This window comes from Miscanthus floridulus, chromosome 1 (genome assembly GCF_019320115.1).
Source record: "Miscanthus floridulus cultivar M001 chromosome 1, ASM1932011v1, whole genome shotgun sequence".
In the NCBI taxonomy this organism is placed as follows: Eukaryota; Viridiplantae; Streptophyta; class Magnoliopsida; order Poales; family Poaceae; genus Miscanthus; species Miscanthus floridulus.
Genome location: NC_089580.1, coordinates 151,409,680 through 151,480,936, shown reverse-complemented (window position 1 = coordinate 151,480,936; position 71,257 = coordinate 151,409,680). Strand labels below are relative to the sequence as shown.

The 71,257-nt window shown below is 46.0% G+C and overlaps 3 protein-coding genes, 1 non-coding gene and 1 pseudogene across 5 annotated transcripts; 3 read left to right on the top strand and 2 right to left on the bottom strand.

Annotated features, from left to right (window-relative positions):
- Positions 1-25,047: 25,047 nt before the first annotated feature.
- On the bottom strand, positions 25,048-32,335 carry LOC136543980 (lysine-specific demethylase JMJ21-like; annotated as a pseudogene).
- Positions 32,336-37,377: 5,042 nt separating this feature from the next.
- Positions 37,378-41,875, bottom strand: LOC136543971 (phospho-2-dehydro-3-deoxyheptonate aldolase 1, chloroplastic-like). The gene is made up of 5 exons (XM_066536277.1): positions 41,200-41,875; positions 40,815-41,092; positions 39,534-39,810; positions 39,209-39,454; positions 37,378-37,949 (listed from the first exon to the last, which is right to left on the bottom strand). Exons 1-5 carry the CDS (start codon positions 41,758-41,760, stop codon positions 37,665-37,667), a joined length of 1,647 nt encoding a protein of 548 aa, XP_066392374.1. The 5' UTR covers positions 41,761-41,875; the 3' UTR covers positions 37,378-37,664.
- A 6,020-nt stretch (positions 41,876-47,895) lies between these two features.
- Positions 47,896-47,982, top strand: TRNAM-CAU (transfer RNA methionine (anticodon CAU)). The gene is given in 2 exon segments: positions 47,896-47,933; positions 47,947-47,982. It is a non-coding gene; the product is annotated as a tRNA-Met (tRNA).
- Positions 47,983-48,445: 463 nt separating this feature from the next.
- On the top strand, positions 48,446-50,573 carry LOC136497901 (metacaspase-1-like). 2 transcript variants are annotated; one of them, XR_010769459.1, is made up of 5 exons: positions 48,446-49,119; positions 49,211-49,677; positions 49,800-49,994; positions 50,086-50,211; positions 50,286-50,573. XR_010769459.1 is itself a non-coding variant. In XM_066493796.1 (4 exons), exons 1-4 carry the CDS (start codon positions 48,699-48,701, stop codon positions 50,143-50,145), a joined length of 1,143 nt encoding a protein of 380 aa, XP_066349893.1. In that variant the 5' UTR covers positions 48,446-48,698; the 3' UTR covers positions 50,146-50,573. The 2 variants fall into 2 exon arrangements, 1 of the variants encoding a protein (XP_066349893.1); XM_066493796.1 differs by having other exon boundaries at positions 50,086-50,573.
- Positions 50,574-60,114: 9,541 nt separating this feature from the next.
- LOC136497894 (metacaspase-1-like) lies at positions 60,115-61,973 on the top strand. The gene is made up of 5 exons (XM_066493782.1): positions 60,115-60,580; positions 60,681-61,011; positions 61,118-61,238; positions 61,356-61,553; positions 61,635-61,973. The coding sequence occupies exons 1-5, from the start codon at positions 60,157-60,159 to the stop codon at positions 61,692-61,694; spliced, it is 1,134 nt and encodes a 377-aa protein (XP_066349879.1). The 5' UTR covers positions 60,115-60,156; the 3' UTR covers positions 61,695-61,973.
- Positions 61,974-71,257: the final 9,284 nt, after the last annotated feature.

The window sequence follows — 71,257 nt, the reverse complement described above, 5'->3', positions numbered from 1 at the left end:
CGAGATTGTCATGATTAATCTTGAGATTGGTGTACTCTTCTTTTAGCAAATTGTAACTAGTGGTGAGCTCATTATGTGTCCCCTCAAGTTTATCATGTTTTTCTTTAAGCTCCTTTTTAGAGGATTTGAGCTCCTTGAGTTTGGATGACATAATTTTATTTTCTTCTCTAAGCTCAACACTAGTTTTTTCGACTATGTCATATTTTGCTAAGAGTGAGTCATTCTCAAGTTCTAGCTTTTCATTTTTAGCTATTGTCTTTCTAATGATTTTAGTGTATTGATTTAGCAACTTGACAAGATCATCATGAGAAGGTGATTCAAATTCTTCATCACTATCACTACCACTTTCATCATTGCTAGCATTATCATCACCATTACTATCATCATCATTTTGTACCTTTCGTTCACCCTTGGCCATAAGGTATAGGTGTGTAGAGGATGACGGCGGCGATGTCGGTGAAGATAGTGAAGAATCAATTACAATAGCAGCCACCTTCTCGTTCTCATTCTCACTTTCATCATCGGATGAGCCACTTGATGATTCAATATCCGTGAGCCAATCACCAACAATGTAAGCCTTGCCATTCTTCTTTTTCTTGTGAAACTCCTTCTTCTTGCCATCCTTCTTCTTGTATGGCTTGTTCTTCTTCTTCTCGTCATCATCTTCATCACTTGAGTCATCTTTCTTGCCCTGGTACTTCTTCTTGTACTTGTCTTTCTTGGGTTTGGGGCATTGATGAGCTAGATGATCAAGTTCTCCACAATTATAGCAATCCATCTCAAAGATGGGCTTCCTTCTATTGCTAGTGAATAATTTCTTCTTTTTGCCATCAAACTTGATACCATTCTTATTGAGCTTCTTGAGCATCTTGGCGGTTCTTCTCACCATGAGAGCAAGACTTGCATCATTAATTTCATCATCACTTGAGCTATCATGATCAACTCTTGCTTTGCCCTTCTTCTCTTGGCTAGCCTTGAATGCCAAATCTTTCTTCTTGGTGGAAGAAGAGCCATCTTGTGGTGTGATGTGCATATCTCATGTGCATTGATCTTCCCTAATATTTGAGTTAGTGTAGCGGTGGAAAGATCACCTTGATGAAGCACCGTCACAATATGCTCATATTTGTTAAAGGGGAGGACACTCAAGATCTTTCTTACAACATCGAAGGGTTGCATTTGTGTGAGTCCAAGCCCATTGACTTCCTCTACAAGAATATTCAAGCATAAATACATCTTATTAGCACTTTCTCTAGGAAGCATCTTAAATGAATTAAGCTTTTTTATAACAAGGTGGTAGCATTCCTCATGCTCACTCTTTGTTCCCTCATGGAGTGCACAAATGTCTGACCATAGTGCATGGGTGTCTTTGTGGTTCCGCACATGGTTAAAAACATCTTTGCAAAGGCCTCTAAAGAGGGTGTTTCTAGCCTTTGCATTCCACTTCTCATAGTTAACCTCATGGCCTTGAAGGTTTGTGGGATCCTTAGGTTTTGGAAAGCCTTGTGAGGCGGCTCTAAGAACTCCAACATCTAAAGCTTCTAGGTATGCCTCCATGTGAATTTTTCCAATAAGAAAAATCATCTCCCTCAAAGATAGGAGGGGGTCTATCCCCATGGGACATCTTGCTCTACGTGGTTAAGCCTAATTTAGCGAGCATGAGGCTCTGATACCAATTGAAAGGATCAAGATGCCCAAGAGGGGGGTGAATTGGGCTAATTCTAAATTCTTTGCAATAATTAAGCCCTACACTTAGCCCACTTCACCCCTTGTGCCTAGAATGTGTTTCTATTGTTCTCACCCACAAAAGTTTTGCACCTTAGGTTCCAATCCTACTCTAGCATGGCAATTCTAGGAATGTAAAGACATGAAATGAATTGCTCAAATGTAAATGCTCAAAGTAAAGAGATGGAAAGGAACATGGTGATATTTTCCCAAGGTATCGGAGAGTCGCTACTCCCCAATAGTCCTCGTTGGAGCACCCACGCAAGAGTGTAGCTCCCCCTTGAGCCACGCAAGGATCAAGTGCTCTCTATGGGCTGTTTCTTTGACACTCTATCGCGGTGAATCTCCCACAACCGCTCACAACTTGAGTTGGGTCATCCACAAGCTCCGCCGGATGATCACCAAGCTCCCAATCACCACCGAGCCGTATAGGTGATGGCGATCGCCAAGAGTAACAAGCACAAACTCTCACTTAATCAAGCCAAGCCTAATGAGAAGGGTGGGTGCACACTTGCTACTCTCTATGCACTAATGGGGTCCTTAATCTAGGATTCTCAAATCTCAATCACCTCACTAGGCTCTTGCTCTCCCTTGCACTCCAAAGGTATTTCTCAGTTGAACAAATGGGCAAGAGACCTCCCTTGGATGAGTGGACTAAGTATTTATACCCCCCTCATTCAAAACATAACATTTGGAGGCTGAGTCATCACTCTGCGGGGTGACCGGATGCTCCGGTCAGTTATACCCGCCATTGTGTCAGAGATAGCTGTTAGGATCTGATCGGACTCTGACCTACGTCCGGTCAGCACTGACCTAACGCGTCCGGTCAAGAAAAATGCTCTCTAGAACCTTACTGATGTTGATCGAATGCTGGCACCCAGAGTTCGGTCACTTCACTATTCAGCATCCGGTCAGGTACCAGATCCTGACTAGCATCCGGTCAGCACCAACCGGACACGTCCGGTCAGGTAATAGACTCTCTGGAACCTCTCTGGAGTTGACCGGATGCAGGTACCTGCGTCTGATGCACTTTCACTCCGCCTCCAGTTAGTACTAGATGACTGTAGTTGATCAAATGAACTGACCGAACTCACCCTCCAGCGTCCAATCACAACTAGACCAGCGTCCGGTAAATCATTTGATCCTCCATTCACATCCAACTCGAAATCCTATGTGAATAAAGTTGTTTACACCAAAATTTGGGAAGAGTTGCAAGAAATCGAAAGCTCCTAAGATCATGTCATCAGGGAATCGATTGCATAAAGGTCGGTATCAGCTGATTCGAATGCAGTACTGGAATCAGCTCTCTTTAGATAGCGCTAGCAGATAATGATAAAAGCTACGATTGGCGTTAGGAAAAAACATGTTGGACTCTACAAAAAGGGAAAGATTAGGGTCCAGGTTATCTTAAATTAGGAATGTTTTCTCTTGTGTCAAAAATTGTAATGAGTCATGCTTAAATAGGATTCATGCGTAGGTTCCAAGTATAAATACTGGACCCTAGCTATTGTAAAGGGCACACAATCAATCAAATACAAGTTACTTACTTTTTTGGCTCTGACCTCCCCTTAGGAGTAGGAGTAGAGTAGATCTCGGCGAGTTCTTCAGTGAGTAGGGTTGCATCGGTCTGGCCGACCTCCGGCTTGTCTGTAAGTACCATCATGGCTTATACTTCTGTTCGTACGGCTGCATCGATCCGATCGACCTCCACTGCTCGAATTAGATTAAGGTCAAGTTATTGGCTATACCTAAGAATGGCAATCTTTGGTAGATTCATTAAGTTACTGATCTTGCTGATGTTTTTCATTGTCATTAGTCTATAGCAACATCAATCTGCCTGGTCAAGATCGATTTAGATCGGCCTTATATCCTTTAGATCCATCATTCATTTTGTTACAACATGATATTGTCTACCTTGAGTGACGGTTTATGTTTCATCGGCTGTTTTACTTCGATCTTGACCGTGCATAGTATGCGGTTAAGGCATGAATAATCTTGGAGAGGTTTGCTGGTTAGTTAAATCTAGTCTACGGTTCACTATTATGGCTGTAACGATCCGGTCGATCCCCACTGATAGCACTGTAGATTGGAGGATGCTAGCTAGAAGATTTGTTCTTGATTAGGCATGACCTTAACTGTTTGCTATGCCTGTATTGGCTAAATAGTCGATCGCTTGTGCGTTAACTCCTACAACATGATTACATGATTCTGTTGAATGTAAATAGATCTGTTTACTTTAAAGGTTTGATTTGTTGTCTTTATCATGGCTACATTGATCTAGTCGAACCCCACTGTTAGAGATAGTAGGTTAGGTCTAATGAGTACATAGGTCTGTCCACGTGAAATAGTCAATTGTTCATACATTTTACTCCTCTTCACCAGAATCAGCTATTTTAGCCGATTCATCTGAGCCTTCATGTATAGCATGTCTTTCAGAAAGCCTATCGAAGTGTAGATGGTTTTATGGATTCTTCGGTTTTAGTTTGATATTATCATCATAGCTGCCATCGATCCGGTTGAACCTCACTGTTGATGGTAACAGATTAGATTCAGAGCGTCTATGGGTCCGTTTATATTAGATAGTCGATTTGTTCGCGTGCTATATCCTTTATTGTTAGATTCATTAGCTCAATGATTCATACTGGTAATATCCACCTAGCAGATGATCTCATTTACATATACGTGTACTATACCTATCAACATAAAATCAATCGCTACCCACGTGCTTTATAGTCCGTAACAGGCAATTTCTGTGCGTATCGGCTATTCAGTCGCTTTTCATGTCTAGCTGCTCCCGAAGTGGCACACTTGGAACTTTCTAGGCACAGACCGACATGTTTCACCTTAAATTACTGATAAACTTTCTCTTCTTATCAATTGCAGGGTCAAATTGACCGGCACATCTTGGGAGGAATACGCAGGATCGATTATCCCTGCGTTAAAGCTAAGCGGATCTCTAGCTCCATCGAGTAGACTCTTTTGGCTTGCTACGTGCCGACACAACACGTTTTCGTGCCGACACGCGTTCTGGCACGCTCGGTGGGACCCCACAATCGTCATGGCGGCTTACAACAACAACGACATCCTTATGATGCCTTATGAATACTTACCTGATGGAGATAAAGATGTCATCAGCAAAGCTATAGAAGAATTTCAGAACAAGTGTTTGTTGTCCTACACCAAGACATGTGACAATACAATTGTTCAGAAATATCCACTACCAAGAGTTCTATTGTATAGGCAGACAGATGCAGATGAAGCAGAAGATAAGCGTTTCTTTGTGGAAGCTATAAACAAATATGTTCATGATGCCATATCGAACCATAATGAAATCTTCTTGAACACATTCCACAACACCATGAAAGAGGTGTTTCACAGGTTTCCTGTTGATCAGGTTGGTCCAGCTTATTACAACATTCCACATCCATCGACTCAGGGGACTAATCAAGCTGGTGCTAGCCATCAAGAAGCAGCACCAGGCAGTAATGATGATGTCCAGGTAGTTCAGAGTTCATCTGAGCAAGTTCAAGGTGCTACTACGAATCAGATACAGTATAATCCTAAATTGTCAGTGCAGCATGTGCAACAGCCGGCGGGGCAAGGTCAGAACTAGATAATTAATTTTAGCACATCAGGCCACATTCCGTCATCGGCTCAAAAAATAGCACCATCAATTCAAAGGATCCATAGAGATATTGATCCTAACGTCTATGACCAGAAACTTCAAGCAGCAAACCAGCAAAGGACCTAGCAGATAGAGATTCTACAAGGATATCATTATGGCATAGATTACAATACTCTTCACATGATTCCGAATCTAGGGTACCAAGGTACCTAGAATTTTAATCCACAAATGGGTCAGTAGGTGCAGAGAAATCCAAATTCAAATGCTGATGAGTTGTTGCTGAGAGTAACCGAGATGATGAAGAATCAGTTTAGTTTGAAGTCGAAAGGACAGACCTTCTTGTACAAACACCCTTATCCAGAATGGTACGATTTGATCACTCTTCCTAGAAATTACAGGCTCCCAGAGTTTGCTAAGTTCACTAGCCAAGATAGCACAAGCACAATAGAACATGTCAGTCGGTATCTTACACATTTGAGCAAAGCATCTGTTGAAGAGGCCCATCGAGATTGTTTCTTCTCCTTGTCACTGTCAGGGCTAGCCTTCACTTGGTTTTCATCACTGCCAGTTAATTCCATTACCAATTGGACTGACCTAGAGAAGAAGTTTTATACATATTTTTACATTGGGACAGGGGAGAAGAAGATTACCGATTTAACAACTATAAGGCAGAGAACTAATGAATCAGACACCAAGTTTCTTCAGAGGTTCCGAGAGACTAGAAATTTGTGCTTCTCACTGAACTTAACTGATGATCACCTAGCTGCTTTGGCCATTCAAGGAATGTTGCCAACATGGAGAGAGAAGCTATTGGGACAAAAATTTGATAACTTGGGTCAATTGGCTCAACGAGTGGCAGTGCTTAATAGCCAATTCTAGAATATGCGCAGAGATACCCGATTCTAGAAAAGTACCACAATGGCTGAAGCCTATAATCCATATTTAGTCAATGACTGCTATAAGGATGATGAGGAAGAAGAAGTTGCCGCGGCTAAATGGAATTGGGGTAAGAAGATAGTAATGGTGCCAAATCATTAGGGAAGAGGAGTCGAAGAGAGCTATGACTTCGACATCACCAAATCAGACAAGCTCTTCGATTTCTTGCTTGAGAAAGGACAGATCAAGTTGCTCGATAATCATGTCATGTTGCCCCCTGATCAGTTGAAGAATAAGAAGTTCTGTAAGTTTCATAACGCTACATCTCATTCTACTAATGAATGCAGAGTTTTTCGACAGCATATACAGAGGGCTATTCAGCAAGGAAGGCTCAAATTTGATATGCCTCGGAAGATAAAAGTTGATGATAATCCTTTCCTAGGAGATCAGAACATGGTCAATGCTAGGATGCTCAAAGGGAAGACTAAGGTCCTAACATCAACCAGATCAAAAGAAATTGGAACAGTCGATCCTGAGATGCAAATATCGGCTGATAAATACAGAGGAATTAGAAGGCGTCGTGACCAACAAAAGAGCCGATATGAGCAGGGAGAAACGTCAAAGGATGGGACAACAAAGCTGTGTGTTACATCTCATATTTTGTTGAACAAATGGCAGCGGCAGAAGCAAAAGGATTATCAGCGTTGGTTAGAAGAGCAAGAATACCGGCATCAACAGAAAAAAGAAAGATATGAAAGAAAACAAGCCGAATCACATTGGAATTATCCTTTCTTCAGACATTGTTGGAACGAAGGTTTGAAATTGCCTATCAGAAATAACTATCCAGAGTGTAGCGAGCAATATTGGGAGTTTAGGCAATCTCAAGCCAACCGCCGGTCTATCCATGATCAAGATGCGTATCATCATAATAACATGGATAGGCCCTTAAAAAATAGAAGTGTTCATGATCGGCTTGGAAAACAAGTTGTTGATCAAAACTGGGCTGATTATGAAGAAGAAAGTAATGAGGGAGAATATGTTTGCCGGAAGGCCAATGGTGTCCAAGAGGTCTGACAAGAAGCCAGAAAAGAAGAGTGCAATGCCTAAAGAATAGAGAGCTAGAACAGGCTCAGGTGTCTGGTAAACCTCAAGTATGGCGTGTTAAACAAACAGTCGATAGAGGGCAACCATCGGCTAATATTCAAATGGCTTTTCTGTTGCCATCAGAATTCAGAGCTCCAGTAGATCAAGAAGTTTACTCAGATTTCGATGAATCGGAGTATGAGGAGATAGTTGCCAACTTGACAGTTATACAGCAGGCTATATTTGATAAGTTAGTCAAGCATCGGCACTTAAAGGCTTTATATGTAAGAGGTTTTGTTGATGGGAAGCTGGTGAACAACATGTTGGTGGATAGAGGTGCTTCTGTCAATCTTATGTCTTACACCACTTTTCATAAACTTGGCAAGGGACCAGGAGATTTGATTGAGACTGACATGATGCTTAAGGATTTTGGGGGTAATGCGTCTAAGACCTAGGGGGCAATGAACATGAAACTAACAATCGAGAGTAAGACTCTGCCCACCACATTCTTCATCATCGATGGAAAAGGGTTATACAGTTTACTCCTTGGTCGTGACTGGATTCATGCAAACTATTGTGTGCTATCAACCATGCATCAGTGTTTAATTCAATGGCATGGAGATGATGTCGAGCTGGTTCACGCTGATGAATCTATGAGTATCGCAATAGCCGATCCAGTATACTGGGAGCTAGAAGACTTCGAATGCTTTTCTAGCAAGTTATGGGAAGGAGGCTTCATTAGAATCAATAATAAAAGCCAACAGCCGATCCAAGCAGTCGGCTTTGAAAATTTGTTTTAATGGATAATCCAATAGATGGTATAGATGGCAAACTAGGACATGGCTTCACATCGGCCAATGAATTAGAGGACGTACATATTGGTTCTAGAGATAGGCCTAGGCCGACGTATGTAAGTGCCAAGTTGGATCCTGAGTATAAGCAAGAGTTAGTCGATTTATTAAAGGAATTTAAAGACTGTTTTGCTTGGGAATACTATGAGATGCCTGGGCTAGACCGATCGATTGTTGAACATCAATTGCTAATCAAACCTGGATATCAGCCATTTAAACAAGCTCCGAGGAGATTCAACCCAAACGTACTTGGTGATATCAAAAAGGAGACTGAAAGGTTACTGGAAGCAAAGTTTATCCGACCGTGCCGATATGCAGAGTGGATATCGACTGTTGTTCCTGTGTATAAGAAGAATGAAAAGTTAAGAGTTTGCATAATTTCAGAGATCTGAACAAGGCCACACCCATGGATGGTTATCCAATACCGATAACCGATATGTTGGTAGACATAGCAGCCGGGCACAAAGTTATTAGCTTCATGGACGGCAATGTAGGATATAACCAAATTTTCATGGCTGAGGAAGACATAGCAAAGACCGCTTTTAGATGACTTGGCACAATCAGTTTATTTGAGTGGGTTGTGATGACCTTTGGTCTAAAGAATGCCGGTGCAACTTATCATAGGGCAATAAATTATATTTTTTTCATAAGTTGAAATCTACATTAATGATGTGATGATAAAATCCAAGGGGTACAAGGAGCATCTAGCTGATTTGCGGGAGACTCTGGAATGCACGAGAAAATATGGTCTAAAGATGAATCCTAATAAGTGTGCCTTTGAAGTATCAGCTAGACAATTCTTGGGTTTCATGGTCCATGAGAGAGGAATCGAAGTTGGTCAAAAAAGCATAAAAGCAATTGATGAGGCAGTGCCCCCGACTACTAAAACAGAGTTACAATCCTTGCTTGGCAAAATTAATTTTATCAAGAGGTTTATTTTGAATTTGTTGGAAAGAGTTATGTCATTTTCTCCCTTGTTGAAGTTGAAAAATGATCAAGAATTTAAATGGGGTGATGTACAACAAAAGGCGTTTGAGGAGATAAAAGAATATATGAAATGTTTGCCCGTGCTGGTCCCTCCTCAGCAAGGTAAGTCTTTTAAGTTCCACATATCGGTCGATAACCAGACAATTGGATCGACCCTGATGCAAGAGTTCGAAGGGAAAGAGCAAGTTGTTTTCTATCTCAGTAGGAGGCTTCTGGATCCAGAGACAAGATATTCTCCCATCGAGAAGTTATGCTTATGCTTATATTTCTCTTGCACTAAGTTACGACATTACTTGTTGTTGGCTAAGTGTACAGTTGTCTTCAAGACTGATGTGATCAAACACATGCAATCAATGCCAATATTAAATGAAAGAATTTGAAAGTGGATTCTTGCGTTGTCAAAATTTGACTTGAGGTACGAATCGGCTAAAGCAGTCAAAGGGCAAGTAATAGCCGATTTTGTTATCCAACATCATAAGCCAATTATTGGCTATGTGGAATCGATACCCTAGATGTTGTTCTTTGATGGGTCATCATGCAAGCAAGGTGGTGGCATTGGTATTATTATTATTTTACCTCGGGGGGCAAGTTTCGAGTTTGCTCTTCCGACTGAACCAATGATTACCAACAACCAAGCGGAATATGAGGCTATTCTTAAGGGGCTTCAACTTCTTCATGAAGTAAAGGCCAAGGCAATTGAAGTATTTGGAGATTCATAGTTAATTATTAATCAATTGATCATCCTATATGAGTGCAAAGAAGATACTCTGAGGGGATATTATGATGAGTGCCAAAGGTTGCTCAAGGAATTTCCTTATGTCTCTTTTCAACATATTCTGAGAGCACAGAATCAAGAGGCTAATCGTTTAGCTCAAAACGCGTTAGGTTATCGAGTGTTTCAAGAAGTCTTGAGTAGTGAAACCTTGAATAATGATTGGAGAGTTGAAATAGCCGATTAACTTAGGAATCCATCACAGAAAGTTACCAGAAAGCTAAGGTATAAATTGACTAAGTATGTTTTACTGGATGATCAGCTATATTACAAAACAATCGATGTGGTGTTGCTCAAATGCTTAGATCAAGAGAAGCTAAGGTGTTGATGAGCGAAGTGCATGAAGGGATATGTGGAGCTCATCAATCGGCTTATAAGATGAAATGGATTATTCGTAGAATTGGATATTTTTTGCCAACAATATTGGAAGACTGTTTTGAATATTATAAGGGGTGCTAGGACTATCAATATTTTGGTAATGTCTAGAAATCACCTGCATCGGCTATGAATCCAATAATCAAACCATGGTCGTTTTGGGGCTGGGGAATTGATTCAATTGGCTAGATTTTTACGCCCTCAAATAAAGGACATAAGTTCATATTGGTAGCAAAGGATTACTTCACTAAGTGGGTTGAGGCAATTCCTTTGAAGATGGTAACCTCAAAGAACATGATTGATTTTGTCAAGGAGCATATTGTGTATCATTTCGGAATTCCTCAAACTATCACTACCGATCAAGGGACAATGTTCACATCAGAAGAGTTTGAAGATTTTGCTACTAGTATGGGAATTAAGTTGTTAAATTCTTCTCCTTACTATGCTCAGGCTAATGGCTAGGCAGAGGCATCCAATCAGATTATGATTAAGCTTATCAAGAAAAAGATTGAGGAACAGCCAAGGAAGTGGCATTCAACGCTTAATGAGGCACTATAGGCATATCGGATGGCCTGTCATGGATCGATTAAAACATCCCCTTATTAACTTGTGTACGGTCACAATGCAGTCCTTCCTTGGGAGATTCAAACTAGATTGAGGCGTGTCACGTTGCAAAATGATTTGTCAGCCAAAGTCTATAAGAATCTTATGATAAACGACTTAAAGGACTTGAGTTGCCATCGGCTGTGTGCTCTTGAGAATATCGAAGCCAACAAACTGAGGATTGCAAAATATTACAATAAAAGGTCAAGGGCAAGCGATTTTCTAAAGGAGACTTAGTCTGGAAAGTAAAATTGTCGATCGGGTCAAAGGACAGCAGGTTCGGCAAATGGTCACCTAATTAGGAAGGACCTTAGCGGATTAAACGTTGTGCGCCCGGCAATGCATATATTTTGGAAATGCTAGGAGGAGAAGAAGAGTTTGGTAGAGCAATCAACGAAAAATATCTAAAGAAATATTATCCTAGCATTTGGATTAATGCTTGATAGCCGATTAGTTCGATCATCGGTTCTAATAGCTGATACCAGAAGGGTATCGCCTCTAGTTCAAAAAATAAACCCGAAGGGGGAGAAACCGGTACAATATGTATCACCTATAAGAGCAAAGCAAACACAGATAAATTGATGCACGGAACATGAAGTACGAAGCAAAGAAAAATCACTTAAGATGAAGAAATTGTTTGCTAAATGTCACCTATTACAAGCTATAGGTCAGAAAACACTTTGTTTACTATATCATCGGCCTGGAAAGTAAGGGCCACAGAGTTGGCGGCGTCAAAGAAATCCTCGACTAGGCGCTCATGATCCCCAGGGTGTTCGGTGGCTGAAAAACCATGGGGAAGAAACCGAAGCTCATGGCTAGAGTGGGCCTATGCAGCAGCCAATACCATGGCAGCACCATGATAAACGCCGTGAAGAGCGACCTCCCTTACACGGTTTGGGAAGTCATGCAAGCGAACCACCGGTACGACGCCCCTAGCATTGACAAATCCTGCTGTGTACTCCGCAGCTGATCGGAGGCTTTCTAGCTGAGCCGATAGATCTAAAAAGATTCAAAGGGGGGATGATCAGGATCTTGAAGATAAAATTAAGAGAAGATAGAAAGTTATGGTAGGCATCTCACCTATGATTCTGGCCACGGCCTCGGCCAATTTATCCTCCACTGAATCAGCCTCGGAAGGCGATCGGCATCGAACCATGGCCAGAGATGATTCTACGAGGGAGAGGCAGTCGACGAGATTCTAGCCAGCCTGACCAATGGAGGCGAGCAGATCATCATTATCGATCCGCCTCCTCGGATAGCAGGGGAGCTGGCGGCGAGCTGTTGACAAGGATGACCCCAAAGGCTGGGCGAAGTCGGCCCTATGCTCTAGGATGGTGGGGGCATCTCGAGTTGCACCCTCCTGATGGTGAAGGCACTGGTGAGATGACGCAGATCCATTGAGGACCTCCTCAGTAGACCTCTTGTTGTTCTCCATGACCTCAAACCTATGGAAAAACAGAAATCGCACCAAAGACACAAAAGGTTTGGGACGAAGCAGGTTGCTTTTTTATCCACAGTCGTGGCCCGTATATATAGCCCGAGAAGGTGAGATGATAGACTTCACCGGGGTTATGGAATTAAAGTCAGATATGAAAACAGATCGACACTCTGGAAATTCAGGGGACAGATCACAAAGAGATAATAGATTCGGACTCATTGCTTCCCATAATCACAAAATATCGTGGGATGGATACGAAAGGTCTACATTGACCAGCGATCAACCCACCAAAGCCTCTTTGGATTGAAGGGAGTCTAGGTCCCCACAAAGTCAAAGAGTCATCATGAACCAAGTCACATCGGCCCATTGATAAAATTGTACCAAGAGAAGGGGAAAGACTACTTGCTTAACAGATGCCCAACTGATTTCTCGATGACTGAGAAACTATGGGAAAGAAGTTTGTGGTTTTCCTGACGGACATTTGATGGAGCGAACAAGGGGAAGGTGTCCACACATTTTGGCCCTTGCAAACACTAGAACAGCTTTGCGATCATGGAGAGAAGACTCAGGTGATATCACAAGAATTCTTCTAACCGCAGTAGCTGATCCTCTTGCTCGACAAGGCGCTAAGATGAGCGACACAATCACCCTATGCACAAGAATTCTTCTAACCACTCAAGATCTTCATGGCAAAGAATTAGACCATGGAGGGTCTGGCGGAGCCAGAGGCACTCGAGGAAGCAGGCAGTAGAGAAACATAACTAAGTTGTTGAATTGCTCTCGCTAGAGTCGGAAGACATTTTATAGTTAGCCTAGAAAGATGGATCCAAACGCCCGTGAAGCAATGATGCTCTCATAAAGTTTTGAAGCAAGGGCTCATAAGCTGGCGAAGATGGTGACAAACGGTAGAACCTAGATCAAGATTCTCTACCCATGACTATGGACCTATCGGGGATACAGACATGATAATTTTGGAATAAAATTACTTTTATCCCAAAATTAGGGGGCATGTGTTTACACCAAAATTTGGGAAGAAGGGTTGCAAGAAATCGAAAGCTCCCAAGATCATGTCATCAGGGAATCGATTGCATAAAGGTTGGTATTAGCTGATTTGAATGCAGTACTGGAATCAGCTCACTTCAGATAGCGTCAGCAGATAACGATAAAAGCTATAGTTGGCATCAGGAAAAACATGTTGGGCTCTACAAAAAGGGAAAGATTAGGGTCCAAGTTATCTTAAATTAGGAATGTTTTCTCTTGTGTCAAAGATTGTAATGAGTCGTGCTTAAATAGGATTCATGAGTAGGTTCCGGGTATAAATATTAGACCCCGGCTGTTGTAAAGGACACACAATCAATCAAATACAAGTTACTTACTTTTTCTGCTCCAGCCACCCCTTAGGAGTAGGAGTAGAGTAGATCTCGATGAGTTCTTCAGTGAGCAGGGTTGCATCGGTCTGGCCGACCTCTGACTTGTCTGTAAGTACCGTCATGGCTTATACTTCTGTTCATACGGCAACATCGATCCGGTCGACCTCACTGCGACTCTGGTATAAGCCTCATATCCTTTAGATCCGTCGTTCATTTTGTTACAACACGATATTGTCTACCTTGAGCGATGGTTTATGTTTCATCTACTGTTTTACTTTGATCTTGATCGCGCACAGTACGCGGTTAAGGCATGAATAATCTTGGAGAGGTTTGCTGGTTAGTTAAATCTGGTCTACGGTTCACTATTATAGTTGTAACGATCCGGTCGATCCCCACTGATAGCACTGTAGATTGGAGGATGCTACTAGTCGATTTGTTCTTATTAGGCATGACCTTAACTGTTTGCTATGCCTGCATCGACTAAATAGCCGATCGCTTGTGAGTTAACGCCTACAGCATGTTTACATGATTCTATTGAACGTGAATAGATCAGTTTACTTTAAAGGTTTGATTTGTTGTCTTTATCACGGCTACATCGATTCGGTCAAATCCCACTGTTAGAGATAGTAGGTTAGGACTGATGAGTCCATAGGTTTGTCCACGTGAAATAGTCAATTGTTCACACGATATAGTCTTCTTCACCAGAATTGGCTATTTTAGCCGATTCATCCGAGCCTTCACATATAGCATGTCTTTCGGAAAGCCTGTCGAAGTGTAGATGGTTTTATGGATTCTTTGGTTTTAGTTTGTTATTATCATCATAGCTGCCATCGATTCGGTCGAACCTCACTGTTGATGGTAACATATTAGATTCGGAACGCCTATGGATCCATTTATATTAGATAGTCGATTTATTCGCGTGCTATATCCTTTATCGTTAGATTCATCGGCTCAATGATTCATACTGGTAATATCCACCTAGCTGATGATCTCATTTACATATATGTGTATTGTACCTATCAACATAAAATCAATCGCTATCCATGAGCTTTACAGTCTGTAACAGCCAATTTCTATGCGTATCGGTTATTTAGTCGCTTTTCACGTCTGGCTGCTCCCGAAGCGGCACACTTGGAACTGTCTAGGCATAGACCGGCATGTTCCACCTTAAATTACTAATAAAATTTCTCTCCTTGTCAATTGCAGGGTCAAATTGACTGACACATCTAGGGAGAAATACGCAGGATTGATTATCCTTGCGTTGAAGCCAAACGGATCTCCAGCTCCATCGAGCAGACCCTTCTGGCTTGATGCATGCCGACACGACATGTTTTTGTGCCGACAGAAGTTTACTCCAATTGATCTTAGGGATATTCCTAAGCTACCTAGTGCTAGGTTTGACAAGTGTGCACCACACCTAACCCACTAGACTTATCTAGGTCAAGCTACTAGTCCATACCTCCCTTAATAGTATAGCCAAAGGAAAAATAAAGTCCTAAACTACTCTAAGTGTCTCTCTATCACCAAATAACAATTAGAACTAGTCTGTCCTTAACCTTGTTGTCTATCCTTTGAAAACCAAAATGATTTCCATCGACAAGGGCATGACAACCATGATTGCCCAATCAATTGCCATTACCATGACCTAACTCAAATTGCCTCTGCAAAACACACGTTAGTCATAGTAATCTCGTGTTGTCATTAATCACCAAAACCCAACTAGGAGCCTAGATGCATTCACTCAAGTTTCAATGTAAATGATCTTGGTGAAGCGTCATTGGTTATAGGAATCAAAATTCACCGAGATAGAAGAAAATGAGGTATTATGACTATCGCAAAGGCATACCTAGAAAAGATTCTAAAAAAATAAAGTATGCATGCGAGTAAACCTACGCTTGCTCCTATAGTCAAGGGTAATAGATTTGGAAACTTTAAGTGTTCCAGGAACCGATATGAGATCGATCAAATGAACATGGTTCCATATGCTTTAGCTGTTGGAAGCTTGGTGAGTGTACAAGTACAAGTAAGAACTTACCTTGACATAGTTTACGTATGTGGGATATTTTGGTAGAAGTCCAATTCAGATATAGATCACTGCAATGGAGTTGAGAATGTCTTGCAATTTTGTAAAGTATCATAGGCATCATGCTGAGTAAGAAAGAACAAGTACTCTCAAATAGTTGAGGGTACAAATATTAAGTCTTGGCGAGATGTATAGTGAAATCCACAATAGTTGCTAACACTCGTAGTTGGAGTATTATTGTGGAAAAGCTCCAAAGAAACAGTTGTGGTGTCATCAGTGATGCATACCATAGTATAGCTTCACATGAGGCTTAAGGAACATGCAAAAGGAGGTTAAGGGAATTAGTACCTGGATTTAACAATGATAGTCAACAACAATAACCATTTAAAGTAGTTAACTCCTAAGACAACAGGTCAAGTGTGCTGCCAAACATATTGACATTGAGTTATATGTTGTAAAAGAGAAAATCCAGAATCATTTTAAAAGCATTGAGCATATGAGTACCAAGCAAGTACTTGTGGATCTGCTTACCAAAGGCTAACCACCCAGTGCCTTCAGATAACACACAGTCGACATGGGTTTACGGGAAAGCCTATGATTTCTGAATACTAAGTGCCTAGTTGAGAATCTATTTCAAAACTGAGATGTGCATTGTAGTTGTTTAATCTAGTGGCAACTGACCATGACGATGAGGCACACTCTATGCACTGATCTGTGATGGAATGGGAAAAAGATAAAGTAAGTTGAGTTTAAGTCATAAGATGAGATCAAGGGGAAGAATGTTAGGATGATCTTCACCAGTTGGCCCAACGGCCAATTGGGCCCTTGACCCGTGCCCTAATCGGGGGCGCTCAACCGGCTCTCCTGGCTGATGGGCCCCCGTCGCGCAACGTCATAAAAGGACGATGGGGGCTAGGGCACAAGACATGATCGCACCGGTAGCCGCTAGCCCCACCTCAAAGTTCCTAACCCTAGACCGATCGAGAGGGCCGTTGTGAGCGACAGGAAGCACCATCGCCTTCGCCACCGCCATAGCACCACACATGCACTGCTGCTGTGTTCGATGACCTAGCGGGTGCCTGTATGGCTTCCCCTACTATGACTCTAGTGGCCATGTCCCGGTGGCGTCGTGGCCATGACTGCGCATGGCGAGGTACATCACCAAGTCCCCCATCTAAGCTAAGCATTACCCACTGATATATGCCTAGAAGTACTTTCAGTTCTATCAGCAGGCGCTGGTGCCGTGCTGCCTCGCCACGATGGCCGGTCCCTTAGGATCTCGTGGGCAAGTGCTTCAACTGCTTCGCCATCGACCATGTTCACATGGACTGCAGCTTCAACTGCGACATGGTTGGCCACCAGGCTCGCGACTGCCCGCTCCCGGTTGTTGGTCGCCGCCGTTGAGAGAGCAAGCATGGCCGCTCTCCAGTCGGCGGAGTGGGTCGTCATAGGGGTGCCCAGCGGCGTATGGATTCCTCTCGTCGTCGTGCATCCTCGGCGGACATTGTCTCTGCGCGCTCAGCATCCACTGGTCATGAGCCCTTGGTTCCCCTAGTGTGTGCCGCCCATGCCGAAGCGCCCTACTGACAACGAGGGTGACTCACGCGTGGTCGACGGGGATGGTTCTCGCCTGGTCAGTGAGCCGGGACAGGCGCTGAAAGGGCTCTCTGCTGCTGCACGGTAGCCGCAGCAGGGGCAGGCGTCGAAAGTCAGCTCTGCTGTCACATCTAGTCACTGTAGCAGCATGGCAGCCTGGCATGTCTGTGTACTAGGATTAGATGGGTAGAGTTGTATATATAGCTTCCCACTACAACTCAGTAAAGAGTGTGAGTTCAGTTTTGTCATCTTCTCTGTAGAGCTCCGGCCAACGCTGGTGCTTGTGTTGTGTGTGCGCGCTCTGTTCTTCCTCCCTTCTTCTATCTCTAGCCATAGTGTACGGTCGGCAATGACGGTGAGCAATCGGCTCACCCATGCCGGAGATCTCCGGACCAACAGTCATAACACTTGGTGTGTGAACCGGCGGACGTGTCGCCGATTCTCAGTAACCATTGATCTCGCTCCGTTGAGTTCTGCTGACGCGTCTTGGTCGATGGCCACGGTCTACGGGCCGATGGATGAGAGCTGGAAGCACGAATTCTTGGACGAGCTTAGGGAGATACACGGAGACTGCCCCGGCCGGTGCCTTGCTGCTCGCTGGGGACTTCAACTTGATCTATCAAGATGCAGATAAGAGCAATGACCGGCTTAACTTGAGGTGCATGCGGCGCTTTCGGCGAGCACTAGATGACATGCAGGTCGATGAGCTCTACCTGCACGGTAGGTTGTTCCCCTGGAGCAACGAGTGCCGTCGCCCAACTATGGAGCGTATCGATAGGGCTTTTGCCACCATTCAGTGGCTTGAGCAGTTCGCCGACCATCACCTGAGAACGCTCTCCACAGACTGACCACTCACCACTGTTGCTGCAACTCAGGTCCGTGCCCTGGGCTAAACCGCGATTTCGGTTCGAAGGCTTCTGGGTGCGCCTGGAGGGGTTCGAGGAGGTAGTGAAGGAGGCCTGGTCGTGCACAAGGTTTTCATTATCGGAAATAAAAATTTATCGGAGGTCATGGATAAACAGGATAAGCAAGATATATCGGAAATATCGGACCAAATTCAAAAAAAAATTCAAATTGTTTTAAAAAAATTTCGTAGAATTTGACTTGAAACTATTCCTAAGCTATTAAACATCACTTGTTCACCGATAAAAACAAGAATAAAACATTATAGTGTGGGACCGTCGCACGGCTGAATTTGGGTTATCTGTGTGGGAGCAGGAAAGAAGGGAAAAATTTGGCCTATGTCAAATTTTATCGGACCCTGTGGATAGAAAGGAAATTTCGGAAATTTCGGTGAATATCGGCCGATAAAAAAAACCTTGGTCGTGCACCCTCTACAACATCGACGCGTGCAGGGTGATCGACTACAAATTAACGTGCACTGCTAAGGCACTAAAGAGCTAGAGTATGCGGAACGTTGGGAGCGTTCGGCTCTAGCTGTTCATGGCGAGAAAGTTGGTCGCCCAGTTCGACTCCGCGCAGGAATCAAGGGAACTGTCAGAGGATGAGAGGTCGCTGCGCGGTGATCTAAAGCGCAAGTGCCTCGGCCTGGCGTCGTTGGAACGAACGATCGCGCGACATCGTTCAAGGATCAGATTCTTGGAGGAGGGCGATGCCAACACAAAATTCTTCCACCTCCAGGCTTGCCATCGGAGCCGGAAGAACTACATCACCTCCATCCAGCACGAGGGCCAGTGGTTCTCGGCCGAGGAGACCAAGGAAGATTTGGTGTACAACTACTACAACAACATCCTGGGCACCCCATTTACCCGCCTCCACTCCCTTCACCTCGACGGCCTCCTGCCACAGGTGGACTTGGCTGGAATCGATTCTTGCTTTTCTGAGGAGGAGATATGGGCGACAATCAAAGAGCTGCCCCCGGACCGCGCCCCTGGACCGGATGGGTCCACCGGCCCTTTCTACAAGGTTGCGTGGGACACTATCAAGGCCGATGTCGTCAACGCCTTCAACGCCCTATGGTCGCTGGACGCCAGAAGCTTTCACCTTCTCAATGACGCCCTGATGATTTCGCTACGCAAAAAGCAGTCGCCTGCAACGCTGAAGGACTACAGGCCGATTAGCCTGATGCACAGTTTCACTAAGCTTTTCGCCAAATGTTTGGCAAGGAGATTGGCCCCCAAGCTCAAGCTGATTGTGGCACCGAACCAGAGCGCTTTCATCAAAGATCGATCCATACACGACAACTTCCGCTCGGTACAGTTGGCCTGCTGGTGGCTACACTGTAAAAAGTTTGCCGCCGTTCTACTCAAGATTGATATTGCAAAGGCCTTTGATTTGGTCGCCTGGTCGTTCCTCCTGGAGGTACTGCAGTTCATTGGTTTCCCAAGGCGGTGGACCGACTGGATCGCGATCTTGCTCTCCACTGCAAGCACGAAGGTATTGCTGAACGGGCGACCAGGGAGAAGAATCATTCATGCTCGAGGGCTTAGGCAGGGCGATCCAATCTCGCCTATGCTCGTTGTCATAGCCATGGAAGCTCTGAACTCCCTCATTAGGGAGGCAGACCGTCGCAATGCTCTGACACCCCTTCCTGGTCGTGCAATTGTACACCGCGCCTCGCTCTATGCTGACGACATGGTCGTCCTCCTCGTCCCCCGCGGCGAGGATCTCCACTGCCTCCTACAGATCCTACAATTATTTGCGGGTGCGTCAGGTCTATTGACCAACATCGAGAAGTGCATCGCCACACCAATTCGATGCTCCAATGAGATGGTCGCGACGGTGCAACAAGTGTTCCCATGTGTTGTCACTTCGTTCCCCTGTAAGTACCTCGGAATCCCGCTATCGCTCTGTCGAGGCTCAGGAGGGCGGATGAGCAGCCGCTCGTCGACGTGATCGCGGCCAGGATCCCTACTTGGAAGTCGGGACTGCTAACAAACGTCAGTCGTGTCCTGCTCACTAAGGTCACGCTATCGGCCATTCTGGTCCATCTGAGCATTGCCTGTTGCCTCTCCCAATGGGCGATCGGCCAGATTGACAAGCGTCGCCGAGCATTCATCTGGGCTGGTTCCTAAACTACCAATGGTGGTAAGTGCAAGGTCGCTTGGACTACGGTGTGCAGGCCCACGTGCCTTGGCTGCCTTGGCGTTCTGGACCTGCGCTACTTCGGCTTCGCCTTGAGGCTGCGCTGGGAATGGCTTGGGAGGACTGACCCTGCGCACTGTTGAGGCTCCTTGCCATGCCGTGTTGACTGTTGAGAAGCCGGTCGCGGCCATGAGCGCGGTCAGCATGTCTGTTCAGGTGGGTGATGGCTCCTCCACCAACTTATGGACGGATACATGGGCATCGGTCAGTCCACTTTGCCGTTTCGCCCCGGAGTTGTTTGCAGCGATGTCGAGAGCCGAGAAATCCATAACACTCAAGGACGGCCTCAACCTCAACCGTTGGGCGAGAGAGATCGCCGGGGCATTAACGGCGCTGGTCCTTTGCCAATACCTGCTGGTTTGGGACCTTCTGCGGAACGTGGTCCTGAACCCCATGCAATCCGATCGATTTGTCTGGAAGTGGTCGCCGGATGGCAACTTGGCAAGTACTCGGCATCGTCGGTGTACAGGGCGTTCTTCCTCGGATCGACGAAGCTATCGGGCGCCAAGCAGTTATGGTTGACCAAAGCTCCGCCGCGGGTAAAGTTCTTCTTTTGGTTGGCTCTACATCGGCGCCTCTGGACGACTGTGCCCTGTGCAGCCAGGAGTCGGAGACCGCCGATCATCTTCTCGTGGGGTGCGTGGTCACCAGGCAGCTTTGGTTCGCCCTTCTCTCCCCGATCGGCCTGGAGTCCATCGTTCCGCGCCACGACGACGCGCTCGTCGACTGGTGGCTACGGTGTCGGCTGTTGCTGCACGCTAACGCGCTGCCGACGTTCGACACAGCCATTCTACTCACTGCTTGGTGTGTATGGAAGGAGAGGAACAACCGGACCTTCAATAGGTCATTAGCGGGGCTGCACGCCATGTTCCTCGCCGTAATCCGTGAAGCGGAGGACTGGGCCGCTGCGGGATTTGCGTCGCTTAACGCCGTGCTACCTGCTTGGTCGCAAAATTCCTCTGTAATGTAATATCGAGTGTAGAATCCAGTAGCTAGGCTGCCGACCCGGAGTGGTGGCGACTCGCCACCGGTGCTTGTTCCTCCTGTTTGTTTTACAAACTCTGTCCCTTCTTAATGAAATAGGGGTCTAAATGCCCGATCGAGAAAAAACACTATGGCCAAACATAGTTAACCGTGCAACTAGTAGCAGCGCAACTAAACTGATATTACATAAAAAGAAAATTTTGCGACGATTTTGGGCAGTCGAGGATCAACCGCTGTCTGTGGTCGCTCACAACGCGGCGAGGTGGCAGTACCCCGCCTGAGACCAGAGATCCGCTTCCTCCTCAACCGTGATAGCAACCACGACGGTTGTCAGACTGACACTGTCAAATACTCTTCGACAGTAATAGCAACCAGGAACGGCACCTAACAAGACGCCATGAGATCGACAAAAGCCTGATCGGCTTGGCATCCATCCCATATCCCCAATTTCCCATAGGAGGAGCGAGTACTCCCTCCGTCCAAAAAAAGAACGTAATTATGAGATTCGTACTGATCAAAGTAGCTCAAGCTTAATCAAATTTATAGAAAATGATATTAATAACATTAATATTTATATATTTAAATAAATTTATTATAAAAATATATTTTATGATTAATCTAATATACTAATTTTGCTAGTTCATCGGTAGAACTCTAAGATAAGACTGGCCCACACTTCGGCTTATGCGCTCGCCCACCCGTTGGCGTTTGGGAAGAAAATTCTATGGACCTGGATCCAACCGATCCCTGCCATGCGCCCATACCTTAGATGCACAGCACGTGGAACAAAAAGGCAAATCATACGGCAGCCGGGAGGGGCGCCCCCACCGTAGCACCTGGTTTGCTTCGGTACACAAGGCTGGCCCACACCTCGGCTTATGCGCTCACCCACCAATTGACGTTTGATCTATTCAAGGTGCCACGTGGCAGCCATCAGCAACATGGGCGCATGGGAGATGGAATGGACATGCAATTTATTTTGATGAAGGTACGATTGTGAAATAAAATTGCGCTGCAGAAATCTTGTATGATTAGAAACATTGTCGCGCCGTTCATGGTGCTGGCCAGTGTATGATTGCTGGTGGGGCCAGGTGAGGTGTATATTTTGGTCTCTTCACTCGCTGCCCATAACTTGTCTGACTGGATCGTTCGGTTGTATATTAAACCCATGTTTTAATCATCCAGATCTCGTACTCGGCCTGTTCGCTGGTTAGTTTCTAGGCTGATAAGTTTGACTGTTGCTGGTTTGATGTGAGAGAAAAATACTGTTGACTAGCTGATAAGGCTTGGTTGAAACCAGCAAACGAACTGAGTCTGAGTGCATAAATTACTTAGACCAAACTGAGTACATTGTTAAGATTAATAGGAGCAAGTAGTAAAATATTGCATATTCATAAGGTGAAGATATAACTGTCATGGTCTACCAATCAAATGAGACCTAGTCAAAATATATCATGGGCATAAACCCTCCCGAGACGGTGAGCGCTCGGCAGCTGACTCCGGCGACGGCATTAGGCTGGTTTGACCACTCGAGAATCGAGCACCGCCCGATCCCAATGCTTGTTGAATCGCCCAACCTCCAGGCGCAGATCCAAGAGGGCGCCCTCGACGCCGGGTCTCCAGTTGCCGAACGCGGCGGCGGCTACCTCAAGCGCGGCGACCCGATCGTCCCGCTCATCGCAGATCTCCGCCAACCGCACGAGCTCCACATCGGCGATGCGGTCCTCCAGCTCGGAGACGCGGCCTTCGAAGTGCCAAGCCCACCCGTGGGTGGCTTGCAACGCCTCGGCTTGGATAGCGAGTAGCCCTCGAGCTCGGTGACGCGGTGCACGACCGCAGCATCCTTCTCCCTCGCTGCTTCGAGATCGGAGAAGGGCTTCTCCCACCGGGCGTCGAGGTTGTTAAGGCGCTTGAGGATCTCATCGAGTCGGCTCCATCATGGCTCCTCAAGACCTCTGTAGGCGGGTGTAGTGGCCGTGCGATGTGCCTCGATCCAGCGCCGGGACGGACAGAAGGCCGAGGAGGGTAGCGACTTGATCGCCGGCGGAGATGTTCTCCCGGTCGGCAGGTTACTTGACTTGGGGAAGGGGAAGAATCCTGTTATGTTTTTGCTTTAAGTCTTACAAAGTTATTTCCCTTCTTTGTATCACTTGCTGCTAGGCTCTCCAATACAACATTGAAGGGGAAGAATTCTGTTACGTTTTCGCTTATGGTAATGCTGGTGTCAGGGTGTCCGTCCACTGGATGCTGGCTTGCTGTGCCTGCGGATCGGCCCAGGCAATCGGCCTGTGGCCTCCTCAACTCATTTGTCTATTACATGTTGTCCGTAACATTTCCCCACTCCTGACCATTGCGGCTGCTTTCACCGCGCCGTCCGCCCCGCGTCGCGTCCACCACGCCATCCGCCCGCCACGGTCGTGACGCGTCGTTCGCTCGCCTCACTCTGCCTCACTGCCGCGGCCATCCCCCGCCACGCACCATCTCGCGCCGCACCCGCCCCATTCCTGCGCCATGCCGGTCCTGACATCGTCTTCCACGGCTAGCCGAAGACACCGCCGCAGGAAAGGGAGGCCCACGCCTATGCCTGGATATACGTTGGGCCGTTGCTCTCGTCATCCCCCTGACCCGAGCTTGCTGGCTACGCAGTTTCAGGAGTTTCGGACTTATGTTTCAAGTGTTTCATCTGGATGTTGCATATGTTGCTATGGCTATCCACGCATGTTTCAAGTGTTTCCGATGTTTCAAACTTATTATGTTGCAAGTGTTTTCATTTGGATGTTGCAAAAGTGGATCTGGATGTTCCATATGTTGTTATGGCTATACACGCATGTTTCATCTATTTCAGACGTATGTTGTTGTAAATGTTTCATCTGAATGTTTCAAAAGTAGATAGGGTGTTGCACATGTTGCAGTGGCGCTGGTGGCTGGCGAACAACTATCGGCTAGCTGCCTGTTGCTGCTGTTGGGGCATCGTCGTGGTTCACGTGCGGGCGCCTGAGGCCAACAGATGCCTCCGCGGCGCGCATCCACAGGCGGGGCAGGTGACTTGGGACCCACGTGGGTTTTACCATGTGGGGGCGGGATGGGCGCGGGTGCTGCGTCCGAACACAGGTGCCAGATGGGATGTGGACGCGAGGGCATGGGATGCGATGCGGGCGTAGGCGCGGGAGCTACATCCGAACACCACGTCCGTCCAGACGTCCGACGCTAGCCCTTCCGTTTTGATTGAGTCTTACAAAGTCATGTCCCTTCTCTGTATCACTCGCTACTAGGTTCTCTAATACAAGTGTTGCACACCCGGTGTGGGCCAGAATTCCTAGAGCTAGGGGCTCACCGCCTGGTACCCCTGGGCTCAGCGAGGTTTGGGGCCTGGCAGGGTGAGGCGTGACAAACTAGTTGTTAGCCAACTTTGAACTAATTTTTAGCTCAACTAGCAACTACCCCTAGCTCATCCAAATGTGCCCTAAATGTTTCAAGATGCCACTCATCATCTACCTCAGTAGTAGCAAAAATCAAAGAAGAAACAGAACATATGCGTAGCAGGAGCAATTAACATCCCGCATTTGTAGTTTTTCCACACGCTTGTGGGCGTGGGGCGTTTACAGTTTGTTTTTAATCCTGTTTTTGGCCCTAGATCTTGACTCTTTCCCTTTATAATTAATATAAAAGGGCAGTTCTCTGCCAGTTTTACATAAAAAAGTATAATTTAACAGTCCACATACTGCAGAATTATCAGCCTACTGCCCAGGAAAATATGAACATGCCGTGTCGAGCCTTCGTTATTTTTCTACTATTTGAAGTTACATTTGTCGGAGGAACAACATACATGTATGTTTAGAAAGGTTTCTTTGTCCTGTTGGTGGTTATGCTGAGCGAACTACAGAGTCCATGACTCCTGGTACCGATTCAGCCCTCCCCAGACCAAGTTTTCAACGTCCTCCCAGGACGTTGCAGCCCTCAGCTCCTTCCACAAGCCGAATATAGCTCCCAAGACATTGTCCTCGTGTAGTATACAGTAGCACCTGCAAAAAAAAAATGCTAGATGAGAATGTTGCTACTGTACGCTGACAACTCTGAGTGCATACTGGGCGCATTGTTTGTCCAAAGGCAGCCACCATTTTGCTACTTCCACTGATGTGGTGTATCAGTGGCGCACTCGCGCATAAGAAAACATGATGGATGAGACTTCTGTTGAAAATCCTATGTGTAACACTAGTGACTTTCAAAGTGCAAAGAAATTGGAGACAGACACAACCAAACCCGTGGCAATAATCCATCGACTTGGGATATAGATATAGCAAACAGAATAGTAAAATGTACATGGAGAAAGCACTGAATTCTGAAACACGCAAAAAATCTACTTACATTGCACGATATGATGCCCTGCTGAACTTCGAATTTCGCACTGATTTGTAGACATCAGTAATTGATTCCCCCCTCAGAAGGGGAAGTTGATAGCTCCGTAGGAATTCCTTGAGAAGGTCAGTATCACCCCGGAAAATATCCAAGTGCAGCGGAATTATGTCACATATAGGATCCCCTGCTCACACAAAAAAGAAATATCACAATATAATTGTAACCTTCACTTCAAACTCGAAAAAAGTGCACATATGCAGATAATGTTTCATCTCTTTAGGAAAAAAACAATCTGAAATTTCAATGTTTCACACAACGAACCAGGCCACAGTACAGAAACCAAAGCAGTCCAGGTTCAGATTATTGCTTGATGAGGGTTATGCAAACTCCAGTTATTACATCTTCAGTTTCATCAGTCAGTGACGCATGGCACAAACAAAATGCCTTTCTTGTGTAGACATGAAAATGTAATCAATGCTCAAAAACTAAGGAACAAGGTAATTGTCAGCTCACCGATGGACAGATCACTGAAATCAATGATGTGAATTGCATTCATTTTTTCCTGATCTGCTTCATAAACTCTTTCCCTCTCACCAGAAGAATTCAATTTTGTGATCCCCTCAATAAGAATGTTATCATCCATTATATCTGAATGTATCCAAGAGGGGCATGGGTACACCAAGTCACCATCATCCTGTTAATTCAATCAGCAAACATCAAACCTAATGCTTGACACAAGTGACAAAGAAGACAAAAAAATGCAAATTTACCTTAACAAACTTGAAGAGGAAGCCCATATTGGGAGGGAGATATTCTTCAGCTTTTTCTACTAGAACTTGTGGAACAGAGTTCCCCCTATGCAGACAAGGTAGAAAAAAAAATCTGTTCAGGTATTAAATCATGTTATCAAAATGAGTACAAACAAAAACACATCGCGGTTGCATATCCAGCTTAGAGAAGTCTATGCAAATCATGCATAATTGCAATCGCATATTTTTATGCAGAAATTGTTAACTGTTAAAAACTAATTGTGATAAACCCACGATTCATTGAAGACCGTATCTAACATAACTCTGGCAATGTTGTTGGAAGTCCCAAGTACAGTGGGTACAAATAAGTTTTTTAATGAGCCTTTTATACTTCAATTAAATTCTTATTTTCACTGGTTGCAACTTGCAACTTAAGATTGAAAAATGACATGCTCTACACAAATAGAAACCAGAGAGAAGAACCATAGTGTTTTAGTGACGCCCTTCAAACTAGTCCGAGTAAATATGGCTCACATGATTCTCACTCACCAGTTAGCTAGGTGCTTCTTTACAATTTTGCTTTCTCCTATTTAGAGTATAGACTAGTTGCTGCCATTCAGGTAGGAACCGTGGCATCATCACATGTTCCTACGCACGTTCTTTCACATGCATTGTTCCCAGATTCAGATACATGCTCCACAGGTGCAGGGATAATAGATGTATTTTCGCATTTGAAACTCCCAAGGATGATGCAAGATGAAGAATATCAGTCTTTGACAGCATATCACGGCTGAAAAAGAGCAGGTTCACAAAGTCATGAACTCATGATCATTACACACTATAGATTCTCGGGATTGGGGAGGAGAACAAAAAAACCTTTACACTTACATGCGAGCAAAAATATCTCCTTTGCACTTTCTCGTAACCATGTAAGTCCAAATGGTCTGTCTGAAACATCAGCTGAACTACTCATTCCAAACCGTTGCTTGCTCCAAAGCCCAAGAGGAAAGCAGCTTAGTTTGCATAAGAAACCTCCAACGGGTAGTGTTTAACCAAAAGTTTCTGGTATTCCTTTTCCATTCCATGGAACCTTCCTGTGGATATCATCCTTATACTCAGGAAGCCACTAGCATTATCTCAGGGCAATGTGATTGATCAAAGGTGACCACTTTTTTTGCAGGAGATCATAAAACTCAAGCTGGCAGCAGAACGATCAAGTATCACCATAACAGAAATGACATTCTGAACCACAAGAAGTTGAAAAAAAAAAAAAACAATAGCCCAATACAATACCTCTGTGCCCAAAACCATGGACAGGCATAAACTAATCCTCCTTCAGCATATATTTATATCACATTGCCCGAGACATAGAGAGACTGAAAAGTTTGTAACATATGTTACAAATAACAGACATGCAAACATGCATGCAGCTTTGAAAAAGTTGAAATTAATGCCATTTGAATACGGTGTTGAAATTTCATTTTTACAGTTCAGGATGATTTCATTGTACATCAGGGAGCAATGACCTTACTAAGATGAAGACACCAAACCATTAACAGATAAACTAGGTTGCATGACAGTCTGAAATGTTATCTGTTCTATGTGCAATACATAAGTCTGGAGTAAGCCTTTAAATCCAATATTGTACACGGCATTTCAGTGTTACCTAGGAACAGCTAAGCTGATTTACCAATTATAGTTTCTTGATAATAGTAACTCTTACACACTAATACGAGAGCTACTTACTGGGTTGCTACCAGTGCCAACAGGAAGCTTCTCATCCTCTGTGGGTGGTGGTAAACTATAGGCATGCACATTCTCCTCTAAGCATGAATACCATTTGTCAACATTTACTGCAAGGCATGCACCCTGTAGGAACAGGTAGACAGTTAGCACTAGGAAAATAACATCCTCAACAAACCTTCCGAAAGTAAAAAAAAAGCAACTCCCCCTATTCCAGAATGTAAGAGGTTTTAGTTTGTCCTAAATCAAACTTCTCTAACTTTGACCAAGTTTATAGAAAAGTGCACCAAGATCTACAACAACAAATTAGTTTCATTAAATCCACATGAAATATGTCTTGATAGTGCATTTATTTGATATTTTTTATGTTAATATATTTTTCTACAGACTTTTTCAAAGTTAGAGAAGTTTGACTTGGGACAAAATTAAAATGTTTTACATTTGGAACAGAGGGAGTACATGATAACTACTTCCACAGAACACTGGGGACAGTAAAATTTAAAGAAACAACAGAGCAAAACACACCTTCCATATTAGTTCTCTCAGTTCAGGTTTAAGAACCCAAAGCCTGCGCAGCCATTCTCTTGCTTCTCTCTGCCCTATTGAATTAGTTGGACTCCAGAGAGAAGAATAATGATCCCTTTCTTTCTCAAGGAATTGTGACAAGAAATCAATATCATATGAGAAATCTTGATTCTCCAAACTCTCCTGAGCACCTGAGAGGCTCAAATGCAGAACAATGATTTATGCTATTTGAGGTTCTTAGTGGTTCAGAACCTTTAGAAGCCTTTTTTCCTTACGACTCATATCAGGGTGGTTCCATCCACTCATTGTGACAGATGGATGATTTTCATTATCTTTAATGAATTTTCCTGGAACAGCAAGTAAGCCAGCACGGCAAACTCCTTGTGTCTGTGGCCAGGTGCCATATCCAAACATACATGCTGAAAATTAGACTGGTTTACAAAGTTCTGTGTCACTGCAATTGTTGTCTCGAGATTTAGAACGCAATGCCACCACCCACTAGGAACAAAAATGGTCTCTCCTGGCAATTGTGTGAATTCCAATGGCTTCTCTTGTTCAGGAAGGTGTGGATAGATATCAAGCCACCACTGTAAATCAACGCATGAATCTTAAATGCTCTGGGAAAAAGAATAGAAACTTTTGAGAAAAGTTGAGTTTTAAGAAAATTACCTGCAATGACGTCGGAGTTTCAATGTCAACATCACCATCTTCATCATTTACATGTATTGTGACACCACCAGGCACTCTTCCTGGAGGGTACAATGCCCATCTATGAAATAAGATGGATCTTGTGAGGGAAATATCAAATTTTATATTCATTAAAAAGTTCACATTATGCACACTAGGGACAATCAGCAAGAGTAGCAAAGGTTAACATACACATTCCATTGTCTGAAATACAAGTATGATGATTGGTGAATATAAGTGAAGTTTCAAATTAATGACGACAACAGAAATAAGCACATCAAGGGGGCAACTCTTTCTCTGTCATTTTGAAAACTGAATAGTAGTCATAAAAAAAATTCATGACCTTAAAGCGCCACAAGTTTAGAAGTTAGCAATCCACAGGTGTAATAAGCGCCCATTAAGTTGAAGGTACCAGAATTTGGAATAATTCAGGTGTTACTATTAGGTAATAACTCAAGAAGGGACTCCAACCTTTTTCGGCCACAAAGAAGAGTATTCCATGCACATCGTCAGTCCTGGATCAACATGCCAAGAAGCACCTGATCTCTGTGGTCCAATAATAAGCCATCTGAATGCTGGTCGTTGGTCATACTCCAAAATATCAAAAAAATCTTCTTGGAATAAATGAGGGACACTATAATCTTCAAGTAATGTTGGTGCTGATTCTCCAAACTGCAATGATTTGCCAAATGAGTTTTTCTATGCTGGTAACTTTTGTAGCAAATGAATGAAATGATGAATACAGGATACCTTATCATCAAATATGTATAGAGGATCTTCATCATGCTGGAGTTCCATGTAAGAAACATAATCCTTTAGTTTCATTGTTATCTTCTGAGGACTTCTTTGAGATATCCTGAATGGAACTTCACCAAAATCCTTTGTCAGTTGCTGCAAGTGTCCATTTTGTCCTCGCAGGCCAGGTTTCAGCCAACTTCGTAAGCAAAACCTAGTATTGTAATACCAATAATATGTTTTCAGAGATGGGTGGAACACAAGAATAAATGCAGAAAATTCAAGTGTTGTCATTAAAAATCTATATTAAATCGAAAGGTTCACATGACTTACTGGGCCTTTTCCATCATACTGAGAACGAAATTGATCCAATAAAAGTTCATCTTTCCTTTCCACATGTCCATCGTCAAAGGAAAAACTACTCAGAGTAGTAAAACATCTATACCATCTCCTGTATAGATACAAAGAATTGAATCCTACAGGAAAGTAAGCATAAAAAGGTAGAGGATAAGAGCAAAAACAATCATTGTCTCGCCTTATCTAAAAAAACAGAAATGAAAGACAAAACGTTCATGTAAATTACCATCGAACTGACGAGGCTTCTGCCAAATCTCCTTGTTTTCTGAACATAGACCAAGCCTGAAAATGAAGCAATCAGTGTCTCACCTTTTCGAAATGGTCAACGTTGATCAATAAGGATGATATCCTAAACACCAAAATTTACACGATAGAACAGCTTAGCATAAATAAGTAAAACATAACTAAATGTTGCAGGACTTGAATTTGCACGTACCTGCATAATGCCGTCTTCTTCCAAGAACCTTTGTATTCAAGAGGACCCCCAATTGAAAGACATTTGATCATCCAGAGAGGTTCTTCATTACAAAGTATGTACATGACACTGAAAGTGATTTAAGAAAGAACATAATTACAAACCCTACAAGGATATTAGGTATAGATACTAGCAAGACAAATCACTAAGAAAATATAATACAAGGACTTAAGGAGCCTACTTTTAACTCACATAAGAGATCATCAGACCGAAAAGAATTTTGAACTCTTCAAAATGGGGTCTATTTCATTGACCCTCAATGGATGAAACCCTCTAGAATATGTAGTCTTTTGGTCAATAATGAAGGGGGAAAGGTTAGGAGCATCAACCCACCTCAAGCCCCAAGACCGGGCTTAATTCCAAATATATCCCAGGTAATGCAATTCTCAAAGGGAACTTGAAAACATGTCTAGCGAATCCAGACACATTTATGCGCATCATTGGGAGGAAAGGGTAAGGAAAATATTTTTCTCATTTTTTATACTTCTCTCCATGGTGATCTTCTTTGAATCTGTTTGCAAAAATGGTCATTTTGTGACGAATTGGTATAGAATGTTAATTATTTTACTTCATGCATGCTACCGAGAGGCTCCAGGTTCCCCATGCTAAAAACTAGTTTTTGAAGGCTATAAACTGTGCCTTTTTCCATGCACAGCTAACTGCAACCAAACAGATTATGTGCTCGAGGATGTATCATTCATTCATGATGCCTTCCAGTAAATCGATTCAGGATAGCACATAGCTTATGAAAAATCACGCACTGCACTTGAACCTCCATCCTTTTTTAATCACGAAAACTGTATAAAAATCACGCGTGTGCATCAGTGAGCTGTTCTAGTTGTAGCTAGCCATGAATGGTGAATCAGAAACAGCTCGGCCGTAAGGGCACCCATCCCAAGACTTGTTCATTTCCGCACATTCTGGCATCGATGCTACTGTCTTGGCACAAGTTACCATTCCTCACCTTTCAAAACTGCAAAATTCAGCTGGCCGTCTGACATGTAATGTAAATAAGCAAGGCACTCGCATCCCAGGACTCGGACGCCAGAATATGATCAGTGATTCCTGGCTAGTACTAGCTACCACGGGGGAAGACGAGAAAACCGAAGACGAAGCGAAGGGGAGAGGTGCGGGCGGGTACCTGCTAACGCACGCGAGCCGTCCGATGTCGGCGGGGGGGAGGAGGTCGACGACGGCGCAGAGCACCTCGTCGAGGAGCACGGCGAGGGCGCCCAGCGCCGCCTCCCTGCGGCCGTTGCCCGCCGCTTCCATCGCCTCGCCCCCCGGCCTGGTCGCTGGTCTGGTCGGTGGGGTCGGGTTGATGAGCAGAGAGGCCGAGGCGGGGGTGGGTGGGGCGGGCGGGATCTGACCTCTTCAGAATTCAGATCGGTGGGAATCGCGCGTGGGAAACAAGCGAAGCAAGTGCGGAAGCGGAAGCGGAAGCGGAAGCAGGGGACGCGGTGGACCACGCGTCCACGCGACGCGACGGAGACACGCCACTAAAAATAAAAGTTCAAACGCACTCGGGTATCGTGACACTAAACTTTCGGTCCCCACGTTATTCCGTCCACTTTAGTAGCTAACGGTGTTAAATAAAGCTGTGAAAAATCAAAACTACCACCTAGTTATAGTATGAAAGTTGTGTTTTCATCCCATCCACTCCTAGGTCACATGGCTTTAGCAATTGCTTGACAGTGTCAACTTAGGGCTTAATTAGCCACTAATCTGAAGCGCAAATGATCCTGACCCTTTAATGAAAGTTGTAGAGCTTGGGGAGAATGATAACTTTGTTGCAAGCAACTAAGACCGAATCTAAGTGAAATATGTTGTAAATGAGATTCCAAGGTGCCTACTCGGCACCTGCCAGGTGCTCGGCAGAATGCCGCTTGGCCACGTGCATTCCCTGCTGCTGCTGGTGCCGCGTGCCCCTGCGCTAAGGATGCAAGTGGGCGGCGGTGGGCAGCCCACGCCCACCCCGCGTCCGCATCAACTGCAAGTGTTATGTGAGCTGACGTGGCAGCCCACATCTCGCCGCTCTCTATTTGTGTGTTGGAGCGGCAACCCGCAAAGTGCCGTAAGCCCGCAACGCACTTCCGCTGCTATCTGCTAACCTCCTCCACCCTGCCACAGTGCCATAGTGCTAGTGCAGTGAATCAAACACAGCTGCTGCTGCTCCTGGTAACACCACGTTGGGTGATGGGTACCCCCACAAGCCGTGGCGGGCGTCGAAGCGCTGGGTCTCCACCTTCGTGGACATGAAGATGGCGTGTCCGTCCAGGTGCACTGCGTAGGAGTCTAGGAGATGATCTCGATTCCATCGAGCAACAACGGCAACGGCAGGCTATGGCAGTTCCAGTTCCAGCGCCATTCCATGGACGGACCCCATGGCTCCACCTTGGTGCCGCTCCTACGCCCCATCCGAGTAGTCGCATCTTGGTGCCGCGATCTTTCTTGTTGCTCCACCGGAGGAGGCGAAGCACGGCCCTGCCGCCCGCATGCACAGCCTCCCCGGCCCAGCCACCCTCACACATGATCGCGCCAGCCACACCACCAGCGCGCACGGACTCCCCGGCCCCACGCGCACCGACTCCCCAGCTGAGCTCACCGCGACCGTCGTATCCTGCGCCTGGCGGAGCTCGTCACGGCCACAGTCTCCTGCACCCCCGGTCGAGGTCGTCACGGACGCTATCCGCGCCGACGCTGGTGAGCTCCCATCCTCGGCGTTTCACTCCCTAGCCGGGTGCCTACTTCACGGGCTCGACGAGTCCGCCACTGTCCGCGCCAGGACGAGGGGAATGACGGGGACGGCGACGGCGGGACGTGGAGGTGCTTGATGGTGGCGGGGCGGTCGGCGGGCGGGAGGTACGCGAGGAACACCGTCCTGAAGCCGCCGTCGCCGAGCTTGCATGCCACGTCGAAGCCCGCGGTGGCGGCGCGCAGCTGCTCGTAGGTGAAGGACGGACGGTGGTGGTGGAGCCCGTGCCAGCGGAGGAACGTCGTGGTGTGGGATGCCACCGAGGAATACCCCACCGCCGCCGGCTCCCGCACCACTACGCCGCGGGAGCGGAACCGGCGCACCACGATGGCGGCGCAGAGGTAGAGCAGGAGCAGCGCGAGGAGCGACGCGACGACGGCGAGCGCCATGGTGGATACGTTGGTGCCGTTGCCGTGCTGCTGCTGCTGCCGCGGCGGCGACGGGGGTGTGTGGATGTGACGGCACGCGGCCGCCGGCGAGGAGGAGCAAGACAAGGCGGAGGAGATGCGGTCGCATTTCAGCATGGTGCGGCGAGCGATCCAGGCCAGGCCCGCACGGGCGAGAAGAGGGAGGGAGATGTCCAATGCGTCGTCGTCAGCACCAGCAACCGGCCTCCTGCGCCAACGCGGCCACGCCCGCCCGCGGAGATCTCTGTCGCCGTCGCCGGCGGAATCGAGTACCGCCGCCACCGCGGGCGGATCCACATGCACGTCAGCCCCAGCGCCAGCGTCAGTCTGACTCGTGCTTGCGGCAGCCCCAGCGGCGGTCTGACCCGCGCGCACGGCGAGCCTCGGCGGCGGTGTGGCCAGATCAGCGCACGGCAGCCCCAGCAGTGGTACCGGCCTGACGGCGTGCACGGCGGCCCTTGGTGGCGGTGACTCTCTTCCTTGACCGGCGTGGCGTCTCCCTCCCTTCCCGACCCGCTGGCATGAACGTTCCGGTGTGTGAGCGTGAGAGAGGGGACAGGGGTAGTAGAGAAGGGCATCTTGGACATCTTTATTGGCTAGACCCACATGTCAGAGCTGTCAAATGGTGAAAAACGAACGGAAGGTGGACGAAATAACGTTGAAGGCAAGAAAGTTTAGCGTCATGACACCAGGGTGTGTTTGAACTTTTTAGTGGTCTATAGATCAGAACCATCTTTCATAATGACACACATGTAAAAAGCTCTTATTTATAGCGGGGAACCGGATTTGGGCCATGGGCGCCTCCCTTGCTGCTTTGGCGGCTAGAAACACAACAGAAATACGTAACCTAGTCGATAACGCGTGAACCGTAAGGCAGTCGCGAGTGATGAGGTCCAAAAACACGCGGTATTAACACGCGGAAATTGGAATTAACTACTGGGCGCAGAAAGAAACTGAATAAAAGCCTCGCCAAAAGAAAAAACTAACTAACGACAGAACCAAACTTAGCACCACCGCACATGTGTCTCAGCAGATAGATGTAGTTGATGTTCGAAATCGAATCACATTCTTCTTCCATCTTCTTTTGGTTAGTGATGACTTGGTGTGGAATCTTAGGTTTGATGGGATGTTTACTTTTTGTAGAGGGTGGAAATGACTTTTGCGATTTATTAAGGCATTGGTACGGGTGTATATATAGCACTATATAATCGCACCACCATTGTGTCGTGCCAAATAAAATTTGACGGCACGACACGAATTTTCTGGAGCTTAATTAAAAAGGACAGGTATATATCTGCGACTAAAGTTGGTTCCAGATGTGGCTATCTGGCGTGCCAAGAATCTGACGGATGCTCATCTAGTCATCTACTATGACTTTAGAACCTGGCCAGGTTTTGGTGCACATTGTCAGCGAGGATGCTGCTGTGCCGACTGCCGGCAACAGATGAAGGAGAGCAAGAAAAGGCAGAGGAGGCGGTAGAAGATGAAGCCCAGGGTGTTTCGACAAGGCCCCGAGTGGGTGAAGTAATCGAGAGAAGAGAGAGATCATCCAAAAGACCAAAACTTTCTGAATCCAGACCTGTCCTCGCCCCTGCTCGTCTCTTCCCCCTTCCCCAATCCTCCCTGTTCTTCCGAATGGCTGACACATATTCAAGCGAAACTTTCAGCAGAAGAATGACCATGAACAAAGGAAAGGATTCCACAAGTAAATTATCTTTTAGGTACCCTAGGCAACTGCCGCTGTGGAGAGCAAGGCCCGCCTGACATGGATCGGCTTGAATCTGATGGGCGAGGGTATGCGCGGACGACCATGACTCCGTCCTCGTGCTGGCGTCACTGGCCGCTGGCATTCCGCATTCGCATCAAGTCCTCACGGAGGCGAGGAGGACACGACGATTTCCCACCCCTCCGGCGGGACTTCCCTTCCCTTCCCTATCTTTCTGGGACGGCAGGAGAGCTCCAGTATTTTGGTGTAACGCAAGCTGGTCACGGGTTGCCGGCTTTTTTTGAATGGACAGGGACACAGTGTTGCCGGCTTATAATGTCAGATCGTCATTATCTGCAATAGAAACCTCGTTTCATCAGTACGTCTATACTAGAAGCCTGATCGATACAATTTTTGCTGGGTTGTTTCAAGAATTCCACCTAGTTTATTTTGCCAAAGTTTGAGGTCTATCGCGGTTCTTGTTTTTAAACGTCATCAGTTTTGATAGCTCGAAGTAAATCTGTCCAAAGCACTAATCAAGGAATTTTTGGAATTAGAGAAATGTTTTTTTTTTTTTTGCTTCTGCAATCATTCAATCCTTTAATTGCCTACCTAGTGTTAATTGATGCTACAGTATTGCATTAGTTTTGGCAAATTCTACCCGCTGCAACAATATTCAAGTGGAAGTATGGAAATAAAGCAGCAACGAGAAGATTAGAAGTGTTGAGTTCACCCATTGTAAAAAAAAAAGAGAGAGAAGCAAATGAAGCAGCAGCACATGTAATAGCTAGAATTTTCTTTTTTCCACGTAAATATGATTGTAATTGGGTAAATGAACCCCCAGATTTTGTTGTTAGCAAGATCGTGGACGATGTAAATGGTTTTGATAATCAATAGGGTCACCATGACGGCCTTTGCTCAGAAGAAGTGGTAGCAGTTGAAAGGTGCAATCAGCTTATCGTTTTGTTCTGCAGAAATTATTTCATCCTCGTACCAGAGGCCATCCTGCAGTACAGCGTCACCTGACTACTACATTATGGGGAAAATAATTGCTGTTTCAGAATGTTCTCATCATAAAAAATTCCAGACTTTTATCGTTAATGGCTGATCTTGTCAATCTATCCCATGCATTAGCAAACCAGAACTAATCGTTCTTTCAAAACAAGACCAATGACCCAATTTTCTATGAATGTCTCCCGCAGCCATCGCAGACCTGATTGTTTCCTTCAAGCTCTTCTTCAGAAATGCGCACCATTTCAGATCTGCATCGTTTTTCCTTCTCACGTTCCATCACAAAAGGAATATCCTCCAAGTCCAAATACAGGCCATTCCTGTTCTGTATCTCATTTTATAGAATTTCTACGGTAGTTTCTACTCCCTCGGGAAGTCGGGATGCGCTTATTGTGCTCACCCTTCCTTTCCCTTTCACTAGTTCTGAAAAAAGGACACACCAAGTGGAAGGCTGAAGGCGAGTTGAAGCAAACAACTGACAGTAACTTATTCACAAAGCCAACTCCTCTACATGGCAGCATTATTCATTATCTTATACATACATGATATAAATAGAAAACTTAGTGTCGACGAATGCAGTCATAGCATTACACACTAGTATTTACCAAGGCAAACGATAAAAATTCAAGCAGCTCCTCCCCAGCATGCACTAAGCTCAGGGCATATGATTTTTACCAAGAGCAGACACCAACTAATGGAATACATGCACACATACATCTCTCCTTCCGGCCCGTCTACCCATTCAGAATTCAGAAACCAAAAGGCGGCAAGGGCAAGATGTTGTTGAGCCCAGACGATGACCGGATCCTCCTCTTCCTCAGCCTCTCGGCGATTATGAACGCGAGCTCCAGAGACTGGGACGCGTTCAGCCTGGGGTCGCAGTGGGTGTGGTAGCGGTCGCTCAGGTCATCGAAGGTCACGGTGCGTGACCCGCCAATGCATTCAGTTACGTTTTGCCCAGTCATCTCAAGGTGGACACCTCCAGGGTGGCTTCCCTCTTGCTCGTGCACATCAAAGAAGGCCCGTACCTCAGCCTGTGACAGATGAAAAAGTTCATGGTTAGTCCGTCACGGTACCTGCAAAAGTCATGCACATTAAAGAAGCATGACTAACTTATGCTATCCAATGATCCCAACCGTATGAAATAAGAAGAATAGAGCAGGCAGCGTTTTAAGTGATTTATTATGTGGGCATAACCATCATTGAGCAGGTACCTCAATGACTCAATCAATGAACATTGAAAAGCCATTTAAAAAAAAAACTTTCAACATATACAAGAAGAAGTATATTTGGTCTAATGGTACCTAGGATTCATACAATTTGGTGACCAAATATTAGTCATCTTTCCAAGACAGATTGTTTTTTTTTTCAGCTCTACTAGAAACTTTTACGGAATGCATATATAAGTAGTTTCTGTGTGACGTACAAGAGATACATCAGGTTAAGTAAATGATTTATATTTGACATAAGTCTCTTTGTTTTTTTCGTTTCTTGATTGGCGACTTTTCTTTTTTGTAAACTTGACTCTGTTTTTGTCTTAATGTAACCTACTGTAGGGGGGCCCTCCAGATTCCAGAAAAACAGTATCTACTGCTACCATCCTCTCCCCTTGAACTTAAGCCCCTAAACATCTTGCTTTATTCATCAACCAAAGTCACTATCGCAGCGGTTGCAGGAAAAACCCAAATCAATCATTTGTCCAAGAAAGATGCTTAACGCACTATAAGTTTTTAAAATTACAAGACTGCCCAACCTCCATATTCCAACCCCACATCAGCAACTACTGATTTCAGTAGACCCACTAGCATCAAGGACCGTATCATCAAACTTCAGAATATAACATGCACTATCTTGTGACCACCTAGGATAGTGATCAAAACTATTATAGCATACTAGTCTAAGAGCCACCATCATTATGGAACCTAAGATGGGCATCTGTATCAGTACATGACACAACATTCCATAACTATGTTTCTACGGGTCTAGATTCTTCTCAGAGCATACAAACTTCTGGCAGTATTGATCAGTGACCAATTTTTGTACTGACAAGTAACAAAGTAGCCAACTAGTTAAACGACCAGTTGCAACAACAGTTTGATCCCACTATGATTCAAACTGTGCAACCAAATGTTCATTCTTTTTTCTTCTTTATGCTAATGGTGTCGCATACCATATGAGAACTAAAGGAACACATATATATACTCGAAATATAAATATGCAACCAAATTGACCATGTTGTATCATACTGGTGAAAGCCATACAAAAACGCAGTTTATAGATAAAGGGAACATACCAGAATGTTGTCAAATGGACGAGTCTTTAGACCGCAAGGAGCCTTGATGGTGTTCCCGTGCATCGGATCAGTGATCCAGGTGACAATTTGTCCTGCCTGGCGGACCGCACGGATAAGGTGAGGTAACTTCACCCTCATGTTCTCTGCCCCCATCCTTGTAATAACGGTGATTCTCCCAGGCTTGTTTGTTGGATTCAGTATATCGATCAGCTTCACCAAGTCGCTGGGGTTCATTTTGTCACTTACCTGCAGACCATTTTTCCTATGATTAGAACATGTGGTTACTGTATTTTGTTTTGTTAATGAAAAGTTGGTTTTAACTCACCTTGATGCCAAGAGGGTTGGCAATACCCCTGAGGAACTCAACATGGGCACCATCAAGCTGGCGAGTGCGCTCACCAACCCAGAGCATGTGGGCAGAGCAATCGTAGAAAAGACCAGAGGTGGAGTCTTGGCGGGTTAAAGCTTGCTCGTAAGGTAGGAGGAGGCACTCATGTGAGGTCCAGAACTCGGTAGTCGTCGTCAAGGGGTGGTCCGGTGTTAGGCCAGCTGCAGACATGAAGCCAAGGGCTTCATCAACCCGATGTGCCAATTCACGGTACCTACAGCATCCCAACAATGCTCACTTGGTCACATCAATAGACAACGGCACAACCAACGAAATGGACGAAAACTTAACAATTTTCCACCATAACATTTTTTAAGAGGAATCACCAAAACAATTCGATAATAGACATATCAATATTTGAATAGCTGTTATTGAAGCTGGACTGGATTGTTGTTCGCCACTACCATATTCCATATAGGAGTAGTAGACTAACATATGTAAGAGGTCGTAGTCCCTTGGTGGGGGTATAAAATTTGAGATTTTAAATTGATAATTCAAACTACAAAATAATACTCCATCTATTCCAGATTATAAGACGTTTTGTCTTTTCTAAATATGTTACTTTTGCTATACATCTAGACATAGTGTAATGTATATATCAAAAGTTATGAATCTAGAAAATATCTTATAATTTGGAACCGAAAGAGTACATATTAAAGTTTGTATGGTCCATGAATTTAACATTTAACCTCGGAAAAAAGGAGAAAAATATGAAAAGTTAATGAAAAAGAAGTGTGGGAGAAGGATGGAGGGTGTGGACAAAGACAGTCCTGTCAAAAAAGGTCACACAGTACAATTCGGATCTGACTATGACAATTACTTACCTGAGTGAGTCTAGTAACTTCAAGATTCATTTGCTATAAGAATATAACTGAATGGTTGCCACAAAAAATGTAATTTGGTGATAGTTACTTTTCACGAGAGATCTATGTGTTTGGACAGGTTTCGATAACCACCCCCCCCCCCCCCCCCCCCCCCCCCCCCCCCCCCCCACGTTCGTGCAACACTACCTTTTCTGTCCTTTTCAAATCAAAAATTTGCTCAACATTGATAGGGAAATATACGCGGGGATGCAGTTCATGAAACAGGCCATTTATCTCTGTCAGCGACCGTACGCCACGTTTTTCACAGCGGAGACTCGGAGAGCACTAATTCACAGCTGTCGTGGTCCCGGAAAAAAATTGCCAGTCAACTCAGTGCATGGAAGATTTTTTTCACCTGTCGCCCTGCTCGCTGTGTTCGGTGAAATCAAGGTTCCACTGCGTGACGCGCTGCATGGCGGCGTAGCCTCCGGTGGCAAAAGCCCGGAGCAGGTTGAGCGTGGAGGCGGACTGGGCGTACGCGCGGATCATCCTCTGTGGGTCGGGCACGCGGCTCTTCTCGTCGAACGCCTCGCCGTTGATATTGTCGCCCCGGTAGCTGGGCAGCTTGACGCCGTCCCTGACCTCGAACGGCTCCGACCTCGGCTTCGCGAATTGGCCGGCCATCCTACCAACCTGCAGGCGCACCAACAATCGAACACGTGTATAGGTCATCATCTAAAAAAAATCAGATCAGCCTGAAAAGGGGAGGAAATTTCGTGCGCCGTGTCGTCGAATCGTACCTTGACGACGGGCATCTGGGCGCCGAACATGAGGACGGCGGACATCTGCAGGAGGACGCGGAAGGTGTCGCGGATGTTGTTGCTGTTGAACTCCTTGAAGCTCTCGGCGCAGTCGCCGCCCTGGAGGAGGAAGGCGCGGCCCATGGCGGCGTCGGCGAGGCGCTCCTCCAGGTGGCGCGCCTCCCCGGAGAAGACGATGGGCGGGAACGCCTCGATGGTCTTGAGCACCGCCTCCAGCTCCGCCGCGTTCGGGTACTCCGGCAGCTGCAGCGCCTTCTTCATCCTCCAGCTGTCCACCGCCCACTTCGCCGCCGGCGGCGCCTTCGTGGCACGGGCCGGGGCCGCGTCGCTCTCGGGCGCGACCGTCGTCGCCGGCGACGAGGTCTTGGCGGCGGCCGGGACCACGACGCCGGGGTTCTTCGACGGCTCCGCGGCGTGCACGGCGCGGACGGCGCAGCGGCGCCTCACCGGGAGCAGCGACGACGGCGCGCGGCGGGGCTGCGAGGCGGACCCGCCGGAGATGGCGGCTGCCGCGGCGGCGGCGGCGTTGTTGAGGGCCATTGCGGAGCGGAATGCAGCGGCGAGGACAATTTAATCTAACGTTAGGGTTCGCGTAGACGGGTAGCGGAGGAGGCGGTGCGTGCGTATGGCGGGCGCGGTGTCTCCTGGGTCGGAGAGCAGCGGGGTCGGGGGTACTTATACGCGGCCGGAGCCGGAGTTGGTGAGAGCGAGACGTGCCAGAGTTGAGAGACACCAGGAGGCAGGAGCCGCGGTAGTTGGATAAAGCGACCCGCTGGTGAAGCAGGAGGATGAGTGGATGACCGGTGGGGCCATGTCGTGAGTGGGTCGTGGTTCGGCTCGGTTTCGAGCTGATTTGCTTGCTTGCTTAGCCGGGCTGGTAATCCGGTGATTAGCGGTGATGGTGGGTGATGATGGAAATTAAAATTGGACTATGCGGTGATGTTAACCGGGCAACAGACGACACGTGTAAGCTTGCGGTTTGTTCTAGATGTGTGTATGCTAGCGATTCCTAGTTTGAGCACCAGTGGCGTGCATCTATCATTGTGTCGCGTCTCGGCGTACGTCTAGCGCATGAACCATGAAGACGACTCCTTTGACGTATACAACAAAGCTTCCAAAAATTTTCCGTACTTTGTTTTTTGAAAAAAATTGAACAAACCAGCACCTTTTATAATTTTTAGATACTATTAGACATGTCCTTTACTTAAAAAAAGTCAGATCTATAGTGCACTCGGGTATTGCAACACTTGATTCCATTGTTCATCTTCCTCCTCGCCTCCTCCGTCGCCCACCGCCCTGCTGCAGCCACGGCCACAGAGTTCCGGCGAAACCCTAGCGCGACTATGGCGGCCTCCTTCTTCCCCTCCCCGATCTTCGCCTTCCGCGGCGAGCTCTAGCCATGCCCCCCTCCCCCGTCCCGACTTGGCGCGGCCACCTCCACCGCCACCAAGCCCCTAAACCGCCCAGCCAACATCCCCATCGCCTAGACAGCCTTCCTCTCCCCCCCCCCCCCCCCCCCCCCCCCCCCCCCCCCCTCCCCTCCCCCGAACCCCCTTCTATGCCCGCCGGACTTGGAGAAGAAGAGTGAGAGAGGTCGGATTTTGCTGTAGAAATCGATCGAGTGTTGCACGCTCGAGAAACACTCGAGTGTGGGATAACATTCCAGAAAAGAAAAGAAAAAACTTTGCAACAAGCAGATTTTGGACATCATGCATGCATGCCATGGCTAGATATCCTCGATCTTATTATATGCTAGTGGCATGACTACGGTACGTCAATAATTAACTAGACTCAGTCCTCCACATGGTTTAATGGTGGGCATTGACGCGCACTACAGCCCCACTAAACAAATCTACCCATCGTATTTTTTATATAAGAAAGGGTTAAAAAAAAAGGCTTGTTGTGTCCCGTGCATGTATCTGCAGCAGTGTTTTCGAGTTTGATTGCTGTTAGGTGCGGTGCGAGTCTCCTTCGTCATTCTTTTGACTTGCTCGCCAGAGCGGGCTGCTGCGGCAGTTGGTGAGCATGCAGCAAGAGCCCAGAAGAATCCTTAATAAACTTTTACACTAAAAACGAGCTGCTAATCAACGATCAGCCATGTGTTGGGCTCGGGCGCTGCACTACTCTACTCGTACTGACAGAGAAGCCTACCTGCGCTGCACTCGAGCCGAACGAGAACGGCAGACGAGCCGTGTGCTCGGCTCGGGCGCTCGGCCGTGCAAGCCGCCGAGCCTGGACAATTGACGACGACGGCATCAACTGCTGTAACCACCACCATGGAGTGGAGGACACCTCGACCTACCCCGCTCACGAGCGTGCCACCTTGGACCACCGGGCCCCACCCTAAAGCGCCCGAACTGTCGCACGAGAGGCACCCGCACCCGGGACCGTTCGTTGCGCAGCCCCAGCCCCCAGGCTCACGCCGCCTCGCTGCAGGTGGGGCCAGCGTGTCTGGACGGTGGGCATGGGCACCCGAGCCTGGCCCAGTGAGATCGGATCCATCGGGCTTGTGTGGGCCGCAAGCTGCTCTTGTCCACACACCGCACCACACTAGTTTTTTTCCCCCAACCTAATAACCACAGCGCAGATGATGACACAATTACGCTTACTCACTCACCTATGTAAACACACATGCTGATCGTTTCCACACACAAAAAAAAAAAAAACAGAACACATGCTGATGCACACACCGTATATCTATGAACACGTCCGGAAAATAAGATTAGCGTGTCGACAATTTAGATCGGTAGAGATCAGGGACGAATCCAGCCATGAAGTTCACCAGGGTCATCACATCTATACAGTAGGGTCATCGTCGTTGATGGATTATGATAAACAGTACTTCTCTACTAATTTTGCCGAAGTCATCGGGTCATGCGACCCCGGTAACGTAGGCTAGATTCGCCCCTGGTAGAGATTTGCTTTGGTTTATCGAAACCTTGCTTTTTGGTCCTGCCACTTGCAATGCACGCCAACACATGGTTTGACCTTCGGAATCGATCACGGTGCTAGATTATTATAATATATACTCTTTTCGTCCCAAAATATTATATCAACTCTACCCTGCACGTTTTCTCTATTTGCTCAATCCCCATTCGCTTGGCTGCATGCAAGCACCCAAATTATAGTTGCATGCACAATTAACTAAGCCAATTACCCATGTGGCAACTATTCTTTCTATAAAACAAGAGTAATTTGAGTTCCACACTGATTTTTCTAAAATGATTAAAAAATATAGGAAATTTATAAGAGCTACTCATACCATTTTTAAATCTTTAGATAGAGCTACTCATACCATTTTTAAATGCTCAATGTTCATGCCCACAACCAATCGGCTCAGTTTTTTTTTGAGGTGCTCATAGGGTAGGGTAGGCTGTATGCTCGTGTATTTATATTGGTGAATGTATGTGCATGTATGAGTGTGTACGTTTGTACTGTGTAATTAAAATAAATCTAAGAACAAAGCAGTTGCAGCTGTAAGGACCGATTCGATGCCTAGAGGCGGATGATTGAATAGAGCCCAATACAAGTTTGTGCAAAAACAACAATAAAAAATAGCAAATAAGAAAAGCTTAAAACTGACATGTGTTGGTTTTATATTGGTTGGTCCGATCGTCTAGGGCATTTTTTTCCCTATTTGATCCAAACATCTCTATACCGGTCCAGGCCAGTTTTTTCCTACAACCTATAAAAATAAGGTATTTTTGTTCTTTTTCCTCCCCCACTTCAATCCAAGGTGTTGTGTAGTCTCTTGGGTGTTTTTCAACTTATGTAAAGTGCTCCTACACCCACAGACACACAACCGAGTAGACACAAGCAGAAGTTCAAATAAATGAAATGAATGCAATATAAATATGAATGTGAGGCAAACTAAACAAGGAGGAGCATCATTTATTTATCAGAGTCCGAATCACCACTCTCACAAGCTCACAAAGGCACCACTCTTGCTCTCCAATTCAATAGACATCTTAAACATCACCCAAATCCTATAAAGGGTGAATTTGGATCTCTCATAAGGCTTATAGCTATGAGATGGGGTTTAAATTGCCCTCCCACATAACTAATGGCTGGGGGTTTTTTAGAGAAAGGAAATCGGCTTGAGCCGGTTTACACAGGACTAGCCTGCTCACAATTAACTGGGCCTAGTCTTGGTTCCTTGGTGCCAAACGGTCACTTATCCTTCACCTTCACCTAGTTCTTCAAAGCTAAATCCTTTCTTAATCCTTCACCCAACCTTTGCCATCCTCAAGTCAAGTTTTATTTGTATCAACAGTTGACATACATTGAAATATGTTTTCTACAATAATCGTAATCCTTGTTTGAATGTTTTGGCCTTCATATCCATTCTTGTGATCAACTAATTTTCCATGTTGATTTTCCTCTCCGATATGGTTCCCTCCTTCCCTCCTCCTAGGGAACCATATCTGTCTATAGTGCTCTAGCTTGCCTACCCTATTCCTAGCTCGGCTTCCTGTTGCTTGTACTCGGATATTGTCCCCTCCTCCCAGGGAACAATATCTGTCTTGCTAGCTTGCTTGCTTCCAGCTTGCTTACCGGTGGCAGCCCGGCGGTTTGAACTGTTAAGGCGCCCTTGATCAAATTTCTTCTTTCGTTATGAAGAAACTACTAGGATATACAACTTACGTGTCCCGGCAAGGATGAGTGGAGATCGAAACGATGTTTGGTTCGCTTTACTTTAGTTTCAGCCCCACCAAATCCCGCGCTGGGACACCTTGATTAATTTCCAAACTTTACCTACCCAAATCCGAACCATGGATGACTGGGTGGGTGCCTTGGACATTTTTTTTGTGTCAAGAAAAAGCCTTTTGAGTTTGAGCGTTTCCAATTCTTTTTTTTAATGCGTTTTCCAATCCTTCTTGGGCTCTTCTTCGCTGTTTTTTTTTTTTTCATTCGATGACTAGAAATTGCAGGAAAATTCACCTGCCACACCAAGCACAGCAGAAGAATGAAGTACCGCACTATGACATTACCACCATTCACCAACCCCGCCGGCCGCCGGCCTCCATCTCCATCATTAGCTCATCCACAGAGTTCTGGTTGATCAACACACAGGAAAACATATCCGTGAATGATGTGTGTCCGATCCTGGAGTTCAGCGGTCCACATGCCTCAAATAAATCGACAGATGTTGTCTGACGGTTACTTCGTTTTGATCGTATCACTTGTTATATAGCTGTGTATTCATTAGCTATAGGTAAAGTTTACTTTCGGTTGGTACGACACACAATCTTGCTAGACTTGAAACGGAAAGCAGTTCTCGCAAAATTAAATACCACGCTTTCATCTCACTTGCCCGTGTGGTTTGCTTACTACAACTCTTGCAATTACATTCATATACTCGTCTTGTGTGTTAGTTGCTTGACTAGCTTAGTGTAGAAGTAGCTCTAGTGATAGCTTGTTTTAGTTGCCTTTCCAGTAGCTATTGCTAGTTGTAGTTAGTTTTGCTAGAGTAGCTTGTTTGTTTGAGTGATACAATTTAGAGACCAAGGCGTTCTCTCACTCGTCAATCCTGGTTTTGAGGCCCAATGTTTGTATTTCTTAGCATCACTGCTACTAATGACACTAAGAAATACTTATGGTAATTTATTGTGACTTAGAAAGAATATATATTTGAGGAATTCTGTAAGCGCACAGATATACCATTGTAGCACTTTATCCAGTAGTATTTCAGGTATCGTTATTTATATTTTACTGACAAAGAAAATATTGATGACTTATACTTACGATGGATGAATAAACCAACCAACCTTATACTCTAAACATGGGTAAATCAAGAGATAAGATAATATATATAAATGATAAATAAACACTCAGAGTACTCTTATGATAGCAATAGCAAGACTAAGTAGATGTAAGGGAAATTAATTCTTAAGTCATTCTAGTTACAAGTCAAAGCATACATTGATGTGCCATATCGCCTGGCGACCACCTTGGGGCATCCAACACCTGCACATTTATAAGCCAAGAGCCATGTTACCCAAAAAAACACGACACCTTTAGTTTGCCATTAGTATTATCAGACACATGGAGAAAATGAACACATCCAGAAAAGTCCCAAACCTCTTAACTATTGTGTCAATATATGAATGCGACCAAGATACTTCTCAAGTCTCAACTTGATCCCTCATGTTTCAAATCCGATGAGCGGTGGACCAAGGAACATTACTCTATTTTTTCCAATACACGGTCAAACGAAGAAAGTGATTTTATTTTGAAATACAAGGGTCGGTGGTGGACCTGATCGATGGCCAAATCCGCGGCCCCTCTCTATCCACATGAATTATTTTCGCAACAGCCGCAACCATTTGTGTGCCATTGCAACCTTTGACTGTTGCACAGTTTCGGCCCAGCCTAGACTACCTTGGACCTGGATTACATTGTTGGGCTACAAAAGGAAGGCATGGAGCCCAACGAAAGGAGAGTTTTTTTTTTAAAAAAAAAAACTTATTCGTTTAGCTTCAAAATCGCCTCTGGAGTCCAATGATAGGAGAGTTTTTTTTAAAAGAAATATAATAATCTTCTTAAGAGCTTGTCCGATTAGCTTCAGTCCGCGGGGATTGAGGGAGATTTTGGCCCTCGCAAGTTTTTTTTTTTCCAATCCCCTCGGATTATTAAAAACTAAAATTGCATCTAATTCGACAGACTATAACAAGCGGGGTGGTGGCGCAGTTGGCTAGCGCGTAGGTCTCATAGCTAAAGCGAGTGATCCTGAGGTCGAGAGTTCGAGCCTCTCTCACCCCATTCTTTTTTTTCTTTAGTTTTCTACTTTCTTTTTTGTGTCTTCTCCTTTCTCTTTCTTTTTTTTTCTACAGTTTTCTATTCTCTTTTTTGTGCCTTCTCCATTCTCTTTCTACATACATCTTTAGTTTTTTTATGCATTTTTCCTTCTTTTTTCTTGAGTTTCCCGTTCTTTTTTTAGTGCCTTCTAGTTCTCAATTGTGTTTCTACATACATCTTTAGTTTTCTCTGCATTTTCGATTGTGCACCTCGACAAGCTGCTGCTTCTCCTTCTTGCCACTTATTTTTTAATTCTATTTTCCCCTTCGATATGCATTTCAAAACCTTTAAGTCACTCCGCCACAAGCAAGAGGAATGTGAATCCTATTCTCCCTCACCCACACGCCTCCTCGAATCGAATTCGAATAAACTAAAGCAAGCAGAAGCAGCCATGGCACAGCACAACCGAAAGGAAGGAGAAAACCCACGAATACGTTTGCCAGCTATCTAGAAAAACAATGGTCGCCTCATGAGTCAGCACCTGGGTGTATGAGAGGATGAGACACCTACGCTACGCCCTACCCGTCACCTGGCACTTGTCACGCACCTGAGCCTTGGCCATCCGCTGCTCTCTAGCTCGTCGTAGGCCCGTAGCTGCTCTCCCACGTGTGCGTGCGTCTGGTGTGACTGACACGTCGCCCGCGCGCCGTCGAGGGATCGGACGCCGCCGCCCAGGCCGCATGGCGAGCGCGCGGCCGTCGCAGGCGCAGCGCACGACGTGGTGCGCCGGCTGCGGCGCGTACCTGTCCGTGGCCCCCGGGGCGCGCTCCGTGCGGTGCGGGCTCTGCCACGCCGTCACGCGCGTGGAGCGCCGCCCGCACGGCCTGCACCACGCCGCCGTGGGCTTCATCAAGGGCCTCATCAACGCCTTCACGCCGCCGCAGCAGGCTCCGTCGGGGCCCGGGGCGGCGCTCCAGGGGCCGCCGGCGAGCTGGGGCTTCCCGCGCGTCCGCGGCTGCAAGAAGCGCGCGCTGCTGGTGGGGATCAGCTACGCCGCCACCAAGTACGAGCTCAGGGGCGCCGTCAACGACGTCAACTGCATGAGCTACCTGCTCCGCGAGCGCTTCGGCTTCCCCGCGGACTGCATCCTCGTGCTCACGCGTAAATATAATACAGTCTTGGCGTCTCATCTTTTCTCGAGTTTTTTTGCTTGGCATGATTACTAGCATTAACAACTGTCCATCGGCTGCAGAGGAGGACAAGGAGCCTGGTCGGGTGCCGACGCGGGCGAACCTGATGCGCGCGCTGCGGTGGCTGGTGGACGGCACCAGCGCCGGGGACTCGCTGGTGTTCCACTTCTCCGGCCACGGCGTGCAGAAGCTGGACAGGGACGGCGACGAGGCGGACGGGTACGACGAGGCGCTGTGCCCCGTGGACTTCGAGGACACGCGCGGCGGCGGCGTCATCCTGGACGACGAGATCAACGCCGCCATCGTGCGGCCGCTGGGCAAGGGCGTGAAGCTGCACGCCATCGTGGACACCTGCCACAGCGGCACCATCCTCGACCTCCCCTACCTCTGCCGCCTGTCCAGGACCGGGTACTGGCAGTGGGAGAACCAGCAGACCCGCCTCTCCTCCGGCGAGACCAAGTGCACCAGCGGCGGCCTCGCCATCTCCATCAGCGGCTGCGGCGACAGCCAAACGTCGCAGGACACCACGGTCAGTACTGAGAGTCTGAGACCCGAAAGCTCACTGCTTGCATGGACAAGAAACGCCACCACAGCGCTCGAAAACACTACTAGCCTTGCTCAAATGTTCTTGTCCGTCCACTGTACGTGCAGGCGTTCTCGGGGTCTGCCTCCACCGGCGCCATGACGTACAGCTTCATCAAGGCGGTGGAGTCGGAGCCGGGCACCACCTACGGCCGCCTGCTGACGGCGATGAGGGCCACCATCCGCGACAACGGCGGGGAGTTCGGCATACCGGGCCCCATCGGCACCTTCTTCCGCCGGGTCATCACATTCAGCTGCGCGCAGGTACAAATTACTCTGAAACGAAAACGTGCATTATATTGCTGCTCTGGACTCCGGTGCCTGCTTGATCGTACATTGGATTTTGGTTTCGCAGGAGCCCCAGCTGTGCGCTTCAGAAACATTCGACATCTACAGGAAACCCTTTCTCTTGTGACTCCTTTCCTTTAAATTTGCGAGATTAGCTCTGCACGCACGTTATACATACGAACACGGTTCCTAGGTGTGTTCTTTTGTCTCCTTTATACTACAAGTACAGTTATTATATACTTGCAAGTGATGTGCTCTGTTAACCAGCGGCGTGAAGGAGCTAGAAGGCGTGCAGGATATTGATCTCTTTGAGTATAAACTCTACATATATAGTGGAAAGTGGAACTGAGATGTTGGCAACGCCATGTCGGGAACCACAGCTTCTTGCAGGCACACAGGAAATTAGTTATGCTCACACAGTGAGATAGAGGCGGTTCTTTTGACTGAAATTTTGTTGATGAAAAAATTGATGATATATGCTGATTCATAAGTGTTGTTGAGAAATTGTCCCATTGATCAGTGCATACACACAAAGCAAATGTTAACACAAAGAAATATGAGCTCTTTATTTCTTCTTCTCAATGTGTAAAACATAATACATCGAATTGGTTTACCGGGCTCTCCCTTGCACTTTTTTTTGCCAGGGGAGGCAGCCAGCGAGAAGTTGTCTAGAGGTTTCTCTATTTACTTTGGTTGTGTTTAGTTCAGCTTCTGGAAAGTGATTCTGCTGTCAAAAGGTAGAACACCAAATAAACGGGTACAATCAGAAGCTGCTTTTCCAAAAGCAACTGTTTTCAATTAGTATAGTTTTAGGAGCATCTTAGACCCTGCTTTTGCCTTTCACCTTTCTGCTTTTACTGAAAATAGATAAACATTTACAACTGTTTCAAAGGAGATAAAAGAGAGGGGATATGTCTCATAGTTGTTTTAACCAAACAACTTACTCTTTTTCACAACACATATTTCACAACAGCTTTTCCACGTCTCATAGCTGAACCAAACAGACCCATTATCTGTCTCCCACATGCTCCGATATACACGTGTGATTCACCCATAATTAAGTATTTCACAAGTGTAAATTATTCTTTCTTTTCTTAAGCACAAATCTTCCGCCCGTCCCATATCTCTCAACATCTAACGCGACATGCATCACAAATGCCCAACCATTCCTTCACTTCTTTCTTAGGGTAATTAATCTGGCATATGCACAAAGAAGTTATTGTATGCTTGAACTTGGACAGAGGGGCCCCGAGTACCATGGGCCTAGTTAAGTGGGCTAAGGTAATCATGAACCATTCAACATCAAAAAGCCAACCTCAAATGATATATGCAGTGTTCCTACAAGGAATGATAAGGACTGAATTGAATCTATTTCTTTGAGGGCAACTATGGTAGGCGATTGTTGACCTGAACTTCTCATGATAAGTGTGGCAAAGCACAGAGTTACAAAAAGTAGGAGTACAACAGGACACAACAAAGGAGCAAAGAACAGATTACACAAGTAGAAGATACCACCGGGCACAACAAAGAAACAAGAGGAACACAACTCACATACAAATACAAATGAAGAGACAAGCCAATAAGGCATGACACGACCCATAAAACGACCATTGTTCGTTTAAGAGCGCCACCACCAAACAACATATACTCATCGGCACACCATGGCCATTGTGCATCCACGACACCCCTTGTAGCTATGTCGATCTATCACTTCCCTCCATCCGAGGGATCACCCAACGGAAACGGGACTGAAGGTGGTGGGAGCGGCAAACCGGGGCATACTAGACATAATATCTCCCTTAAAGTAGATGGAAACACCTTTCCCAGTGTAAGGAAAATGGACCCTAGGCCCATTTACTTTGGATTTTGGTGTTTGATGACCAACACAACCAAATTGGACTAATGGATTTGCAAGTAATTGTTTTGTAGTTCAATAGGATGCAAAACGTGACTTGGACGAAGGCGACGTGATGATCCGATGATCAACACCTCAAGAAAGACATGTGAAGATGCAAAGAAGACATACAAGGTCAAGCAAAGTCCAAGCACGAAGATTGGAACCAAGCCGAACGAAGATCACGAAGAAACGAGCTAGGCAGAGGTGACCGGGCACTGAGCGAAGCAGTGACCGGACGCACCGGTGACACTGTTCATCGTCACGGCAATGTTTTCAGCGTGACTGGACACGGCAGCACTGGACAACCGGACGCACGAAGTGCAGCGTCCGATCGTTTCCAGAGAGGTTCCAGAGCGGCGCAGTTGGGACCGGACGCGTCCGGTGACATGCGACCGGACGCCATCAGCGTCCGATCAGTTGATCGCGCCGAAGATCAAGTGACCATTGTGAGTGACCAGACACTGGTGGATGATCGACCGGACGTAGGAACTGTATTGTTCGATCGAGTCCAGAGAGGTTCCAGAGCGACGCCAGCACGACCGGACGCGTCCGGTCGATGATGACCGGACTCTGAGCTGAGTCCGATCAACGCGCGTGCTCCAACGGTCGGGACAACCAGACACGTTCGATCAGGACATGATCAGCGTCCGGTCAGTAGCAGAAAGCTGTGTTTCGTCCCCAACGGCTACTTTCTTAGTGGGGCTTATAAATAGACCCCCAATCGGCCATTTGAGTGGTGTGGAGCTGAGAAAACATACCAAGGGTGTTAATACACCATTTTAGTGATCTCCACTTGCATAGTGCTTAGTGATTCATTAGGTGATTAGCGTAGGTGCTTTACGAAGTGCTTAGGTTGATTAGACCACCACTTATGCGCTTGCTCTAGGTTTAGGCCTAGTGTTTAGTGAGGTTTGCATACCTCTTACCACTTGATGCTTGTGTGCACCATTGTTGTACATTGGAGGGGCTTGTAGTCTTGCGAGATCACACCAACCGCGTTTGTGGTGTGGCCGCCACCATGTACCAAAGGGAACAAGGCCCGCGGCGGTTCGGCCAAAAACTTGATAGTGAAGACGGCGGGAAGCGATCCGGGAGAGGCTTGCCAGAAGGCACACCTAAGACCCACTTGTGCGTGGAGAAGGCCCGGGGCTATCCACGGAGTTACCCAACCGGGAGCTTGGCCCTTGCGAGGGGCTCCAACGAGGACTAGGGGAAGCTTGCACGCTTCTCAATACCTCTATAAAAATACCAGAGTCATCGACGGGAGTTTACATATCTCTACCTTGCTCTTTAGCTTTCACATTTACATTGTTTGCATAACTCCTTTTGCGGTAGAGATAACAACACACTATCAAAACCGCAGTTGCACATTTAGATAGTTTATCTTTTGCATAGGTTTTGCAAAGAATAGAAAAAGAGGCCATAGTTTAGAGTTAGACTTTTAAGTTGCCTAATTCACCCCCCCCCCCCTCTTAGGTGTCACGGCCCCCCTTCAATTGGTATCAGAGCCAGTTGGCTCAATTTGGACCTTTGGCTTCACCGCCATTGAGCCGACGCTATTTAAAATGGTTGGGATGGATACCTATAGTCTTCCGCACTTTAATGGTACTAACTTCCCCTACTATAAAGCTAGAATGGCTTGTTACCTTGAGGCGGTAGATTTGAGTGTTTAGAGAGTCACTCGTGACTAGATGAAACCCATTAAGAATCCCGATAAATCCACAAAGAGTGAAGAAAAAAATTCATTTCAATGCTAGAGCTAAAAATTACTTGTTTGAATCTTTTAGCATGGATGTGTTTAACCAAGTGTTCACTTTAAATACGGCACATGAAATTTGGTTAAAACTCCAAGAGCTCCATGACGGCACAACTAATGTCCGTGAGCAAAAACATTGTCTAGCTAAACAAAATTATGATTCCTTTAAAATGAATGATGATGAGCTTATTCGTGATATGTATTCTCGTTTGAATCTAATTATCAATGAGCTCCATTCAATAGGATTAACAAAGCTAGATAATGCGGACATCGTGAGGAAGATCATCTCCGTGCTACCATAAAAGAAATATGCAAGCATCATCACCATCCTTCACAACATGGAGGACTTGAGCACCATGACCCTGGCCATAGTCATTGACAAGATAGTGGCATTTGAAATGTCACGCAAGATGGGTCAAGAGAAGCCTCTTCATCAAGCAAAGGCAAAGCTCTCACATGTAGTGAGAAAAAGAATATGAAGGGCAAGCAAGTTGATACAAGCTCAAGCTCCTCAAGTGAAGATTAAGAAGAAGATGAGGATGATGAAGATGAAGATTCAAGTGATGATGATCAATCTTCCTCCTCCACCTCCGACCTTAATGAAAAATCAATCAAACTCATCAACAAGATGGAGAAGATGATCCAAGTGCTCAATGTCAAGGGTGTGCCCATCCAAATTCAAGATTTCATCTTCACCAATCAAAGAAATGAGCAAATAAAGAAATGATGCTATGGATGCCACGAGTTGGGGCACTTTGTGGAAGTTTGTCCAAACATGCCCACACCCAAGACAAAGAAGAAGGCGTGCAAGGATAAAGCCCTCACATCAATAAGGTCATGGGATGATTCTTCAAGTAAACAAGAAGACCATCACAAGAGGCGAGGGCACAAGCACTCATCATCAAGCACCTCACGTGTGTGCCTTATGGCACAAGGTAACAAAAAGCCTATCCCTAGTGATAGTGACAATAATAGTGATAGTGATGATGAGCTACCTTCTTATGATGAAATTGTGTAAGAAAATCTTAACTTTGCTAAAGTTTGTACTAGTCAACAAAAGAAGCTTGAAAAATTAAAAAAAAAACTAGATAGCTCACAACAAGCTTATGCTACTTTGCTTGAACAATATGAAACTTTTACCAATCTTAATATGGAGCTATCTACTAAAATTGAGTAACTTGAGGCTAGTGCAACAACAAATGCATGCACAATCAATGATGAGCAACTTGTAAAGAAAAATAAAAAATTAAAATAAAAGTTAGCTAGCTCACAAGATGCTTATAAAAGTTTGCTTGCTAAAATAGAAACTATATGCAAATATTGTGATGAGCTAACTAATAAAGTTGCTAATCTTGAAGCCATCGGTTCTACCCCCACCGAGGCACCTAAAAGGAAAAGTTCTATCTTTGACATGCCTAAAAAGGATGCTTCTATTTCTTGCAATGATTTATGTTTAGACTCACCTTTGTACAACCAAGTTTGTGTTGAGAAAGTTATTGTAGATACATGCACACAAGAGGTTGCAATGGAGAATGAGCAACTCAAGCAAGAAGTGGCTCGCCTTACCAAGGACTTGACTCAAGTAAAAGGCAAAACGGAGCAAGCCCAACTTCATCAAGATAACACCGTTAAGGAAGTGAATAAGCTTGATGAAGGACAAACCGTGGTTTGCTACGTATACCACAAAGAAGGCTACAAGTCCTATGAGTTTAAGGTGAAGAATGGGGGAGGAGATAAGAAGAAAGAGAAAAACAAAAAGCAAACAAGCAAGCTCTCCAACACCTACACCAACAAGGTGGACAAGAAGGCCTCAACACCATACTTGTTAAAGAAGAAAAAAATAACAAGGTGGTGACCATCAAGGTGAACAAGCAAACCAACAATGGGGTCAAACATTTTTGGGTGCCAAAGGAGATCATTTCTAATATGAAGAGCACCAAGAAGGTTTGGATCCCGAAAGAAAAGTAAGAAGTCCGATGGACTTCGAAGAATTTGGAGACTTGGCAAAGTATGGGTGCATCATTATGGACCAGGTAATTGTCTAGTGGGTTAGTGAATACTATGGACCCAAATTCATCTTCCCATGTTAGGTAACTAGATTTAATTTCTTGCAATTTCAATGAGCATCTAGTTTCTTTTCATGCATAGGTTTGCATTTGCATGTTTAATCTTTTGTCTTGCATCCACTAGGTATATCGTAGGGTAGGCTTGTTCGGTTTCATTCTTAACCCTTGGAGCAAACCTACATGGTTTAAATTGTTTAGGAGCACAACACATAGCTTATTTTATAATTGTTCATCTAATATGTGCCAAAGTCAAAATTGTAGATAATTTCTCCCGAATATCACCTTCGAAAATGATTCTCACATTCATGTGATGTCATCTTTCAAGTGGTATTTTTATTCTAAAATCAATGTGCATGTCTCCTACAAGTATTCCATACTTGTGTGCACAAATTTAGGGGGATGTTACTCTACAAGTTGGATGCTTTGAGACTAACACCTTTTTCAAGCTTATCATGTGTGTAGTAGTCTCATTGCAAGGAAAATAGAGTCTCCGAAGTTAAGCATCATACTTCAAATATCCATCACCTATTGTAAGTGGTATAAATTAAATTGGTTTCCACATGTGGTATTTCTAAACTGATATCATCATGTTGATTTCACTTTGGTATTTATATGCTTTCTCCATGCATTATATAGATTAAACTCCCTTGAGCATTAATTTACCAATTATGCATAAACTACATTCTCTATCATATGTATGCATATATTTAGGGGGAGCTTAGTCTATATAATGTGAGAGTCAAATTTTATGACCTATTCCACTCCACATACAAAGAATCATAAAGTTTGACCCCTCCTTTGTGCTACTAATGTTTTCCTTTTTGGTGTTTGATTTCAAAGGGGGAGAATTGTAGGACCAAAAGCAAAGCCTGATCATAATAATTTTATAAGTGGTAATGGTTCGAGAAAGGGAAGATAGTGAATTATGCAGTTAGGGAGAGGCTTGAATCCATAATGCCACATGGGGACATTTGCAAGGGCAAGATAAGTCTCCAAAAATATTACATATGGTATCTTTTAGCATCATATACCCTTACCATTTGCACTGCATCCTAGCAAGTAAATATTTTTTAAATTTCAAAAATTTTATTATTTGCTTGTTTTGGTCGTGTTGTCATCGATCACCAAAAATGGAGAGATTGTAAGGAAAATAGACCCTAGTCCTATTTACTTTGGATTTTTGATGTTTGATGACCAACACAACTAAATTGAACTAATAAATTTGCAAGTAATTATTTTGTAGTTCAATAGGATGCAAAATGTGACTTGGACGAAGACGACGTGATGATCCGATGATCAACACCTCAAGAAAGACATGTGAAGATGCAAAGAAGACATATAAGGTCAAGCAAAGTCCAAGCACGAAGATTGAAACCAGTCCGAGGTTTAAAATAGCGGGCTATTGCAAATAGCGGTATCTTTTTTCCAGAAGCTATAAGCTATAGCGCAGCTATAGCGGAGCTATGACAGATAGCAGTTTTTAAGAAAACCATAAAAATCAAGTAATTATTTCATAAAAATACAAGAATCGTGAAAATTACTGAACACAAATATGTTTTCAAGGCTTTAGGAGTCTAGGGAATATTATTTAATATGACATGATAGCACAATTTATGAGACTCAAGTGTTCAATTTTTTAAAAGATCAACTTAACAGTAAAAGATAAATATATAATAAGTAGATTGTCACTCTAAAAGCTAAAGTTGAAATAGCAGCGCTATTTTAAAGTCACAGCTAATCAATTTAGCGACATTAAAGCATAATATAGTGGTTAATAAATGATATAGCGGAAAAATAGAAATAGCGTAGCGGGAGATCTCTCCAGAGGCTATAGCGGCGCTATAGCATTGCTATAGCCCGCTATTTAAATCCATGCCGGACGCAGGATCGCGAATAAACGAGCCAGACAAAGGTGACCGGACGCTGAGCGAAGCAGTGATCAGACGCACCGGTGACACTGTTCATCATCACGGAAATGTTTTCAGCGTGACCGGACACAGCGGCACTGGACGACCGGACGCACGAAGTGCAGCGTCCGATCGTTTCTAGAGAGGTTCCAAAGCGACGCAGTTGCGACTGGACGCGTCCGGTGGCATGTGACCGGACGCCATCAGCGTCCGATCAGTTGATCGCGCCGAAGACCAAGTGACCATTGTGAGTGACCAGACGTTAGCGGATGATCGACCGGACCCGAACTGTAGCGTCCGATCAAGTCCAGAGAGGTTCCAGAGCGACGCCAGCATGACCGGACGCGTCCGGTCGATGATGATCGGACTCTAAGCTGAGTCCGATCAACGCACGCGTTCCAACGGTCGGGACGACCGGACGCGTCCGGTCAGGACGTGGTCAACGTTCGGTCAGTAGCAGGAAGGTGGGTTTCGTCCCCAACAGCTACTTTATTAGTGGAGCTTATAAATAGACCCCCCAACCGGCCATTTGAGTGGTGTGGAGCTGAGAAAACATACCAAGGGTGTTGATACACTATTTTAGTGATCTCCACTTGCATAGTGTTTAGTGATTCATTAGGTGATTAGCGTAGGTGCTTTGCAAAGTGCTTAGGTTGATTAAACCACCGCTTATGCGCTTGCTCTAGGTTTAGGCCTAGTGTTTAGTGAGGTTTGCATACCTCTTACTACTTGGTGCTTGTGCGTACCATTGTTGTACATCGGAGGGGCTTGTAGTCTTGCGAGGTCATACCAACCACATTTGTGGTGTGGCCGCCACCGTGTACCAAAAGGAATAAGACCCGCGGCGGTTCGATCGGAAGCTTGATAGTGAAGATGGCGGGAAGCGGTCCAGGAGAGGCTTGCCGGAAGGCACACCAGAGACCCACTTGCGCGTGGGGAAGGCCCGGGGCTATCCACGGAGTTACCCGACCAGGAGCTTGGCCCTTGCGAGGGATTCCTTACGAGGGGCTCCAACGAGGACAAGTGGAAAGCTTGCATGCTTCTCGATACCTCGGTAAAAATACCGGAGTCGTCGATTGGAGTTTGCATATCTCTACCTTACTCTTTAACTTCCGCATTTACATTGTTTGCATAACTCCTTTTGCGGTAGAGATAGCAACACACTAACAAAATCGTAGTTGCACATTTAGATAGGTTATCTTTTGCATAGGCTTTGCAAAGAATAGAAAAAGATGTCATAGTTTAGAGTTAGACTTTTAAGTTGCCTAATTCACCCACCCTCTTAGGCGTCACGGTCCCCCTTCACCCAGTACATCTGAGCTGAATATACTTCCATCCAATATCGCGCAAGGAGAGGAAGTCTTGAAGCGGAATAGTGCAAGAGGTGAATATCCTTGTTAGAAATATGGACCCTAGCAAGGGTTTAGTGATTTTTGTGGTTGACAATATAACCATTAGTACTAACAATGTTTTCTCTTATACATGTTGATAGACAATAGAACCACTAGGACTTACAACATTTTCTAGTATACAAGGTACCTAGTACTACTATTGATGCAAGAGATGGACTTGAGTTAGGATAAGGTAGAGATCAAGCAATCAATAACTCAAATGAGAATCAAATAGGTGCTTTGAATACTCAAGAAGATAAGAATGAAGCTCAGAACATCATACAAGTGAAACCTAAAAAAATGGATGCGTAGAAAGAACACTCAAGGAACACAGGAGAGGTGCAATGAGCATCGGGGTTTTTCCGGTGGCACCGGAGTTTTTTTTTTGGTGAGGCCTAGTACGAGGCAGTAAGGAAGACGTACAAGACATACTTCCGGTGTGAGCACCGGAGTTTCGTTATAGAGCTAATGCACAGATGATTGAGAAGTGAAGAGAGCATCAGAGGTCTCTGATGGTGCGCCGGCGATTTCACTAGAGCTTTGAGGTGCATCCGGAGAGGACCCACTCCCCTGGATCGTACATCGGAAGGGGAACCGGATTTAAATTTGGTTGTGATTTAAATGTCACCTATCTAACCCAATAGCCAACCTGAAATTTGTGCCTCAGGGATGGTTTCAGCTGTTTAATAGAGGCACCATGAATTTTTTTTTTATATTTATTTAGGGATGGAGGGACGGAGGACGGAGGGAGCAGCTGCAAAGATTGTCAGCGGCACAATTCAATGATTGCTGAAGACACACAAAACAGGAAGATTGGCCTGATAGGTTTGGGAACCGGCCCGGCAGGTTTGTCGCAGAGAAACTAGCCTGGCTGGTTTAGGCAGATATTTCTATATTGGCACATTTTTTATGTCAACAAAGCTCGTACAGCGCACAAAACAGTATGGCACGAATCACATTCTGTGTTAACCACAGATCGAAGAAAGCAGCTGGCAGATGACGGCCCACAGGTTTAATTTGTTCGGTCCTTGGAATAAAGGAACCGTTGCTTCACTTACAAGCTATAGTGCACAACACTGTGCGTACGTGTTAAAGACGGGGGCAACACGAGGCCGGTGGGCATGGCGAGCGGGAAGGCGGTGGCGACGTCGTGGTGCAGCCACTGCGGCATGGGCCTCGCGGCGCCGCCGCCGCCAGGGTCCGGCCCTAGCGTCCGGTGCGCGTTCTGCCACGGGGTGACGCGCATCGAGCACCACCACCAGCAGCGCGGCGGCGCCGTGGGCGAGAGCGCCACGATGACGAGGACGCTCGCGGCGGCAGCCTCGCTGCCGCGGCCGCCGCCGGTCCCCGCGGGGCTCATCGACATCCCGGCGGGCTACCCCAGGAGGGTGAGCGGCGGCGGGAGCAAGCGGGCGCTCCTGGTCGGGGTCAGCTACACGGGCACCAAGCATGAGCTCCGGGGCACGGTCAACGACGTCAAGGAGATGAGGAGCCTCCTCTGCGACAGGTTCGGGTTCCCGAGCGCCTGCATCCTGGAGCTCACTGGTAAAGTAAACCAATGAACTTGCTTGGATTGGATCGTCGTTCATCAAGAGCCACCGCCGCAGATTGATGGATTTCTTGCATGTGTGGCGACTGGCGACAGAGAAGGAGAGTGACCCCACCAGGGTGCCGACGAGGGAGAACCTGCTGCGGGCGATGCGGTGGCTCGTGGAGGACTCCCGCAGCGGCGACTCGCTGGTGTTCCACTTCTCCGGCCACGGCGTGCAGAAGCTGGACATGAACGACGACGAGGTGGACGGGTACAACGAGGCGCTGTGCCCCATGGACTTCGAGCGGAGCGGCAAGATCCTGGACGACGAGATCAACGAGATCATCGTGCGGCCGCTGGGCAAGGGCGTGAAGCTGCACGCCATCGTGGACACCTGCCACAGCGGCACCATCCTCGACCTCCCCTACCTCTGCCGCATGTCCAGGTATGTAGGTACCATGCAGTTGCTTGCAGGCTCTGCATTTCAGCTACAGATGTTCAGAACAAATCTATCAGAAAATGACGCATTGATGATCGATCTGCATTTCAAGAACTGGGTACTGGCAGTGGGAGAATCACTCCTGCCCTTCGGGCATGACGAAGCGGCCCAACGGAGGCCTGGCCATCTCCATCAGCGGCTGCAGCGACGACCAGAAGTCCGCCGACGCCAGCGTATGTCCAGCTCCCAACCAAAACTCCGTCCTCTGCTGTCGAAACAGTTCTGATGAGATGCAGGTTCAGATGTTGCATGCGTTGATCATGGATATGAACATGATGCATTGAAAACAGGGATTTTCTGATGAGTCGTCTTCGATCGGCGCCATGACGGACAGCTTCATCAAGGCCGTGGAGGCCGAGCCGGGGACGACGTACGGGCGGCTGCTGAGCGCGATGAGGACGAGGATCCGTGACGGCCAGGGGAGCCGCCGCCTCCCCGGCAGGCTCGGCTCCTTCGTCCGCTGGATGATCCCGTCCAGCGGTGTGCAGGTGATCTTCTTCATCTCGACACGGCGTGATTGTTGGACCGCCACTCCCCTCACTCACTCTCGGCTGCATGTATATACGCAGGAGCCTCAGCTTTGTTCTTCAGAGATGTTTGACATCTACAGGAAGCCATTCCTGCTCTGATTTGGTCGTCTCGTCGGCTGCTAGCTAATTCGTAACTTGATCTGAATGTCATTGTTGTGCTGTACCCGGTGTGTCCGTGTGTAACTCGATCCGTCAGTTCAAGCCTGTGCATATCTGGCATGTGAATATATTTTACACGTGAATCAAGTCGTGCCACGCGCCAAACACACCAGCATCTTTTGCGTAGCGCACAGCAACAGGTGTCGGATACGCTAAGGCCCAGTTTAGATTGCGAAAAATTTAGCAAAACGACACTGTAGCGTTTTCGTTGTTATTTGACAATTACTGTCCTATCATAGTCTAATTAGGCTTAAAAGATTCGTCTCGTGGATTTCGTCTAAACTGTGTAATTAGTTTTATTTTTTTATTTATATTTAATGCTTTATGCATGCGTTTTCGTATTCGATGTGACGAGGAATCTTAAAAAATTTGATGTTTTGGGAGGGAACTAAACATGGCCTAAGACTCAGGTTATTTCGACCAAAATCTGCGCTGCCGGCGCCGCCACCGATGGCTTGACATGACATGCCTTCATATTCAGTATTCGCCCAGTTGTAAGCCAAGAGTCCAAAGAGATGCATACTTGCTACTCAAACAACACTACCAAATCTTTAGCCTTCAATTTGATCGCTTGCCAGGGGCGGAGCTAGGCCCTTTTATGGGGGTCGGCAGACCCCAATGAATTTTGGTAAATGCAATAGAATGTCACTGTTCTGCACTGCAAGTAAACATTAATGACCTCAGCTTATAATATTGAAGACCCCGGCGATTCATTCGGCTAGCTTCGCCACTGTCGCTTGCTAATGCTCTCTACCACTCCAGGAACCTCTGAGATAAGTATATGCACTCGCCTGGTCTACGAGAGCTCACAAAGAGCTATAGAACACACATAGGGCCTATTTGCTGACGTGGGTCCTTACCAAAGGAACTGCAGGCAGCCTGTTCGGTTGGCTGGTTCATATCGTTGCTGGTTCGATAAACCATAGCCAAACGAACAGGCTGAGGAGCCACGAAATAGAGGCTTCACCTCTGCAGTTCATCATTGTATTGTTCAAAAACAGTTTCTTCTCCGAGGAGCTTCACTTGAGGAACCGGCAGCCCAGATCTTGTCGCCGTTGCGCCGAAGGCGGCGAGCCCATGGCCGGCCAACCGCCACCAGGGCGAGGGCGGGCGACAGTGGGGCCAGCGACGAGCGGCAGCGGCGTGTTCGTGAGCGGGGCCATCATCGAGCAATTGCAAGCGCATTGGGGAGCAGGGCGAATCTGTTAAAGTGAAAATTTTCTAACTTATCCTGTATAGTTTGAAAAGTTAGACAACCGGTTAGGGGTAGGTTGGACTCTCAGGACTTATAATCCCCTATAATATGGTCTCACCTAGATTACGGGATTATGGTGATCAAGAGTTTTAATTATAACAATATAATCTATCTTATAATCAATCTTGTTTGGATCAATATTTGATTATATAATCCGATTATTATAATTAGATGGTTATCAAACAGGACCTAACTGAGGAAGAAAAACTCGATGCATCAACGGCCATACGAAGTTGGGCGTGATTGGTTGGTTGTTTTTAGCCCAGCCAGGCCCACCGTATGCAGGTAGCGGACGTTTGGTTGGCTGAATTAAGCAGGGCGACATGATGCAAAACAGCTGCGCAGTGTAAAGCGTGCGCGGTCCACCGAGCTTGGATGGGGCCGCGCAGAGGGCCGTGAGGGACGTCGGCTGCACCTGCCGACGCCGTCGGCGGCGTCAGAGTAGGCCGCCGAAGGAGATCAGCATGGGCGCACCTGCTGACTACGTCGACAATGCTGACTGCACTCTGCTTTCTTGAGCGAGATCCGCTGACGTTGACGATGTGCGCGAGCGCGGGACCTCCCGCATGGGTCGTCTCGGTCGACACGATGTTGGAGGAGCTCGCCGCCAACGGGCACACCAGTGCCTTGTTGTTTCCCTATTCAGACGGCAGCCCCTCAGGAGGTTGTGGCACTGTTGATGGACACCCGTCCTTCGGCGACGGCTACTCAGCGGATGATGGGCTCGCCTCTGTTGTCGCCAGAGCAGGGGCTCCCACAGATCACGCCGCCACGAGTGGGATAGCCCGACGTCGCAGATGGGAGCACGGCGGGCACGCCCACCCCCAGCGACGCGACGCCCAGGGCGTGTGAGGCTGCTCGGCGTCTCGCACGGTTCACCGAGGAAGTGCAGCTCAAGTGACAGTCGCCGTTAATCGCCAGTCCACCAAGGCAGAAGGAGGCAACCGCAAGGCAACCCCTGTCAGTCAGGAGCCGACGGATTGCCGCTCAACCGTTGGCGCACATACCGACCTCTAAGCGGGGCGAAGTACTCCTCATGCAGAAGATGAGCATCGCGCTGCCGGCAGCTCCAGTCTCGTCTGCGTCCAAGGGAACGTACGACGCCCTATTCGCAGGGAACTTGACGCCGAGCCACGTGGCAGCTCTAGACGAGCTGTTCCTAGCGACCAACAGCAGGTCTGGTAGAAGAGCGCTCTTCTCGGATGGTGGAGAAGGGTCGCGCAGCCAGCAGCGGAGACACCAAGCTTCGTAGGTTGCTGCGCTGCTCTTAGCTTAGTTGTTTACCATTTATGTAATATCGAAGTTTGAAACAACCTGCTAGGAAGGTCTAGCCATAGCTGTGAGACCTCCTAGAGCGCACATCACAAACGTGTCGTTTGTATGGTTAAACTCTTTCTCTTAATTATAATAAATACGTAAATCTTTTGCGTATTGGAGAAAAAAAAGAACGGCGATACGGGGTAAGCGACAGCCAAACAACATCACATGTGAAACGACAAAGTGAGCAACCAAACGCAGTGGACAGTAAAAAAAAAGGCATTGGACTTGCATGTGCTCTGCCTTGGTGCCTGGAGACTGGTCGGCGGGTGCGACTCAGGCTGAGAGCCCGGAGACCGTTGCCGAACCAATCGCGCCCTTAGGTGCAGTGCAGGACAAGGCCAGCACGGCCTTATATGCAGCTCAGTACTTGTCCCACATTCTCTTTTTTTTTTATCGCAAGGCAAGGCAGGCTCTACGGGCTACTTGTCCCACATTCTTGGCAGCCCAATAACAGTCCAGAAAGTAGCCCGTGCGACGTGTAAGACGGGAAGATTTCCGGGTTCACCCGGCCGGCAGCGGGACTTCGGGAGGGTTTGCCCACCGTGTAGAGGGAGCCTTGCCGGCGCGCGCTTCTCTAGTTTCCCGCACGCGCTCAGGGCACGTGCAACGCGGCTCTGGCATCTAGGTGCGGCCCGCGCAGATGGCAGCTCAATGGCGCCAAAATCCATCCCCGCCATCGCATATACCATTTCATCTCGATTTGCATCTGTTATTCTCCCGAGCAAGTCGAGCACGGCGGCGTTGGAAGAGCGCAAAGAGTGGAGCAAGGGCGTCCATGGCCAGCCTCGTTCCGCCCTCCAGGTCTCGATCTGACTACGGTTTCCTCCACCAGCGAGTCCTATAGGTATCGATCTTGTTGTTGTGTCCCCTGTCAAGATCTCAACGGTTATCGAGAGAATTCTGTATTTAGCACTAAAATAAATCACTCTTTCGTATTTGGTACTGTAAATTTTGAACTTTCTTATCTAGTATCAACTTAAAAATTCATTATGTATATGGCACTTTCGTCCATTTAATACAGTAACGGTGTCAAGTGCCACCTAAAATGACATATATGTCATTCTATGTACCAGCAACATGTAGTGCCATATAGGAAAAGAATAAATGAACATAATGTCAAATAAGGAAAGCACAAATATCACAAATATACTTATGAATGAAACATAACATTTTGATAATTGAAAAGTGGCAATAATAATTTATAAATTTGATGCACAAACTTCACAAATCTGACACATTGTCAGCATACTTAAAAAAACAAAAAAATGTAAACACCTTCCACACCTCACATTAGCTCAGCAAATCCATACAACAGGAGTCTAAGTTCACATGTCCAGGTTCATAAATATGCATATATTACCAGGTTCATAAACATAAACACATGAAGGTTCATACATAGGAGGTCTAAGTTCACATTACAGAATAACAGGTTCATCATACACACATCAGTTGCACTACATTATAGTTTATAGAGCATATGCCTTACATATTACCAAGCACATCTACATAAAGAATCACAAGCTCAACCTTCTCTTGCTTCTTGTGCTATTTGCAGGACTAGCAAGCTTAGTTGTTTTGTTTCTGGTGCCCATTGCAGGGCTGTCAAGTGGCAGCATTGGAATTTTTTTCAGGTATGAAGCAAGCTGTTTCTGGGTCCTTTTAGCCTTCTCCTTTGTTGGAGAATGAAACTTGGTGAAAATTAGCTCGGGTTGATTGGAGCCACTTCTTGACCTACACATGTACATTCAAACTAGGATGACATCCTTGCTCTTCGTTGACTGTAGAATAAGTACTAAAATAATATTCAAAAATACGAGATAAGATTGACAAATTCATATTACAGATCAAAAACATCAACTGACACAGAGGTAACATTCAGTTACTTGGTTAGCAGCCGATTCCAAACAAGACTTCGAAAGAACTTGGAGCATTTTTTTTCTCGTGAATTTTTAGTTGTCTAGTGGAGCAGAAGCATTCAGACTCAGAAGAGGATACTGTAACACCCCGGTGTTATGCCAGCATTTAGGCACTGCAAATCATGCATATCATGCATCATCAAGCATCCTCATCATACATGCCTAATCATGAAAATAATAACTGAAACACTGCATCGAAACATATGAAACATGCTCGTGAAACCTGAATGTTGCATACATTTGTTTAGAGTTGTTTTGCCCTGATTATGCTTGCTAGGTTAGTAGAACTTGTTTGACAATGATTGTAAATCATCTAGAATTATTTAGCATAATTTTTGGAGCAAAGTTTGTATTCAAATTATTGCAAAATTTTGCCTTAAAAATAATTCCCCCAAAAATTAGGGTTTTGAGTTAAAATTGACTTTGATTTTATAATTCAAAATCTAGATAGAATTGGACTTTGGTTATAAAAGCAAAGTTGTAGAGAATTAAATTCTAATCAACTTTTATTTTTGGTACATTTTCAAAAGATGTCATTTTCTTGCTCAAAATGATATTTGAAAGCTGGTATTTGAAAAATTTCTTGAAAATATAAATTGAAAAAGGCTTTTCTCATTTCGTGGGCCGCCGCCTCGTTTTTCGGCCCACGGCCGAAGCCGGCCCGGCCTGCCGCAGCGCCACGCCATCCCGCGCGCGCCCCGCATTCGGCCCAGCCCAGCGCCGCGCCTGGCCTGCCTCCGCGCTCGCCCACTCGCTGGCTCGCCGCGCCGCGCCGCGCCCGACCAGCGGCAGAGCACGCCCGCCGCGTGGCGGCCATGCGCCGTCGACGCCGCCGCGCGTCGCAGCCGGCCTGCGTCCGCTCCCACGCGCCCGCCTTCATCTGCTGAAGCCGCTGCGCTCGCCTTCACTCTCCCGCGCTGCCTCTCTTCTTCGCCCGCGCCGAGCTCGCTCTCTCCCCCTCGCCGCGGCCACCGCGCCATTCCCGCAGCCGCCGAGCTTCCCCATCGCGCGCCAGCAGCTCTTGCCCGCGCTGCTGCAGCTCCGCGCTCGTATTAGTCATCAGCACGGAGAAGGTAGTGGCCGCTGGCCCTTTCGCTCTCCCCTTCTCGTTCTTCCATGCGCTGCCGCCCGCCATTGCCGACGACAGGCCTTGCTCCGGTGAACTGCCCCTCCCTCTTCACCTCTACCCGACGCGGCTTGGCGTGGGGAGCACGATGGTGCCCTCCGTTTCGCCGGGGAACCTCGCCGTCGGCGAGTGCGCGCCGGTCAGCGCCGCCCCTGCTTCGGCCTGGCCGACAGGTGGGGTCGTTGACCCGCGAGGGCCCGCTCGTCAGCGCCCTGGCTCGGGTTCAGGTGCACAGCACCGGGTGCACCCAGCGATTGTGTCGGCTGAAGTTTAAAAGGATTTCAAAAATGAATTTTTAGATTTCTGTTAAATGCTTTGGAAAATGGTTGTATACTCAAATTTGCTCCAAATCGGTTGAAATAAATTTTGCTAGGTTCCTTATCACCAGATCTACTTGAGAAAATTATTGCATGTCATTTTTGAGATACTTTTCTATAGAACTTTATTTAATCATGGATATTGCTGATAACTTGAAAAATGTGTAGAAAAACCTATAAGCTTCAGAAAAATATGATTTCCAAGTTTGTTAATCTTCTTATGTAATGTACTTCCTAGGAAAAATATGTGTCATGCATGTGCTGTAGAAAAAATTTGAGGTGTAGTTCAAGTACCTTTAATGGCTGATTTTTGTTATTTTTGCTAGAGAGCAAACTTTGTATAAAACATGCATGTGATAATTTTTGTACAGTGATTGTATGCTATGAAGATCATAGGAAAAATGCTAACTTTGTTGTTTGACACTTTTCACAGTACAAAGTATTTTCATGTTCATAATCATGCCATAGCTTGTTATTTTTGTGTAGGCTAATCCACCCATTCAAATACCATGAAAATATGATGGTAGACTACTTAGGGTAGTACTGTGCTATGGAAATTTTCTAAGATTTTTCTAAGCAATAAAAATAGATGTTACTATTTAAACCTATTATTAATTAGGGTTTAATCAAGTGTTGCTTTATGTGTGATTAAGAAATTAGTAAAGCTTTGGTGTATCTTTGAAGCATTTAATAAGATGTGTTGATTTAGCATATTAGTAGTAGAAGAGAATGCAGTAGATGACATGTGCTTGTAGTATGTGTTCTTGGATGATGTTGACTACCTTGCATTCAAACATATCCATTGTATTCATCTCATTCGATGCACCGATTGCATAAGCGCTTACGCACATTGCATCATACAGGATCGCAAACCGAGAACCCAGTCGTCATACCCGAGGAGCTCGAGGAGCAGCTCGAGGTGCAGCCACAGGAAGTGCCCGAAGCCGACGAGGAGGACGTTGAGGAACTTCTAGAGTGCCCCGATCACCGCCCGAGCTCCTTCGAGAGAGGCAAGCCCCGGAGCATTTTTCTCCCCGGTTTGCAATTATTAACTAAATGCTTTACTTTAATTGATGCATTATGTTCAGGAGTTGTTTGCAACCGTTGCTGCATTATACCTTGTCTACCTTTATTATACTATATCCTTGTTACCCTGGTATCCACAGTCGAGTCAATGCTTAGCTGGCTTAGACCGGTAGAAGTCGGGTGATTTTCTATCACCTGCGAGCTATAGGTGGTTACCTGGATCTGCTTGGATGACTATGAAGTCATGGTATAACTAAGTGTTAAATGAAGTTGAGACCGGACGGAGACTTACAGAGTTTTGGACTGTAGTGCTTTCCATCTGTGTCAATTAAGGACCGACTGTTGTTGGGCCTCGAGTCATGTTGAACGCATGCCTTACATTTAGCTGGCCGAATAAAGTACCTTTCGACCGCGAAGCTGGGAGATTATTCGGGCCGAGTAGATTGCCCGCAGCGCACTATGCCGGAGCAGGTGTGGTAGGACACGGGGGCGAGATGATAAGACCAAAGTGCAGTAGGTCGGCCCCCGGGTACATGTGGTTCCTGGCAAACTCGAGATACCTGGATAGTTGACTCGGTGATCAATACCTCACTTTAGCGGGTGAGTGAGGTTTGTGTAAGGAATAAATCACCAGCTGGTTAGGAATCGATTCGAATCGCCATCGCTCCTGGACAGTGAGCACTTGACTTGAGTTACTTCATCGTAGTAATGTTGATGGAACACTTGGACAGTTATAATGAATATGACATTATGGAAGTTGTTTAATGATCATTGGTTATCATTATCTGCTTAATCACATGTTTGCTCTAGTATAGGTGCAAATCTAGTCGACAGGTTATAATTAATTAACTTGGCAATAAAGTCTTTAGAAAGGTTTTTGAAATGCCAAAAATGCTTTCTTTGTAAATGAGTCAGCTACCCTACTATAAAGCCCTTCATAATCCTTGGTGTCACTTATTTTCGGTTATGTCAGGTAAGTCTAGCTGAGTACCTTCTCGTACTCAGGGTTTTATTCCCACTTGTTGTAGATGGGTAGATGTATTACGGCTACTGTATCAACTGCCTTTATCCTACAATGGGTGATGCTTAGGACCATGGGCATGGTCATTCCTTACGTCTCGTCTGATGCTTTTGTTGGAGATGATCATTCGCTGGCACTGTATTTGAACTCCGTGTGAGTGTTTGTGGTTTGAACAAATGGCTTCCGCTACTTTTATCCGAACTTGTTTTGTAATAACTATGTTTAAACTCTGATGTATCTGAGATGTAAACTTTTATGTAATATGTGATGGTGACCGCTAAACTTATTACGATCTTGGCTGGAATGGAAGTTGGTTTGAAATCCTTCGTGATTTCACGGACTGCCGGGTTATACGGGCTTAAGTTTGCTAAATCGTCTGCTCTGGCGGATGATTTTCTTACTTAATTTCGTATAATTGGTCGGTTCAGTTATAGATACTGCTGATATTGGTACTACCAGAAGAAAGCAGTCTATTCAGACTCAAAATAGCTTGCAAGATGAACCCATAGTTGTTCATAGGATAATGGTACCAACAATTCTAGCTCTTGCAATAATCATTGGTGAAAATGCACGTATTGCTGGAAGGTGTAACAAATAGTGTGCTTGTTATCAGTGGCCGATATATGTTGTAAAGTAAAACATATAGCAGAGATATGAAACAAAAGATTATGTCTTGTATACTCTCCCTCTCAAAAAAAAGAAATGACATCAACTTTTGTTATCAGGTTTTGACACACACACACAGTCGCACAGAACTACCATATCAAATGTAACATGTTACCTTTTTTATGCTCTAGAGCTGGAGTTACCATGTTTCTCATTTTTCTTGCTTGTAGTCTCCATGCTTTGGCTATGGTGAGAGAAGATTGATAATTAGGTTCTCTAATTAGATTGGAAACCATGTTTCATTAAATAAAATACAAAAGAGATCTTAATATCAGTTTGAACTCTTTGAAGGTCCAGATGTAGAGTCATGCTTCTTTCTCTTCTTCTTACTTATTATCTTCTTAATTGGAGACTTCTTAGTTGTAGTTCCCAAGCTTTGACTATGTTATCAAACAATATAATTACAAATCAGCACAGGTAAGCAGATTTTGTACATAGAAATCAACACAAGTGAGCAGATTTTATAATTAGAAATCAGCACAAGTGAGCACATTACCTAGGTGGAAAAGACATAGATAACGCTGGTACTTCATCCTTTAAAGGCATAATATAACTTTGAGCAGATTTTGTAGTCTTTGCCTTCTTCTTTCATGGTCCTCTACACTGAGCAATAAGAGATTAGTAAGTGGGTTGTAGCAAATTATTTGATGCAGCAAAATATGAACACATTTCTTACCTCATAGCCTTTATAGCTTCAATGTCAGCCGAGTTGCCTTTCTTGCAATTGTGCCAATGATGCCCATAGTCCAGGCAAATAGGACACCGGTGCTGGCCCTTTCTTTTTTTTCTTCTCAGTGCCACCTTTATGCCTCTAAGTTTTAGGCCTACCAGCTACGGGTGTCAATAGTGGGGGATG

What these genes read in the sequence shown, in the direction of transcription:
- LOC136543971 (XM_066536277.1), bottom strand. Translation starts at nt 41,760, where the DNA reads ATGGCCCTCAACAACGCCGCCGCCGCCGCGGCAGCCGCCATCTCCGGC. An exon ending in CACAGCGAGCAGGGCGACAG is followed by an intron (nt 39,811 to 40,814) that starts GTGAAAAAAATC and finishes GGGATGCTGTAG; the next exon opens with GTACCGTGAATTGGCACATC. An exon ending in CCAACCCTCTTGGCATCAAG is followed by an intron (nt 39,455 to 39,533) that starts GTGAGTTAAAAC and finishes AATGGTCTGCAG; the next exon opens with GTAAGTGACAAAATGAACCC.
- LOC136497901 (XM_066493796.1), top strand. Translation starts at nt 48,699, where the DNA reads ATGGCGAGCGCGCGGCCGTCGCAGGCGCAGCGCACGACGTGGTGCGCC. An exon ending in AAACGTCGCAGGACACCACG is followed by an intron (nt 49,678 to 49,799) that starts GTCAGTACTGAG and finishes CTGTACGTGCAG; the next exon opens with GCGTTCTCGGGGTCTGCCTC. An exon ending in TCACATTCAGCTGCGCGCAG is followed by an intron (nt 49,995 to 50,085) that starts GTACAAATTACT and finishes TTGGTTTCGCAG; the next exon opens with GAGCCCCAGCTGTGCGCTTC.
- LOC136497894 (XM_066493782.1), top strand. Translation starts at nt 60,157, where the DNA reads ATGGCGAGCGGGAAGGCGGTGGCGACGTCGTGGTGCAGCCACTGCGGC. An exon ending in TACCTCTGCCGCATGTCCAG is followed by an intron (nt 61,012 to 61,117) that starts GTATGTAGGTAC and finishes CTGCATTTCAAG; the next exon opens with AACTGGGTACTGGCAGTGGG. An exon ending in AGAAGTCCGCCGACGCCAGC is followed by an intron (nt 61,239 to 61,355) that starts GTATGTCCAGCT and finishes CATTGAAAACAG; the next exon opens with GGATTTTCTGATGAGTCGTC.